Genomic DNA, 54,208 nt, shown 5'->3' with positions numbered 1-54,208 from the left:
GAGCTACAATTGCCACATCTTTTTAAAAATTATATTTTGGGTCAGAGGTTTACTAAGTTTCAATCCTCCTGCTTCAGCCTCCTAAGTATTCATTTGCATTGTCTTGTGGTACTCTGTAGGGTTTGATCCTATTTTGTCATGTTTAAACTTTTAGGGTGTTCAGAAATGTTTTGTTTATACCACTTATTGAATGCTTTTGATAGGTCAGACTGTGTTCCAAGTGCCTTGTATTAAATGACTCATCTGAAAGCTCAGTATTTCCAGAGGTAGGAGCTGAAGGAGCCTCGTTATCACAGGTGAGGAATCGTATGGACACAGAGTTTGATTACTTGCCCAGGATGACACAGCTGGGAGAAACCAGGCCATTCAAGGTTGCAGCCTATGGAGGGTGGTTGTGAGGATTTTAGATGGTACATGGAAAGTTTCTGCAATACAGCAGTCAACAGAAAGTAGGAGTTTCAAAATTATTATTGCGTAGCCCTCCTCATAAACATGATTACTTGGATGGCTGCAGTTACTTGAAAAAAAAAAAAAAGTGGCCCTGCAAGTTATAACCGGCCTGACATAGGAACAACTTGGATTATGACTCGAATTTGATTTTAAGGTATGACAAAGTCTTGAGTTAGGACCAAATGCTGGCTATCTGTGCTTCCAGATGATCTCAGAGGTTTAACCCTTAAAGAGCTGTGGAAGGAATATTACAGCATCCTTCCTTACAGGGGGTAAATTGAGAAATCATGGGCCAGTGTCTCTTTCAGGACACCAAGATCCGCCTGTACAGGACAGAGGCTTTGAAGGCTGTGTAGAGGAGCGTGAGCCTTCAACTTACAACCAGCCCTCGGGAACAAATTTAGTTCATAAGTCAAGGATCCACTGTAGTATCTTTAAAGTATGTTTCTAAACTATGTACTATGTACATGTAACGACTCTTCACAAAGAAATGCAATCATTTTGCAGGACAAACAGGCACTAATAAAAATTAAAATTAAAACACATATATTTCCAAGCTAGTATTGCTTCACAAGTATGAAAATCCTTTAGATTCTCATGGCAATAAATGACAATTTAAGAAAGGTTTATAAGGAAATTTTGGAAGAACATACACCCAGGGTAAAGAGTTCCATTGAGCAATGAAACAAAATTTAAGTTAATCATTTGTCCAGTGCTGGGGATCAAATCCATGACCTTGAGTATGCTAAGCCACTGCTCCTCCACTGAGCTTTCTCCAGCCTAGAAGGAAAAACGCCTTTGTGACTATATTCCAGTTGTCTATAAAGAACATGTCTTTTTATTTCCTGATATAAAAAAAGAGCTCTCAACTGTATACTACTCGGCTTTCCTGTCACTGAGAAACAATGCCCAGCACTTACAATTTAAAGGAGAAGAGTAATTTGGCTCATGATTTCAGGAACTTCAGTCTGTGGCCACTGGCTCAAGGCAGGGACATCACTGTGGAGCAAAGCTGCTGTCTCACAGTGACTGGGAGTCAAAGCGCAGAGGAAGAGAGGGAGATAAGAGAGACACAGTACCTACCCCTGCAAGTCCTTCCAGCACCTGCTGCTCCAGCGCCAGCTTAATCCCCTGTGGAGCACAGCGCCCCCCCATGACCCAGTCGTGGAGGAGCCCTGATACAGTTGGTTGACAAAACAGGCTGCTACTTAGGTATGTTTTGCATATAGATTTTAAAGGCTCTGACTGCAAGATCAGGCAGTATTTACGGGGTGACACCGGGTTAGAAGAGGTCTCACGCTCTCTGTCTCTCTCCCTAGCACTCTTTCTTTCATAGAAGCCTGGGAAGAACATGAAGCTGACAGGAAGGGTAAATGGAAAGGAAGAAGTCTGCTCTTAAATCTTGGAAACAACCAAAATGCCCATCAACTGCAGAGTGGATGAAAAAAATGTATTTTTATACAATGGAACACTACTCAGCTATAAGAAAGGATGATCTTGAGGCCTTTATTAGGTAAATGGAGGCAACTTGAAAATATCCTCATTAATTAAATAAACAAGACTCACATGAATAAATATCACATTGTCTCTCTAGTGTAAAAAATAATAAAAACTGACAGAATAATGAGATCCAAAAAGTATAACAGATACTGTGAAAGTGAAAGGGAAGGACAGTGCTCTAAAGAGTGTAACAGTATGTACAGTGTGTAAGACAGATGACCATATTACTGAATTTCTCTTGGAACATTGAACAGAAGGATTTGCACTGTCAATGTTTGAGTATCTAGCCACTATTTATGCTTTGATTTTTTGACACTGGCAATTATTTTTTAAGACAACAATGAGTAATGTATCAACTAGTGATTCTATGATGATAATTTTTTTGAATTTGGTATTGTTCTACCCTTTTCTGTTTTTCTATAATTTTCTTTTTTGTGAAAAAAAAGAATAATATGCAATATAACAACCATTGTTAAATTTCTTTCATTGTTTTGAAGATCTGTATTTTTATTGGTCTGCTGTTGTTGTTTATGCCTTTTGCTTTTTGTTTTTCTTTTCTGACTTTTCTTTTTCTTAACTTAAAAAAAGAGTAGAAAAAAAAGAAAAACAGCAAGGCAGAGTGAGAGGTGGAAGCTTGTGAGGAGGCAGCAGGCAGGATGAAATCCATTCTGTATATTATTCTACCAAATAGAATCAAGGAAAGATTGGAAATAGTAACATTTGTGTTTTTTCATTCTGTATTTTTTCTTTTTTCTGTACCGGGGATCGAACTCATGACCTCATGCTTGCCAGGCAGGCGCTTACATCACTGAGCTAAATCCCTGGCCCCTATTTTATTGCTTTTATGTATTCCTCCCCCCTTTCCAGAATAAAGATGTATATTTAAAATTGGGGGAAAATGCTATTTAGCATAAACACAAAAATAGAAAATCTTGTGTCCCCTGCAGAAGGAGCATAAGTTGGAGGTAGATAGAGGCATCAGACCCTAAGATAGAGGCCTCCTTGGAGGTGTAGATGACAGGAACACACCCGTCACTTACAATTTCCATAGCCTCCCAGGCTCCAGGGTTCTGTGTTTCTGGACGGGAAGAAATAACTAAATTCTTAATGTTTTTCACTCAAGACTCAAGTATACAGTTTTTGCAGCACTAGGGGTTGAATCTAGGGCCTTTGCACTGAGCTATATCCCCCTCTGTCCACGTTTTCTGTTTATTAACTTGCAGTGCTATCTCAGTTCAGAACTTAATTCGTTCTGCACTTCTGAAAAAGATGACCACATTTGTGTTCATGCAGAAAACATGGCTACGGTCGTGCTCACCCGATGCAGAGTTCACAAACAAAAACCAAAATTTTGCCAAATGCTTCAGTTTGAGAACTAAATTGCTGGCGAACCAAAGTGTTGCGGCACCAAGGTCCCACTGTATTTTAGTTTGAGACCGGATCTTGCTAAGCTGATAAACTGCCCGGGCTGAGCTTGAACTTGCAGTTCCGCTTCAGCTTTGTGCGTGCTCAGGCCCAGCTGAGTATGCTAATACTAGACTCAATATAACAAAAATTTGTTATGATATAACTTGTATTCATTTAAATAGTTTATGCGGACAAGTCAGCAATATCTATATAAATTACGATTAGCAGGGTTTTTGTTTTCATACATGTGTATAACACATTTTATCATATTTTTCCCATTTGTCTCCCATTTTTTATGCCCTCATCACTCTCTTACAACTCTCCTCCCCTCTCTCACATAAGCCTTTTCCCTTGTCTAATAAGTCTCTCTTCTACTGTAACAAAAAGTTTTGTAAAGATGATTTTGATTAAACTTTGAAGGTTACATCCAACAGTCTGCCTTTTTATAAAGTAGCGTATTTCTAAAAGGAGACTAAAGAGTGCAGAAAGGAAGCAAACTAGAAAATAAAGGTCCTCTGCATTGGAGTTTGCTGTACTTTCTCTGTGAAGCCCCCACTACCACCAGCACTCTGTGATTGACCACATTTCCTGGGCTGTTACTCACTGCTTCCTGGAGAGACACTTACATACCTCCATTTTAACAGCCCAGATGCCAGGGTGCCCATTACCAGCTCAGTACGGTAGTGCTGTGCCATGCCACCCACATCCCTCCTTCTGGACAGATTTTATTTCCATAGTGGCTGAGAATGCTGCTAGGAGATAGTCCTCAGTGTGGGGACAACTGTCACTCTTGCCTCTACTGAAGAGAGCCGCCTCATTAAAGGAAGAGTCCTTCCTGGAGAAGCCCTCAGCCTTCACTGGCCAACGTGAAGCTACAAGGACCTTGTCTAGGCACGGCAATGCAGGGCTCCTGAAGTTACCTGTGGGCTTGAGACTCAGCCGCTCCTGGTGCCCCACCAATCCTGTTTGCTCTTCTCCCAGAAGCACAGACCCCAAGAATGCTAATAAACTTTCCGCACATTCCACTTCTCAGAAGCTGCTTCTCACCGCACCCAACATGGGCCAGCTAAACTGGCCTCCTTTTTCCTTTCTTAGTGATTGACACATAAAATAATGGTCCATCATATAATTGTATGATAGGCAACAATACATTGTATAATGTATAATAGTATCGCGTATAACAGTATCTTGGGTTCAGTGACACAGGGATGTTTTAAGATCATTAAACCTCAATTTTCCCCATGGCACCCACACATTTACTTTAACAAGTACAAAACTTTTATCTTCTTAGGATGTGAGACCACAGTGGTTACTGTTGGCTATCTCCACAGTGCCGATCCCTGCTTCTTCATCCCCACATCGAATCTTGATTTGGTTCAATGTATTCCAAGAGAAATGGACTCCAATGACAGCTCCGAGTGGGTATGACTATGCAAAGGTCACCTCTCTGCTGCCAGTGGCTGCTTAAGTAATGGGCATGTGAGCCCACCTGACCAGTGACATGGAAAGGAAGTTTTACCACTTTTAAGAGAGAAGTGACACAAAAGGCCTTTCTCAAGGAAACTTGCCTTCAGACTACTGCTGGCCGTCCTTGCCAGATCACATGAAACGCCAGCCTGTTTTCTTTTTTTTTTTCCTTTGTCTTTTTCCACACTGGCAATGGAACCCAGGATCTCACACATGCTAGGCAAGGACTCTACCCTTGAGCTACATACATCTGCAGTGCAGGACCAACCTTTAAAAGACATGGGTACTCTGGGTAACAGAGGTGTGGGATGGAAATCACATGAGCCCTGACAACCTACTGGGGCACTGGCTCATCTTTCCCCCACTGCCTTCTGACTTTTTAAACCTATCCCTTTGGCCAGGCAGACTTTCAGGGTGAGGCCTTTACCTAATCTTCCTTCTTCTATAGCGACCTGTCCAAACCTTTCCCTAAGTCTCATTTTAAGCAGTGTGCCCTGCTCCCTGCAGATGCTCTAGTCTTCACTTCCACTTTGACAGTCTCCTTGTTAGATTCCCACAACATTAGACATGCCTTCCTCTTCCGGCACTGAACAGCAGCATTACCTTACAGTCACCCGTATATTTGACCTTAAGCCCTGGAGAGCAGGGCTAGTTTGCACTAATCTCCTGCCCATGGTAATCAGAACAGAGCCTGAGGCACAAGATGGCCCAGGATGTGAACACGATGGTGGTTGTGTACCAGGCATGTCACCGTGGACCAGTTCGTCACCCTCTCTGGGGCTAAGTGTCTTCATCTATAAACCAGGGTAATAATAGCACCTACTTAAAGGGGTTGCCGTGAACACTGCATTAAGCAACGCAGACAATGTGCCTACACGTAGTGTGCATGTGACGAAAGAAAGTAACTGCCATTACCAGCAAGGAATGGAATGCTCTGAGGATGGGTGGGGAGTGGAAAGCAGGGGGAATGGGAACTGAGTAGGCAGGACGAGGAGCGAGCAAAACACCTCTGGGTAGACTGCTCTGCAGAGCTCTGATTCCTGTTTCACCATCACGGTGAATTAAAACTAGGAATGGGGAATGAAGGCTTTAACCGGAATACAAACACTGACAAAGCAAACACAGCCATACTGTAAGAAGTGAGAATGAAAATAATTGATTTTGGAAGGCAATGTTTTGATTAGATACCATGAGGGATAAGACAAAAATATCTGTACTCAACTAATGAACTCTGCCTGCTAAGTCAGTTACAGGTCCATGTAACTATGACACTGGTATTGAACAAACAAGGGAATAAGGTAGACATAACATGAACAATGCTTTCTGCTGCTGAAGAAAAAGGTAAAAATGAGCAAAAGGAAGCCTAGAATGAAACCTGTGGTATGAAAGAATGGAAATGTCAGTACAATCTCCTGTGTACTTAATATGCACATGAATACACACAGAAATAGAAATAGATGTCTTCATAGGTCAATGTACACACTTTGATTGCCTAGCTCTGTCCCCCAGGAGGAACTAGAAGCTGTGGCACCCCAACAGTGCTGGGCACATCCAGCATCCAGATCCCTGTTACTAGTACTGTTCCCCAAGAACAGAACCAGGGCTCCTTGGAGAAATAGCTGATTCTGGACCAGCGTGGGGAAAACACAGACAAGCCTATAATGTCTTTTGGTGCCAAAAAATGACTAAGTGTTCAAAAAAGGATGAGGGAATGACAAAAGGACAGGGAGGTAACAAGGGGACAGGGAGGCAGTGAAAAGACACAGAGCAAGAATTTCCAGGCAGAGGAAAACATGTGCCATGTAACTGAATGTTTGAATTCAGGGCTCTTAAGTAGTGTCATAATTAAAGGGATAGAAAAATATGTTAGGAAAAATGTTTTACTGAAAAGCTACCAAGTTTAAAAGTCACTTCTGTCATGAATCATAACGAGGAAGTCCATTATGAAATACACCATATTGTGCAAAGAGAAAACTTGAAGCTTAATTTGACAGTTTATCAGTAATGCTTGAAGTTACAAATAATAATGAAAAAACCATTAAAAAATCATTACTCTTTCAAGTGGTTTGAAGTGTCTATAAAATTCACATTTAAAAATGGCAAAGAGCACACATAATCCTTCATGCTGGGAAGTTATTTTGTCTGAAGCTCCACATAGGATCGTAAAATAAGCCAGCTTAAAAAATATCTGAAGAGTACTCTGGAGAAACTCTGCAACAGTCTTTGAAAATGCTGTCCAGAGCCAGAGGAAGTTCGTTTACATTCTTAAAGATCAGCTATGACCTCAAGAAGCTGTTTAATGTACGAGTCACTTGGAATTATTACGTCCAGTGAGCTTAAAGCTTTTCTCTATCTTATCAGTGTTAGTTTCTACACAAAAGTTGGACACTACAGATGAAGTGGCAACGGCCTAGGACGGCAGAATCCGGAGTAAAATTCTCTCAGCTCAAATTCTTCTTCTGCCACTTACTAGCGGTGTGATGTGTGAGCTAAAAAAATTATGCAAACTTTCTGGACATGCATTTCTTTATCTGCAAAGTTGAGATAGTTTAAAAAAAAAGCAATTTAACTACCCTTTTAAGGATTCAAAGTGCTTAGGACAATTTTATTACATAATTCAATAAATGTTAGCTATTTTAATAATAGTGGTTTTTGATCAGCCTGAAAATTAGAGGCTGACTTCCATATCCATGGGCACACCACCTGCAGATTTAACCGACTTCGGATTAAAACTTTTTGGAAATAATTGCATCTATGTTAAAGACGGGCAGCCTTCTTTTCTATTTACTAAATGATACAGTGTAATGACTATTTGCATAGACTTCATGTTGTGCTGGGCATTCTAAGTCACCTAGAGAGGATTTCAAGTATACAAGACGGTATGCTACGGGCGTCTCCACACAGGCCTTGCGACAGGGCAAACACAGCTTGACCTATGGTGGACGAATACCCTGTGGTCCTCCTCAGAACACAGTAACATGAGCTGTTTTCTGTGAGGTGCTGACCGAAGGTCATTTGTTGCCCACCTCCCTATCCTGGAGGGCTCCCATGAGGCAGTTTCTCATCTGTTTCCTGGTTGTGCTAAGAGGCATGTAGGCCACATCACTCAGCTAGAGTCTGTAGCTGGCTAGCCCAGATAGAGCAACATAGAGCAACATACAGCCCGTGTCATTCTGTAAGTGGGAATGTGGGGATCTGACAGCATTCTTGTCTTGGTGAGGGTGGCACTGCTTGTGTCTGTGTATCTTCTCAAAGCCTTGTGCTCTTAGGTGGGACTTCCGGGAGTGATTCCATCATGAGAATGTGGTCCTAGATTAGTCCACTGACTGATTCAGCACAGATGTGGGTGTGGATGATGGAGTCACTGGAGGGAAGAAGGAGGTTACCAGATCAATATGGCTTATACCCCGGATAGAATAAAAAGGGAAGGGAGGAAGGCCCCCTGGGGCCTGCCTGCCACACCACAAACTGTCTCTTCTCTGTGATTCCCTCCCATCATGCTGCCTGCCTTGCAGCCAGCTGACTATGGGCTGAAGCCTCTACAAACTGCGAGCTAAATAAAGCCTTCCTCCTGTAACTAGTGAGTGTTGGGTATTTTGTCCCAGCAACAGGAATGTAACTAAGTAATAACCATATATATTCCTGTGGCCTTGTTTCTTTCCCAGCCAAATCCATGCCAGAGGGCAGGTCCAGTCTATCAGCTATAGGTGTTGCTGCTTAAGAAAAACACCTGGCTGCTGGCAGCATAAAGAACCATGAGGAAAACAAGAGGTAATTAATGGAGAGTGACTTTGAGGCTGTTAGAAAGGTCAGTGGAGGGCTCACCAAGTACCCTGGGAGCCAGCCCCAGTGATGGGGGAGGGGAGGGGAGGGACGGAGGAGCAGCAGTTACAGAGGCCCTAGGGCAAGGAGACTGGCAGGCCAGGGAAACAAGAGTGGCTGTGGGGGTGAGAACCAGGAGGATAACTTAGGGGTAAATTGCAGAAAGCAGCATGCTGATTTACACATGGCTTTGTAGGCCACAGAACGTTTTGTGCTTCCTTAGGCATCAAGTGAGTAATTCAACCTGGTTTATGAATTTTTAAAAGATCCTCCAGCCCCACAAACCCCAATGATAGTAAGAAAAATTGAAAATTAAAAGTGACCCCCAACAAGTGCAGGGTGGAAGCTGAACATGATGGGAAGAGTGGAGGGAAGCTCACTGGGGGTGCTCAGGGCCGCCCCAGGGGTCTGGCCAAGGTGTGCGTGCCAGAAGTGGAGGGATTCCTCAGCCCACTGCACACCATGAAAATGACTGTTGCTCCTCTCAGCATCTCCCTTCCCCTATTTTATAAACCAGGTACATCTGATCTGTTGAAAGGTGAATAAAGAAATAAAATTATGGCTGAATGTGGTGGTGCATGCCTGTGATCCCTGCTCTTGGGAGGCTAAAGAACAAGGATCCTTCACTTCAAGACCCGATGGGCTAATAGTGAGATGCTGCCTGAAAAATCAAATCAAATCATTTATGCCCCCAATTCAGGTCTGAGGAGTATTCTTATAAAAAATATCAGCTTCAGTCCATGCCTAGAATTTATAAGTTTGGCAGAGGCTTTTCCTTACTGGCTGTTAGCTGAGTTTCAGATTGGATTGGGTCAGGAGACCAACTAAAGCATTACACTTTACAGTAGACTAAATGAGTTTTAAGCCAGGAGTGGTGGTGCACTCCTGTAGTCCCAGAACTCTTGGGAGGCTGAGGCAGGAAGATTACAAATTCAAGCTCAGGTTGTGCAACTTAGTAATTTAGCAAGAACTTATCTCAAAAATTTAAAAAAGCATTTAAAAAGATCTGGGGATACAGACCAGTAGGAAGGCTCTGGGTTCAGTCTCAAGTAAAACATGCATGCACGCACGCACACACGCACACATGCACACACACTCGAGTGTATCAGAAAAAGATTTCAATTTCTTCATAATGCTGTAGTAAGTTCTTGGCTCTGCCACTTACTAGCCATGCACCTAACTTCTTAAAATATTTCTTTTATGGCAGCAACTAATGAGGATGTGCATTTGTTTAGTGGTAGGCCACTGTCTGGTTTCACCTGCACCGTCACAGCTCATTAATTCTTCCAATGAGCCTGTGAATTAGACAGCATTAACACCACCAACCAGCTCCCAAAACTAACTAATCTGCTGTCACATGTTCAGGAAGCAGGACAGTGTAACTGAGAGCCGGGCCAGAACGCTTAGCTCTCCCATATTTAACAACAATCATGTGAGCTCCAACAGCCCTCTGAGCGCCCACAGCCATGAATAAGACAGTGTTTTCTTCTAGAAAGCTTACATACTTCTTTCCTCTCTCTCTTGCCCCCATCCTTTCTTTTTCTCTTCTTACCCCCACCTTTTTCTCTTTCTCTTCTGCTGCAATGCTAGGTACTGAACCCAGGAAACACTAAGCTACATCCTCAGCCACCTTTAAATTTTAGTTTGAGACAGTCTCACTACACAGCCCAGGGTGGCCTTGAACTTGCAATTCTTGTGTCTCAGCCTCCTGAGTAGTTAAGATTAGAGGTGTATGACACTGACCCTGCTCTACGGAGTTTATATTCTACCAGGGGTGGTGGAGGGGTATAGCCAAATATTGAACAATAAATACAAATGTAAATGATATGGAATGTTACTAGGTTACACTACTCAAAATTACCAGCAATTTTTTTAACCTAAGATAGCAGCAATTTCATATGGTTTGATGCAAGAGGTGACAGCAGAATTAAAAATGGGGCATAGGGCTGGGGATTTAGCTCAGCGGCATAAGCACCTGCCTTGCAAGCGTGTGGTCGTGAGTTTGATCCCTGGTACCGGTAAAAATACAAAAAACAAAAACAAAAACAAACAAAAAAAATGGGGCATAAGAAGAGTGAGCAGTGGGAACATGGGAACAGGATGTAGGATTAATAGGTAAGCAGGTGGACCTCAGCAAGGTGAAATTTTGGAGGGAAGAGGGGATACAGAAGCTTTTCTCTAGATACTGCACTCATGTGGCTAACATCAACCTCAACCTTGCAGGGTTATGAAGATCAAATGAGGTAACACAAGTGAAATGTTTTGTAAAGCAGGAAGTCCAAGGTTTACAGCAAATTATTACTTAAAGCTCCCTACTTTGTTGCTGGGACTCATAGCAAACCTGGAAAGAAAGAAATATAGCTAGATGGCTCACAAGACTTCATACCTTACCTGAACAGAGAAGCAATCAGTTTTGATTTAAAAATTTTCTCCTGTTGCCAGAAAAAAAACAACAAAAAAACTGTTGTTCTTTGGCCAATGAAGCATTATCTACACAAAGAAAGTAACAGGACATGTCTGTAAGCAATCTGTGGAGATACAGCTGACAATGCAATCTGAACTTAACAGATCTCTAAAAGAAAGTCACATCCCTTTAGCCCAGGGAAATGCAGCAAAGTGTACCATGTGTCTGAACACCTATGAAGTAGGTAGGGACCTTGCTAGCTCCAGTAACCCACTGCACCAGATAGTCACTGTCTGCCGTGAGTGATGAGGATTGTAATGTACCTACCAATGCTTAAAACAAGGAAAAGAAAAGCCATGGAAAACTACGCTAAGTTAATTTGTGGAGAAATGATGGGTACACAGCTTCATTTAAAGAGGTATGTCCTTATTTTAAGGACTTTTACACTGAAGAATTCAAAAAGTAGTCCTTTTTAAAATTTATTTATTTGCATTTAAAAGAAACCGTTGACAAACAGTAATGGGAAATAATCTTGAACTAAAAAAAAAAAAAAAGAGTCCACACTACCAAGACAGATTTTTTTCAACTGAACAAAACTTCATAGATGCTGTCACCAACATCAATAAAAAACTGACCACTTCTGACTTTTATAAATACATGATGATACAACAAACAATATTCAACCACTTCTGTTCTTTCCTGAATATACAAAAATTAAAATACCAATTAAAAAACTAATATTTTTTTCTTTAAATGTTTCTTACAGATACAATTTCAATATTCTTATTTAATACTGGTATAATTTGAGTTTTTTTCATGAGAAGAATCATTCACAATTTAAGCAACCCACCCAAAGGAAACTGATAGTCTATAGGCTCACAGTGCAAATAAAAAGTTCAGGAATGCAGCAACTGATATTTCTAAGATACAAAATAGATAAAATTCTTAGAAGGTTCATGCAGAAAACTTTGCTAAGCAAATGGCCACAAAACTAGAACATCTGATAATTTTGCTGGCAATATCATTGGGACTCCCAATGTTTCTTGAGTCACCTTGAACTCTCATCTTAGGCTTTGTATTTGGCTTTTCCAGTTTCACTAATGACACAAACGTGCTGTAAAATACAAATCCAGAAATTCACGTTAGAATAGTGTATCGTAAAGTGAAAGATAAAAACAAAATTTTGCTTATCTTTTTTTTTTTTTTTTTTGTCTTTTTCCTTTTTATCGGTAAGGATCTAACTCACGACTGCCTGCTTGCAAGGCAGGCGCTTATGCCGCTGAGCTAAATCCCCAGCCCAATTTTGCTTATGTTGTAAGAAACAGTATTATGCTGCCAGGGCTCTTATTAAATAAGCAAAGTTTGCCAAGCGTGGTGGAGAGTGCTTGTAATTCCAGCACTTGGGAGGCTGAGGCAAGAGGATCACTATGAGTTCAAGGCCAGCCTGGGCTACAAAGTGAATTCAAGGCCAACCTGAACTGCATAGTGAAACCCTGTCTCAAAAAGACAAAAAAAGCAAAGCTAGCAATTTCAGCTCGTGTCTTGAAAAAAAGGAGTTTCATTTGTCTCAATATATAACTTTGAAAAACAAAACAGGGAATTTTAAGTATGTCAAAATAGGGCCCAGGATAAGTGAGAAAGAAAGACGGAGTAGAAGCCCTGCATTAGCTAGTGATGTTAGTGGAGTCTTCTAAATCTTCCTCAACCATGCTCATTAATACACTCATGGGACTCCCGTCTCCAGAGTAGGAGGCAGATATTTGAAGGAGAGTGAATTAGAAGACTTAAACTTGATCATTTATTTCTCCTAAGGACATTTATCATCTGAAATAATAATGGGATGGTTATTATGAATTAAAGTTGTTCAACTATTTCAGCCAGCAAGAAGTATCCCCCTAGCCTGGCCAAGTTCCAGTTCTATGGACATCTGTACTTGACTACAGCTTTATGTGACTAATGGCACCCATCGGTATGCTCAAATTATGAGGTGCTGCAAGGAAAAACAATTCTCTTTCTTAAATTATGTGGGTTTTAAACAATGACAGTGAGAAGAAAAAGAAGTGTTACTTACATTCAAATCCCGGAAGTATTCATTATAGTCAAGAGCATACCCAACAACAAACTTGTCTGGAATTTCAAATCCAACAACTAAAAAGAATCATAATTCATCACTTAGATATAGAAAACCTTACTTTCAAATCTAGTACTTGCAAATGTGCCTTCTATAAATATATTCTTAGAGTAACTCTAAGCCATTTCATGTTTTAGGTGAAAGGTGGTTATATGACTGACAAAAAGTAATCTACTCACAGTCTGGCCTATATCCAACACTTCGAGGAGTCCTTTTCACCAGCAAGCTGTTAATTACAAAGTGTGACATGTGACATATGGAAAGACAACAGGACATTACCAAAGAGCACATCGATGTTCTTAAATAGTTTTTCACATGCATTTAGCATATCATGGTCCATTTTAACACACCCAGAGGAAGACATGAAATAGAGAGCAAAATCATGAAGATCACTCGGAAGGGCCAGCAGTGAGTTCAGATCATGAACAAAACCCTTGATCTCCACCTGGAAACCTGACACAGGGTTCTAGGAGCTGCACCATCACCACCTTTGTGCAAATCTAAGGGCAGCTAACTGGGAAGATGAATGGGTGGGAAGTTCCCCAATGAGCAAAGATGGAAAGATAAAGGTCACGTGGCCCACAATACCTGAACATATAATCCCTAAACTGCAAAGGATGTGGGAGAGGTATCACCTTTTATCGACTTTTAATATATGGCTCACAAAGAAGATGTTTAGGCTAAAAAATGGTGTGATAAAGGAAGCAACTTCTTTTTCTGAGGGGAGAGAAATCCTAGGGATGAGGGTCTTGTTCTTACTAAGTACACACTACCACTGATCTGTACCAGCAGCCTACAATTTTTAAGTAATTAAATTTTGTAATTAAATTGTTACAAACATAAGTTTGCTTTTTCAATTGTTCACACTGCTATCATTAGTGGGCAGAGATGGCTAATTTGCATATGTGATTTGGTATAATTTACATAAATAAATTAATTACAATAGAAACAACTCAAAAAATATAAAGTTAAATAAGCTTAATGGCTGGGTTGAACAGAATTTCTAATTTTAGCTTTTTGAGGAATCTCCATACTCATTTCCATATTGTTCCTACCAGTTTACATTCCTACAATGTGTAAGGGTTCCTTTTTCCCTGTGGCCTCTCTATCATTTGTTTTTTTTAACTTCTTGAGGCTAGGCACTCTTTTTGGAGTAAAATGGAATCTCAGGCTGGACGTGGTGGTGCACACCAGTAATCCCAAAACTTGGAAGACTGAAGCAGGAGGATCGCCGTGAGTCCAAGGGTAGGCTGAACTACATAGTAAGTTCAAAACCAGCCTGAATGAATTATGTACTGAGACTTTGTCTCAAAAACAAAAAGGAAACAAGCAAAAAAGGAATTTAATGTTATTTTAATTTGCACCTCTCTGATGGTCAGAGGAGTTGGGTAAGCCAGATGTGATGATACACGTCTGCAATCCCAGTACTTGGGAGTTTGAGGCCAGCTGGGCTATGCAGTGTTTCAAGGCGAGCCTGCACTACAAAGTCAGACATTGTGTCAAAAAAAGAGAACTTGGACATTTTTTCATGTATTCATTGGTCATTTAAACTTGCTTGAAGAAGTGTCTGTTCATTTCAGTTGCCCATTTTTTGACTGGGTCTTTTATATTGGGAGGTTTGGTTTTTGAGTTCTTTATATGTTTTCGATATTAGTCCCATGAGGAGTAGCCGGTAAAAACATTTCCCCATCTGTAGATTGTTCCCTCACTCTATTGGTTGTTTCCTTTGCTATATAGAACCATTTTTTATACAGACAGGGTCTCCGCATGTAGTTCAGGCTGCACCTGAACTCACTACACAGCCTAGACAGCTCTTACATTCACAGCAATCTTCCTGTTTCAGCCGCCTAAGTGCTCAAATTAAGGGCATGCACCACTCCACCAGGGCATATGTAGTAGTTTAACTTAAAAAATAAAAATTATCATTGAAGAAAACAAGTTAAATGTCAACAGCTTTTCAAAATTTTTCTTTTCACGGGAAGTTGAAAAAAAAAAACCCACACAGACACAAGAGGTCCGTAGTGTCCTTCAGTTTTTCCATTGGTAACACCTTAACTTTAAGAGCCTGTCACAAATGAGGACATGGACCTTGGTAAATGAACTGATTTTGTCTAGATTTCACTACTTTTATATGCACCTATCTGCTTGTTAAGAAATTTTATCACGTGTCGATGTATGTAAGTCCTGTAAGAATCAATATAGTTTGCATCATACAAGGCTCTCTCTTGTAACCCCCAGCCCCTGGGAACCACTAACCTGTTCTCAATTTCTATAACTGTGGCATTTTAAGAAGGCTGTGTAAGTGGAATCATATGGTACGCAACTTTTGGATATTTTCTCTTATTGGCACAATTCCTCGAAGCTCATCTGGTTGCTGTGTCTATCAACAGTTGTTGCCTTTTCATTGCTGAGTATGATGGTATGAGCGTACCACAGTTTCATTTAACCACTCACCCACTGAAGGACAGTTTGGTTGCTTTCGCTTTGGGGCTATCACAAGTGAATCTGCTGTGAATCTACAGGCTTTTGTGTGAACGTGAGTTGTCACTCCTCTACGATGAATTTTTAGTAGTATAATTTTTGCGGTCTTAAGAAAGTTTCATGTTTTTTTGAGGTTTTTTTTTTTTGGTACCAGAAATGGGATTTAGAGCCTCATGCTTGCCAGGCAGGCACTGCGACACGTTCAGCTTTTAAACTGCCAAACTATTTTCCAGAGTGACCAGGCCATCTAACATTCCTATCTGCTAATAAATTTAAATATCTTTAAACAAAAAACAAGTAAGTTTTATTGAGTAAGCATCAGTATTAGATGTTCTATATTCAAATGCAAAATAAAGAGCTGTGTAATTTGCTGATTTAAGGATTTACATTGAAAGATGCCAATACTGAGGAAACATCTGGTATAAAAACCCAAAGTAAAAATATACAGTAAGGCTGAGCCTTAAGGACTCCCTGAAGGAGAATATTAAGACTTCAGTGTTAATAGGAAGTATCTGAGAGACTTATTAAAAATTCAGATTCTTGCCAGCATGGTGGTGCACACTTGTAATCCCAGCACTTGGAGGCTGAAGCAGCACTATTGCTGTGAGTTCCAACCCAGCCTGGGTTACATAATGAGTTCATCAGCAGCCTAAACTACATAGCGAGATTCTACTTCAAGAAGAAAAAAGTTCAGATTGAGATCCACCTTCTATACATAGAGAAACATAGCTTCAGTAAGAAAGAGGAATTTATTAGGACTAATAAAAAATACAATTCACATAAATAATAAAATACTATGTTTACCTATCATATTGGCAAAATTTGGGGCAAATATCTCATACATTGCTGTTTTAAACGTTGAGAAAGACACTTTAGCACTAGCTTCAAAAGATGTTCAATCCTATAAGCTTTAATTTTACAATTGAGAGGCTTTTTAATTTTTAAGTTAAAAAGTTTGGGGGGGATGAGAGCGGGCAGGAGAAGGGAGCGTAAACATGATCAGGCATGTATAGAAATGTCACAGTGAACCCCATGACTTTGTACATTATTATGTGTTAATACTTATTTATAAAAATAAAAATAGAAAAACGTTAGTCATTCTTAACTCTGAATAAAAATGAGTTTTATACTTACTCCTTTCATATATAAAGCACAAATACACATGTAAGACTTAAGCAGATATAATACCTGTGACATTAAAATTTAATGGTAGGGAGATTAGAGAAAAAGGTCAAAAAATACCGACAGAGGCCAACCTCACTACTAAGCAAGGACCTGAGAATTGTTTGAGCATGTCACATCTTTAGCAACAAAAACTTACTGACATGCACGTGCACCAGCTAGGAGAAAAGCTTAGAAGGACACACTGCTGAAATATGACTAATTAGTAGGCTGATTCTGATTTCAAAAGCACTCAACAGATATCTTGATCCTTCAGAATGGATTATAAAAACCAGTTAATCATTCAGGAAAAAAAGATAAAAGTTACATCATTATCTGACTCCTATTTTAGTAAAAGACTTAAAAATAATAAAAAGTGAGGCTGGGGATTTAGCTCAGCGGCATAAGCACCTGCCTTGCAAGCAGACAGTCGTGAGTTCAATCCCTGGTACCGATAAAAAGGAAAAAGACAAAAAAATAAATAAATAGTGAAACAAAATTGTAAAAGTAGAACAAAACAAAACCCTTCAACAACCTACCAACAAAAAGCCAAGTATGTTGATTCTAACAAAAATTTAAGGTAAAAAAGCATTAACTAAGCCAGTCTCCCTGGATTCCAATCTCATCTCTATAGCTTAGTGGTGCTGTGTCACTTGGGTATTCCCTACACCTCTGTATCCTTATCTGTAAAGCAGGAATAATAATGCCATCAGAGTTGTTGGAGCATGAAACTCAAATTAGGCACAGACTCAGTAAAACTGTGAAAGCAAAAGTCAAACAGCACATGCACAGCCAAGAGCAGTCTGGCTTAGAGAAAGGAAGTGGGCATTGTAAAATTTTAATGTGGGCACAAAATAAGATGCACTATGCATCACTCGATTCCCAGAGCTTCAGATCTTCAGGCCCACCCCTTTGTACCACTTCCTTACACCCTTTGGAAGGTCTTAATTTTGCAGGAAGGTCCCAAATCTTCTACTATGCTGCTCAGCACAAGGGGATATAATTAGCATGCTGAAACATGGAATGTAAATAATCCAGTTAGCCTTCTGTATCCAAGGATCTCAAATCTACAAACTCAACTAAGAGTGGATTAAAAATATTCAGCAAAAATTTCATGGACATGCACTGAACATGTACAGATTTCTCCTTTGTCATTATTCCCTAAATAATACAGCTTAATAATCATTTACATATAACATTTATATTGTACTAGGTATAAGTAATCTAGAAATGATTTAAAGTATCAAAGAGGATGTGCACAGGATCCACGCAAATACTATACCACTTAATATAAGGGGCCTGAGAATCTATAGATTTTGTTATGAGGGTCCTGGATTCATTCCCCTGTTTATTCTAAGGTACAACTACATTAGGCAAGGAGGTGACCATAATGAATGGCTTTATTCATACACAAAATAATTAGTTTCCAAGCCATGAAAGCTGTGTGGGTTCCAGGAAGAAAAAAGTCAGCGTCTCCCAAGCCATACTGGCACTAGGAGAAACTGACCAAGAAGCCAACTAGCCAGCCTTCCTGGTAAGCCATGCAGGTTCCAGGGAGAGAAAAGTTAGCACCTCCTGTGAGCCTACCGGTGCACAGGCTAAGAATCAACACCCTCAACCCTCCCATTCCTGCTTAAGCAACTTGCCGGCTTGGAGGACAGGCCGAGTGCATAGCAACTAAGGTACATAAAGCAAGTAAATGCTTGTATCATTTGGCTCATTTTGACAATATGCAATATAGCAAATATGGGGGATTTTGTTCTATCTTGCCTTTGAAATCCAATATTTTCCAATCCAATATCCAATATCCAATATTGTTTTTGTTTCGTTCTGATTGTTCTGCTTTATTCAATATTCTGCTTTGATTGGTTTGATTCGGTTTTGTTTTGGGGTTGATTTTGCTCTACCTGATGGAATTGACAACTATTGTGAAGATAATGAGATACACTATGGTAGCTACTGCTGTTTTCATAGTATCCTGCTTTGTACCAATTTTGCTGCTTTGTTTTGATTGGCTTCATTCTGTTTTGTTTTGTTGGATTTTATTATCTTTAAGATAAAAAATATTTTCCAAAGATATTTGCTGAGTCTTATTTCAGATGACATTACTTTTAAAGATAAAAACGATAGCTAAAAGCATTTATCCTTACAAAGAATAAATCACTTAATTCTTCAAATGAAGAAAATATTCCATTTAAAATGTCATACATACCTTGCGACTTTGACCATCTTTGGATTATACTGCTTGACCAAAGAAAGCAATGTTTGCATTGTTTTGCCAGTGTCAATTATGTCCTTTAAAAAAAGACAAAGCATTTAAATGGTAAATAAAATCAGAATAGTTTTCAATTCAGAGCAGCTAGTCAAATACAAAATATCAGGGCCTCAATGTTCTCGTATTTCTCCATGGCATAATAATGATTATTCAGTGCAATAATTTTCATCAAAATTCATACACTGAGATATTTTAGAATCTATAAATTATCTGGCCAATTCCCAGTATAGGATTTTATAGGCATGAAGAAGTCAATGACAACAAACTAAACATGCATTTGCAAATATTTTATACATATGTACATTTCAATAAAAAGTTATGATGATGTCCTTCTATAATCAAAGGTACTTTAGTATAATCTAAATTCAAGATAGATACTCTCTTTCTGATTCTCAGATAGTTAATAAGCCACTCTTTGAAGACCACTGCTTTGTACTACCTTTAAAGCATCCCAATTAACAAAGGATAAAATGATTTTTGCATTAAAGTGAATTTTAGGTACCTAGTCAAAAATAGGATATTGTTTAAAACAAACCCTGAAACCATAACCCTAATGCTTCTCCCTGAAAGTACTCTAAAAATGGCCTCAAGCAACGTGAAGCATGAGAAACATCAGGATTGGAGAACTGGGAATAATGCGGATATCTCAGCATGTTGTAGCCTGAATTTTCACGGATCCTGGTATACATAACCAAAGAATCTCTACTCTTCTGGCTATGAGTGGAATCTGTGCAAATGGTGGGATTCTCATTTCAGTGATTAGATTGTTATATAAAATAACTGGTGGGTTGGAGATTTTCCTGCTAGCTTTGAAGAAATCAAACGTCTAGTTGTAACAAGGTCACATGTTAGGACATGAGGATGGCCTTTAGCAGCTCAGCAGCAGATCCTTGGTCCGGCAATTAAAGGAACTTTGAAGAGTACGAGCCATAGATGAACAATATCTTACTTCAGCCTTTTAAGCCTCCAGAGGATCCAGCAAACCCGTACTCGGGAAGTATACAAACCATAAATGGGAATGCTATGTATCAAAGATAGTTGTCACACCTTTGGGAATGAAGGGGAAGTGAAGAAATGGAACTTTAGCTCTATTATGTCTAATTTTTAAAAATTATATTTGAAAAAATATGGCAAAATGTTAATATTTTATGGTTGGTGAACATACCCTTTCCTGAATTCAAATATTTCATAATTAGTATTAAAAACAAAAGGATCCAAGTGAAATGAAGGGGAATTGGGACAGAAGGCAGCTTTGTGGAGAAGGCTTTTGAGTTGGTTGTTAGGGAATTAATCGTAACATAGGGATGAGGGGAATAAATATTTTTTATGCTGGCCCTGGTGGCACACACTAATAATCCAAGCACTTTGGGATCTGGAAGGCTGAGGAAAGATTACAAGTTCAGGCCCAACATGGGTAACCTGTAACTCAAGGAGAAGGTCCTGGATTCGATGTCAAGTACAGTCAATGAGTTAATGGAAAAACATCTAAGGTATAAGAAATAAGGAGCAAGCAGTGAAAACAACCTAAATGCCTATCAATTGGTGAATGGATAAAGAAATTATCCATTAATTATAATTATATTTATATCTATAATTAAATTATAATTATATTATAATTATTGTTGTTGTTGTTATTCAGCGATGAGACTGAATGAATACAAGTGGCACAAGTCGACATGGAAGAACCCTGAAAACACTGGGAAACTGTTTAACCTCTCTGTGCTTGTCTCTTTGGCACTTGTAACAGTATACTGCAAAGTAAGCACTGGAAAAAGCTAGTTACTATTACATATAAAGTAATTCAGGAAGTAACAGCAAATGGAAAATGATACATAAATTATATACTTTTGCATGTACCAAATGTGGCATAAAACAAAATTTTAGCCAGACATCAAATTACATGTATCATTTTTAGAGAAAAAAATATTTCTAACTAAAAAGAAGTAGGAAACACACCAAAATTTTTCCATTATCGGTAAAAATGAATCACCATATAGCCTATACTAAACACAAGCCTACCATTAAAACTGATGAAGAATTTCTCTGTTTGGCTTACCTTCAGGATAACATACACTAAATTAGAAAACTAGAAGCATTAGATCACAAGTAAATGCAGAACTTACCTCAACAATCAAGACATTCTAGAAGAAAAAGAGGAATGAGAATTATCATGGTGAATCAGACAGTACTGCCAATTACAAGTGAACTACATCATACTAAAATCCAAGGAAATCCAAATTCTCCTTTTAAATACTGTACTATATCGAACCTCTCTTGAAACAAGTGAGCCATCTGTTAGGATCTGGAAATCTTTAATACTAAATGTTCATAAATAAAATTTGACCCATGTGATCAGTTTTATAAAACCTTTCATTACTTAATACAAGGTCTTTGGTGAAATATGAAATTTATCTGGGCCTCAGTTTCCCATATGTAAAACAAAACTCAAATTAGTTGGCATCTTATATGACTTCTGACACTAACATTCTAAGAACTGCAATTTGTATGGTTACTCCAAAATCATACATTTAACCTACCATACATATAGAATCCAATTCAAAACTAATTTTCCCATTAGGCAAAAACTAATACAGATATGTGTGTATTTTGGTGTATACTAAAGAATGGTATCAATACTTCCTCCCACAACAAACCCTTACCCCACTTTCTGTATCTTAGAACTTTATAGCTATAAGACTCCTGAAGAGAAAATACCAACTAATAATTATTAGTAATTATTAGTTAATAATTAATAATAATTAATAATACCAACTAATAATACCCCTAAAGCAGACATGGGTTCTATTTGTTCTACTAGTGAGAGGAATGAGGCAGTATTTCATATACTGGTTATAATCACTGCCATGATCTAAGAAGATCTGTACTACATTGCTTATTCATAGTTTTAATTCATATACTATCATAAAAATATATCACCAGACTTCTATTAATGTTCTATATAACCGACTGCCGGGAGAACATGGCGGACAGATAGCAGCAGCTACGGAGGCTCTCTGAAACACCCAGCTTAGAATTCAGGAATGGTGTGGAGTAAGGAATCATAAGCAAGAGGAGATATGCGCCGGTGATCCAAGAACGAAATGGGCTGAGAGAAACCAACTGGAAATGCAATCCTGGTGCTATAACAGGAACAGATAAAGCCTCAGCGTGGAAGCTGGAGCCCGCACCATTGGAAGCCGCGATTTGGGTTTCCCGCCGTGCGGCAGCTGCATCTGCATTGGCTCGGCAGGGAGAGAGATGCGCGGAAGCTCTGAGAACGGGAATCGGCGAACGGAGTTGAGAGTGGGACGGGCGGGGAGCTGTGCATCCACCTCCAGTGAGTGAGGGAAAACTGGGACTCTTCCACGGTCTAGGAGACTCCAACAGAGGACATTCTGGGACGGGGCAGACTTGCGGGAACAGGGCGCTGCAGTGACTTCAGTCACCAATCCGCCTCTCAAGCGGGATTGGTGAGCAGTGCCTAGCCCACGTGACGCTGCTGGCTGAGACCCAGTAGGCTAGCACAACCCAGGTCCCAGCTCCTGAGGGTGACCTGGAGGGGTGGGCCCCGCATAGGCTGCCTGGTCTGCAACTTCTTGGTGTGCTGCAGTGGGCAGGAACACCTAGCCGGTGCCATTCAATCAGACTGTGGCTGACAGGGAAGGAAGGTGGGCCTCCTATATATGCTTGCATATATAAGGAACAAAGAATGTGGGAAGAGGCAGCAACAAGAAAGGGTCCTCGGCCCCCAATTCTGAGAAAGAGGCAACAGCAGACATAGCACCAATAGATATAAAGCACTATCTCGAGAGCCTCATAGACAAGTTCAGGAATGAAGTTATTAATGACCTGAAGCTAGACATAAGCAGAATAGTTAGAGAAATGCTAAGCACCACCCAAGAAAAAACAGATGGTGGAATGGAAGAACAGAAAAAGAGGGGAAAATTGTTTAATGGAGAAAATAGAGAAAGCATAGAATACGTGAAACAGGTTCAAAGAGAATACCAGGAAACTAAAAAGTCTATTGAAAACTGGCATAACAGGTTGAAAAAAACTAAGGACAGATTATCTGAACTGGAGGGCAGATTTGTAATATGGGAGCATGAAATGAAAAACTTCTTAAAAATAACAAAGAAACAAACAGCAATAATACAAAGACTAGAAGATGATAAGAGGGTCTATAACTTAAGAATTAAGAACATAAAAGAAGAAGTAGGGACACAAACAAATGAACTACAAAAGCTACTCACAGAAATAATCCAGGAGAATTTTCCTAATTTAGCATAAGGTAAAGATACTCAGTTGTATGAAGTATACAGGACCCCAGCCACCTACAACCCAAACAGAGCAACACCCAGGCATATAATAATTAAAATTCCAGAAATCCAACACAAGAACAGAATACTAAAAGCTGTCAGAGACAAGAAACAGATCACTTACAAGGGAACACCCATCAGAATTACAGCAGACTTCTCGGCACAAACCATCAAATCACGAAGAGCGTGGGGGGAAATAATTCAAGCTTTGAAAGATAATAATATCCAGCCAAGATTGATATATCCTGCACAACTATCCCTGGAAATTGATGGAAAAGCAAGGTGCTTCCAGGATAAAGAGGAACTAGGGGAATATGCAACCATCAATTCAACTCTACAGAGAATACTGCAAGATATTCTAAAAAAGAAAAATACGAAAAATCCAGAAGTAGCGGCAGAGAGGCCACAATTAATGGAGCAGAAAACAAAATGAAGAAGACAAACTGACAACTAATGACAGAAAAAGAGCTCAACAGAAAAGAGGCAGAGAAGATTGGATGATAGGAACAGCTATTTTGGAGAAAATGATGTCTTAAGAGGTAATACTGATTTAGTATCATCTTGTTTTGAAGTCTCATCAAGCTTTTGTTCTTCTGTCTCCATTGGTCTAAACAGGTGGTATCTTATTGGATTTTATTATATATGATACTATAAGCAAAACCTTTTATTTTGCGTACTTTTATAGACAAGGAGATTATACAGAAACCATTGTTTATTTTCTGTTAGTTGATTCTAAATACCCTGTAATACTGTCATTCTCTTGAATGGTTTTACATTGTTTTGATATGTTTGATGCTACAGTATACGAAGTTATGCTCAAAGATTTCAAGGAAAGAAACAATATGGTAACTACTTTTTATGTCGGGATAATCTTGTGGTGAAACACTATTTTGCTTAAATGGTTATGTTTTGATCTGCGTTGATTTGCTGTTATGCCCTCTTTTATCTCAATTTCCATCTTATTATTTACTTTTTATCCTTTTAATTAAGGGAAAAATAAATTAAAAAATAGCAGGATATATTATAGTAATCCACTTTGACTTTCCATTATCTTGATTTAAAGCCCTGTCTTGCTCTCACCATCTTGTTTTGACTGATGTTCCTCTATTCTGTTTTGCTTGATAGTACCAGGTTCGAAAGTTTGGGCAACAACTGTGACGATAGTGGGATTTATTATGATGCCCATTCTGGTTGACTATTATCTACTTTTGAAGACCTATAATGTCTCCAATGTTTTGGTTTTGTTGGTTTTGTTCTTTACTGTTTTGTTCAATTTTATTATAACTAATGATATAGGCAATTCTATTAGAGATAGCGGGAGGCATTATGGTAACCATTGTTGATCACCTAGTATTATGCTTTTACATTATCTATTACATCCACCCTTTTGATTTGACTGACTGTTCTGTTATGTCACATTTGGTTCTACTCTCTCCCAAAAAAGTAGTAAGAACTGTGGGAGCAACAAAACCCAAAATGTGTAATTGTCATTGTACAAAAGAGAGGAAAAGAAAGTGCTCTAAACGATATAAGTGCATGTATATTTAAGTGTATAAGATAGATAATGATATTACATTATTATATATGATACTACTGAATTAGATCATTGAACAGAACTGTTTGCAGTCTCACTGTTGGAATGTCCACTTTATAAGCTTTAATTTTGTAACTTGAACAATTGTTTCTGAGATGACAAAATGTAATCCATTAACTAGTGATTTCCTACTGTTTATTTTTTCTGTAAATCTGTATAATTTGTACCCTTTCTCTGCTTTTTTTTTCTTTTCTTTTTCTCCTTAAATAAAAATTTTTAAAAAATGTTCTATATAACCTTCTCAGCTAGTGGTTGCCAAAGCAGGAACACAACATTCACTGGGTAACCTGAAAGATTAAAACCATTTTTAAACTTCTTTCTTTCTTTCTTTCTTTCTTTCTTTATTTTTTTTTTTTTTGTCTTTTTCCTTTTTATCGGTACCAGGGATTGAACTCACGACTACCTGCTTGCAAGGCAGGCACTTATGCCGCTGAGCTAAATCCCCAGCCCCCATTTTTAAACTTCTATATCATCTATAGTTCTGTATGTATTTTACAACATATATGACATCACTATCATAATTCACAAATGATTTACAAATACACATACTCAAATTGATTGCTCGAATTTTTTTAGTGATTTGGCATGCAAATAAAAGTTTGGAGAATCCTGTTCCATGTATTAAAAGTAAACTTATAACTAAGTAAAGCTTCACCATTCTATGCCTGAAAGCAGATTATCAGTGAAAGTGAAGTCTCTCACAAGCCTGGGGAGGTCTGGGTACAAAATGAAGTAAGGATAGCCCATAGATTTTGGCAGGCAATTTTCACTGCTTTTCTCTCTCATGCAGCCTCAGTGAAGCAGCTTCTAGAGACAACTGGCCTACTGGCCACCTATTCTAGGCAGGAAAAATTACTTAATACCTAGAGTGAAGCTCAGCATAACAGGAAAAAAGCAAAACATTGGAGCAATCCAAAGGCACAGCAAATACGTAATCTCAATTTTATGAGACCTCTATAAATTCTAATTAAATTGCAAATACATTATATTAACACAATGAAAAAGTCCTAACTATTCAAATGAATCCTAGTATAGTGCAAGGGACATAGACAGTGAAGTTAATTCAAACTGTAGCTCTGTCACCTAAATTGCATGTCTTTGAATTTCAATATCCTTCTCTACAGAAAAGGAATAATACCTTCTTTAATGGTTTATACCTTAAATGTCCTCCAAAGCCTCGTAGGTACCATCTGCTTCTTGGAGTGGCTATATCATGAATGTGTGACACTAGATTAAAGGTGTGATAACTGGATTAGTCCACTGATTGGCTTAACATAGTTTTGAGTGTGGACAACAGGAAGGCCAACCCTGGGTTTGGGTGGCACCAATCAATAGGCTTGTAGTCTAGATGGCATAAAAGGAAAAGGGAGGCTTTACTGCTTGCTGCATTTTGCCTCCTCTATCATGCTGCCCTTCATTGGAGTCAGCTGACTCTGAACTGAAACTACTACAAACTGTGAGCTGAAATAAATCTTCCCTCCTTTAACATGTGGGTGTCAGGTATTTTGTCCCAACAATGGCATTAAGTAACTAAGACACTTGCTTCATAGGGCAGTCATGAGGATTAAATGAAATAACAAATATATTAATGTAGTAGGAGATGCTTAAGTAATAGTTTATGCTGAGCATCACTCAGGGAGAGTGCTTTATGTACTGACTATCTGGTCCATCAGGTGTCATTTCAAGCATTTGATTCCACTTTGCATGAGATACACTCATACATGTTTGTTTGATCAACTAATTTTTGCGTACTTTTAAATTTAGGACATTGTATTCACCCATGATGTTTGTTTCTAGTGAAATCTAGTAAATTCTGGTTTTATTTTATTAATTTGTTTATTTTAGTTATGAAAAATACCTGTAATTTTGTGTTACAATGTATAAAAATTCTTATCATATGTACATTAGATATAACTCATACTTCTTCTAAACTTAGTGATATTCCTTTACAATACAAAACATACATGCTTCAGACACTGAAAGTGAATAGGAAGAAAGTGCCAAAAGATCTGTAAAAGAAAAAAGCTGAAAAAGGGAAAAATGTTAGCATATGTGAGAGGAAAAGTCTGTGTTATGAAATAAAAATGTCACTCACAGGAAAAAAGGAAAAGTCAACACGAGAGTGTAAAGTGTATTGTTCAAAGAGAGATAATAATGCAAAAAAAATTTGCATAGTACTGGCCAACTTGTAACACTGCACTGTGTACTAAATGTTTTTAGATATAGTATACACAGAAAAAATTCCAATTAATTTGTAAAGTTGTTGTTTTTATATTTCCTCTCACAATAAAAATTAACAAAAACATATTAAGTTTTATTCATTCTGTATTTAAATAATTAGACTAGCAAGTACTTAAGGAGCTAGTTTATCACCTTCTCTCATTCACAACTAATCTGCCACTTCAAAAGATACAATATAAATCTGTCAATCAATGGACAAATAATTGCTTTACTATGTATCATATGGTTTTTTTCTCAAACATTCCTCTATCCTAGCTAGCCCATCTGAAATACCCATATTCCCATGAGTATCTGTGGCTCACTGTTGTAATTTACACAATGGGACCAGCAAAACTGGCTTCTAGTCTTAGATCTAACAAGTAACTAGCTGCATGATCCAAAATAAGTCACAGACTACAGATTTTATTAGTGTAACACAGTTAACACAAATTAAAACCCACAGGGATTAAATATTTGTCCAATACAAAACTCTAGTACAGTATGATTCAAATGTTGTTTAAAAATAAAAGGAGCTGGGCATGATGGCACACACCTGTATTCTCAGCACTCAGGAGGCTGATGCAGGAGTATCAACCAGAGTTGGAGGCCAACCTGGGCTCCATAGTGAGTTCAAAGCCAGCCTGAACTACAAAGCGAAACCCTGTCAATCAGCCAATCAATACACCTGTAATCCTAGCACTCTGGTAGGTTGAGGCAGTAGGACTGGAACCTAGTCTGGGCAATCTTGCAACTTAGTGAGAATGTGTCTCAAAATAAAAATAGGACTGGGGATGTAGCTCAGTATAAAGGCCCTGGGTTCAATTCCTAATAATGGCAGGGTGGAGGTAAGGATTATTACCATTATTTATGTCACGTAGGTACATCGCTACCTAACAAATGAAAATAATAAGGCTTAGAAGTCAAATGACTTTCCTAAAGTCACGAAACAAGCAAGTGGAAGCCAAGGGATTTGAACAAAGGTGTCTCCAGACTCCATATTCTCAAGAACTAAATGGAGAAAAAAATCTTCAGGCCTGGCGAGCGTCAAGTCATGAGTTTGATCCCCAGTACCAAAAAAAAGAAAGAAAATCTTCATGCGTTTCTGCACATGTGTAAGATAAATCTCTCTCCAAAAGATAAAATGAAGTAGATTTAAATAACCCCATAATCTCACCAGCAAGAAATAAGTTCACTCATTTATGTTTCTTGATTTTTCCATAATAAATGTTCTCTCCTGTGACCAGCATTTAATAAGTTATTTTAGAAACAGAGACCTGTTTATAAGATCACAGAGCAACAGAGCTATTAGCTGGAAAAAGCAAGGTCAAACTGAATCACAGAAGGTTTCGAAGGCTAAGCCTCTTCCACCCCTGAAAACTGATTATATGAGTAAGGGCTTCGAATAGCCTCTAAATACGGACAAAACCTGCTGAAAGAGAAGAAAAAGCAGTCAGGAAGTGGTAGACAGAACCATCAAGAGACAAAGACTTGGGATTACAATTTCTTCTTCAGCACTTTCAGAAGATGCTGAGGTCAACATTAGTTTGGCAAGACCTTGGGTGGGCTCACAGAATTTCATACAAGGGTTTTATGTCAAAGGCTTATTATAGATACTCAGTCAAGTAAGTTGTAAGCATTAAAATCTACAGGCCAAGCCAGGTGTGGTGGTCCACACCAGTAACCCAGCACTCTAGAAGGTGAGACAGGAGGATTGGTTAATTCAAGCTCAGCCTGGGAAACTTAGTAAGACTTTGTCTCAAAACAAATTTTTGTTTAAAAAATGGCCGGGTATATAGCTCAGTGCCAGGGTCCTAGGTTCATTCTTAGTACTGAAAAAAAAATCTGAAATCCAGAGGGAAAAAGAGCTTTGGTGTCTGCATTCAAATTCAAACTTTACCGCTTACTGGTTGTGCAATTCTGGAACTGTGAGATAATCTTTCTGTCTCACCATGATGTTTTTCCAACTGTAACTCTATCCCTTAATTCCCTTATCTGTAAAATGGGGACATAATCTCTCTTACAGAATTGTTGCAAAACTTATGAGATTAATGCCTTTGTACTTGGCACAGTATCTTCAAGAAAACTAACTAGGCAGCTTCAAAAAATCAGCATTCCATCATTTATCACTGATTACTCAAAGAATTTCCATTGTGTCAAAGAGTGATTATTTAGTGATTACAGACAGAGCGCAGTAGTACAATGCCCACTTACTAATTTTGAGGCTCTGTATGTGGTTTGATCCCCAGCACCACATACATCTACCCAAAAGAATAATTTTCAAACACTTAAATATATCTGTTATTTTCAGATATACAACATGACTATAATGACCAAAAGGTCAAAGAAGAAATCAAAAGGGAAATTTAAAAATCTCGAGAGACAAACAATGGAAGCACAACATAACAAAAAAGTATAAAAATTTTCATATTATTAAGAAAACTGAGGCTTCCTAAAATAATGTTTTGAAGTTATTTTGTGTATGTTTTAAGAGTGCCACATGTATTGTGTCAATTAAATCTCTTAACTCTGGAGTGTCTGCTTTAGTCCCGCTTATACTGCTTGCTTTTGGGACTCAAAACTTAAATAACTTGTATAATACCAGAGTGTTAGGAAATGCTGAGCAAAGCTTTGAAGCAAAGCTGTCAGAATCTGAAACCCACACTTTTAGCCACTATTAAGAAACTATGTGTAATCTTAAAGAGAAAGCCATCTTTCCTCCAATTTGTATTTTTTAAGGCCCCCAAATTAGATTCTGACAGCTTTATAGAGAGCAGTACTAGATACTAGGCCATCCAGACTTTTTAAATTTAACAGATTCTGCTGTCTTTTGGCTATACAACCTAGGGAAAGACAATTAACCTACATTGCTTTCAAGGGTTAAATAACTCTTGTTTAGTGATGCTATGTAAGTAAGCTGCCTTAGTGACTGATTGAAAGCACAGCATTACTAATTGATTCTTGGTGTAAAGTGTCCTTTTCTTCTCCTCCAAAATAGGTATCTTTCCCACTCTAGGCGTGGTGGGACACACCTATAATCCCAGAATTTGGGTGGTTGAGGCAAAAGGATTGCTGAGTTTGAGGCCAGCCTGGGCTACAGAGTGAATTAAAGTCCAGCCTGAAATGCATAGTGAAACACTGTCTCAAAAAAAAGATAAAAAAGATACATACCTTTCCAGTTAAAGTTGAGAGATCATCTCCACCAATTACCTTTATGTCCCCTGTTGACTGATCATTCTAGTTTGAGAAAAAAAACAAGAAACAACAAAAAAAAAACTGTACTTATGAACACTTATATACACATACTTCAAATTATCAAATGGGAACAAGGTTTAACAAGTTAGCTAACGAATGTCCACAGCATTATGACATTCTAAATGATATGAATTATGTTTCCAGAAATGAATGAACAGGTAACTTTCAAGTAGAGATTAGTAAAAATCAAAAGTTCTAATTGGCCATTACTGATCTGATGTTTTTAAGGATCCTAAAAATAGAGGGCCGCTGCTTTTGAGTGCAGTGTTACAGCAGCCACCCATCAGCAGTTAAAGTCACTTCTGAACCACAAGGGAAGTTCTCAGCATGACAGGCATCTGATTCTGGCCCTGTACTATTCTGCAGTCAGCAAGTCACAGGAGCTGATCAATATCACATCTCACCCCAAGGACAAGTCTCATCGAAAGTGTAGCCTCAGGGCTGGGGATGCACCAAATGGTATCATGTTTGCCTAGTACATGCGAGGTCCTGGGTTCAGTCCCCAGAACTGAAAGGAAAAGCGTAGCCTGGGCCCAGCTCATCTTCAACGAGCAGACCTGGTCCTGGGAAACTTGGTCTGGGCCATAGTCCTTTAAGGCAAATTCTAAAGCTAGCGGGGCTCCTACTACAGAATCTAGTAGAAACTCTTACAGGAGTTTTAAAGGGGAATGCTCATCATCCTCAAATAACTGTTATCTGAACGTGCTGGATTCAAGACAGAAAATGGGCTAAAAAAAGCAGGTAAACCAGAGAGCTTGGTCTTGCCCTGCCAGAGAGCAAACCATACAAGTTTACAGCAATTACAATGGAGTGGTGTCAGCACAGTAATTGACAAAGGAGAGCCCAGAAACAGAAAAGAAATATACGAGGATTTAGTATATGATAAAGATGGTATTTTGAGTCAGTTAGGAAAAGATGAATTATTCAATAAATGGTGTTTGGTCAACTATTTATCCATTTGGGGAAATAAAGTATGATCCCTACTTCATAGCATTCATTAAATAAATTCCAGATGGATTAAAATCTAAATATAAAAAATACAACCATAAGCAGACTTGAAAAAAAAAAAACAGAGGATGTTTTTTTCACATTCGTAGAAAGAGTAAAAACCTAAGCATGATTATGAACCCTAACTAAAAAGAATTGTAACAAATACTCCTTAAACACATTAGACTCCCAAAAAATAATCCAAAGGAAAATGGAGAACAAACACAAATAGACAACTTAGCAAAGAGCAAATAGCGTTGAGAAACAAATGCTAAATCATGATTCTAACATCCACCCATCCAGACTTGCAAAATTAAGCCTGATGAAATGTTGAGGGGAAACAGGCACTCTCGTTGGTGATAGCGTGAACTGGCAAAACTCCCTTTGAAGAGGATATAGTAGCACTGATGAAACACTGTAAACATGCATGCCATTTTGACTCAGAAATCCTACTTACAGGGTATGATGCTACAGAAACACAAGTGTACAAAGGTACAGTCAAGGACATTCACTAAGCATTCACTGAAAAGTGCCAACATGTCTATTAACAGGAAACTACACAAACTAAAGAAATCAATCTACATAACAGTAGTACTAGAAAGCTATTAAAATGACACTACTCGTGTAATACACACTGACATGGAACAATACTAATTAAAAACACCAAGTAATACTACTGAACAGTATGTTGGCTACGAAGCATTTTATTCAGCATTTAAACTTTCCATGTTGGGCTGTGGGTGCAGCTTAGAGATATACTTGTGTCACATGTGGGAAGCCCTGGGTTCCATCCTTGTCACCAAAAACAACTCCCCTGCCCCAGCAACTATTCCATGCTATGAACTAAATGCATTAATTTATGATATCAAAGTGCCTTGCATATTATTCTCATCTTAAGAGAAATACTCTAAAGTCCAGCATTTCAAGCAGGCAGAATGGCCAAAAAAAAAAAAAGCCAAAACCTTTAGCATCACATACGAGTAAATTGTGCTAATTTCCTTCTTAAACCTTGATAAATAGTGCCATCTTCTGTACAAGTGTGGTATTACAATCCAAGTTGCTTTTTTTTTTTTTTTTTTTTTTTTTTTTTAGAAAGGAAAGAAAAAAATCTAACTGATGGATGGAATCATGGAAAAACACCTGTGATCTAAAGGCTATGACGACATTTGTAAGAGATAAGAGAACCACTAAGCACACAAGACCCTGATTCCAAGCCACTACCATGCAAATCCCCATGCCCATTGGCACCAACACTTTTCACTTCTATTTGTTAGGAGGCTTTTTCATGGAAAAATAGTCACCTTCTAAATGGAGGCTAATAAAGGTTCACCCCAGAGTGACAGTACAGCCACATCACTGAAACAGTTCTAAGTGCCCAAATCACATACATGGATACATGACCGTACCCGGGTGCCCACAGAAACGGCACTGCACTCCTTCCTCCCTCCTGTGTGCACAAGCTTCCGACTCTGTTCCTTTACTAAGTGCCTCTTCCGTGCCTGATCTATAGTTTTGGTGACATGTGGAATGACATGACTGGATGAGGGGAGAGACCCCCCCCCCGTCCCCACAATTGTTCTAGCAGTACCATCTCTTCTCACTCCTCTCAGCCAGAGACACAGCAATCCTTAACTCAAGGTGTCAGTACCTCCAATTCCCAGAAACCCTTTCGGGTTACAAATACACACTCTTAACGCCTGTCTGCCTCCCAACAGTCTAGGTGAAAAAACCAGCATAAGAGGAAAGAACTGTATTTATTTGCACTTGTCCATTCCTAGGAATTCGAATGCCTCTGGGAAGAAACAACACTCCAGTTTTGGAGCTAAGGGTGTAACTCAGTGGTCCATCATGTACTTATTCAGGAGGCCCCTGAATCTTCATTTTTCTCAGCACCAAAAAACTTTACTTGTCTAACAACGTTTCTTCCTGAAGCTCCATTACTTTTTTATTCAATTCCTTTAATAAAAATATCTTAAAACTGAAATACAACCCCCAATAGAATATATTCACATACTGATCAAATGTTTCATTTTTCTGAATATCTTAAGAGCCTCAGAGACAGAAAAGATCACTGAATATAATAATATACAGTATTTCAGTGTTCTAAGATGGACATTTAGATTTTAATGTCTCTGAAGTCAACATTACTACAAATGATGGCACTAGTACAACTGTTCCTAGAAGTCTTTCTTTCTTAGCAATACAAACAATAGTGGTAAGTCTTTATAGGATCTTTCATCTAATGAAATATGGTATTTGGAACTCCTACACTATTTCCCACCTAATCTTACCTAGATATTCTGATTAAAAGTATAGTATGTGTTTATGACAGATAAAATTCTTTAAAACAGTAGATACAAAAAGTGGTAGCAGAATTTGGGATACAATTTCTTTGTAATTTTCTACAGTTGTATTTTTTAAGTAATAACTATGTATTTTATTAAACAGGAAAATACAATTTTTATTTGAAAGAAAAAACAGGTGAGTATGTTAACATCACAACGCTTTTTTATTTATTCTGGGAATAGTCAATACATGGAGCATTTATTTAGGATTAGTATAGTACAGATTAGGCAGCCTTTGTCACTGTTTCAAACTGGTCAAGATCAGTATGTAAAATCATACTGATTAATCAATGTTAGTCATGCTACAATTTAAAATTTCCACTTTACTGTTTTATAAATTAAGCTGCCTGGTTTTTAATATGCATATATGAATACTTCCATGACAAGCTATTGAATTATTACATAGGTTAGAAAAGGTTACGTCAAATCAAGAGAGCATCTGGATAGTTCTCTTATTTCTATTGCTTAGCTATAAATCTGCACATAATTTTAGCATATTATAGGTTCTTTTAACTTATGTAAAAATTTACATAAAAATATGCTTTACTTATGTTTAAAATTTCGTGTTTTTTATCAGTTGAGGAGTTTGGTTTAACAATATTCTGAGATCTAACACTAGGGAAAAAATTAAAACTAAATAATGGAATTAAAATGTCAAAGTGTTTCTGTCACTACAAATTCCTCTGACAATTTAAAATATTTTTAAATGAAAAATATTGAATTCTGTAATTTTTTCCGTATTTTTGCTTCCCAAAGAAAGAATATTCTGAGCCAAGGATAGCAGTGCACATCTTTATTCTCAGGTACTCAGGAGGTTGAGGCAGGAAGGTTGCCAAGTTCAAGACCACCCTAAGCAACTTAATGAAACTCTGTTTCAAAATTTGCAAAATGGGCTGGGGGTGTATCACACAGATAGCCCAATTACCTAGCATGCCTGGCCCTGGATTCAATCCCCAGTATTTTAGGAAAAAAAAAGAAAAATGAAAAAAAGAAGAAGCAAGAAAGAACATTAAGCATATGCTCAGATAGGAGTCATAAAGAAACAGGATTTATTTTGCATGGACTTTGCTAAACAAAACAAAAAGATGTCATATCATAGGTTGTGGATACACACTGGGACTCTAAGCAACACTGTTTTGAAGGCTGTTTAGCTGCAATGCCAGCAGCTACTTTAAGTCTTAGTGCAAACTATCAACCAATGAATCAATCAGTAACTTCTGTTGAGAAAGAACCCAAGTTTTATGTTTAAGCCTTTTAAGCAAGGCTTTCAAACTGTCATAAGAAAGAATAATAGGTTTATTTTATAGGATAAAGAAAATATCTATGATCATACTTACGTGATGTCATTAGAACTGATGTCATTACATAGCTGTCATTAGAACTGACCAAAATGCAGAAAAACCTTTCTTGTGTTCTTGCGTCCAAGATGACAAAAAGGAAAAAAGGACCAATGGTCATTCTGGCAGCTTACTCAGCCCACAACTGTGCCTGATGAGTGCCCATGGACAAGGCCACCAAACAGCTCATCATTTGAAACACAGTAGAGGCCACAGACATCTAGGACATTTTCCAAGGGGTATCATCAACATCTAAGTGTTTGCAAAGCTGTCACTAGGTGGTGCCATTCACAGCAAGAGGGACAGGAGCTGATCTTGAGAAGCGCCACTCATATCTAGACAGCCTGTGCTGCCCATGACCTCCTCCCAAGCCCATGAACGGAGCTCAGTCATTGAAGACTGAAGGAAAAATTGTCCTTGGGGAAAAAAACTACAGTGGAAACCATACTTAACTGGAAAAAGCAGGCTGAGGACATAGTACAGTGGTAGAGCCCCTGTCTAACATGCACAGTGTCCCGGCATTAATCCTCAATATCAAAGAAGTAGAAAAGATCTAAGACTTGGATCATTCAAATAGGTGATTCACGGAGAGAATGAAAGTTGAAAGTTAAATGTTGCTAAGTGTTCTCACTATCAATAAAAACATGAACAAAGGTGAGTTTCTAAAAGACATATTGTAACACTGATGTACCAAAGAGTAAAGATTGGACTTTTGTTCTAATTTTTGAAGAATACAGAAATTCTTATTTTGGAAAACATCAAGTTACAGGAAATACAAAGTAAAAGGGCCAACAAAAATCAAGCACTGACATGAAGAAACTGTGGATGATAAAATCCACATAACTATCACCCTGATTTTGTTTTATCACAGTGGCAATATTCCTGTGTATTTTAGACTGTGTGATACAGGCAGAGTGACTGTGGGTCGAAAGAGGTTTCTGCTTTCAGGGAAGTAATTTTTAAAAAACAGACCTATTTCAAAATGGTCTGTGACTCCCCCCGCCCAATCTAGTTCCCGAGAAGACATCTGTTACCACTAAGTATAGTCCGAAAGTCACCCCCATGATTCAACAGCAAGTCTTACAAGAAGTTTGCAAGCAACAACAATACAAAGCCAGGCCTGATGGCATGTGCCTGTACTCCTAGCACTTGCAAGGCTCAAGTGAGAGGACAACTTGGGCCAGTAGCCTGGACAACATAGTGAGATCCTTGTCTCAAAAACAAAATAACCATACTAACAAAAGCAAGAAACTCTGCCAAAACAACAGTCTTTTAAAATAAATATATAGCTTCTTAGGTGAATAGTTTGAAAAAGGAAACACTCACTTTAATATAAAGTGCTAATGAGTATGTTAGAAAAGGCCCACTGTAATTGACTGAAATGAATGTGTAATTAGAGCTTACAGAGCTGCAAAAAAAAAAATACACGCAAAACCAGAGCCGTATTTTTAAAATCTCCATCAAATATACTTACACAGTAGCTCTTAAGTCTAATAAAATCTACAGTCATAGGAATGGATTTATCACAATTTCTATTCAGTGTCTTAATGTAATCCAGCAGGTCAGCAAAGAATTTGTAGCCCCCCTTGAGGACGCAGAGAGCTACAATGTGATGGCCTCCCATCTCCTTCATCACATCTCGAGCAAGCCTTTCAGTCCTGCAGAAATAAAATCAGAGATTTAAAAGATAGTTCCACACGTTTAAATTTCATAACAAATTATCTCTTAAGCATTAAGCATCCATTAAACACACTGTTTGTCCCCATAAAGGATACCCTACCTTTATCATGAAGCAAAATTAAAATTTGATACCTTCAAAAATCAGGTACAATGTAACATCTACAATAAACTTAGCAATGTAAATAAAATAAGTTATCATGTTCAGCTATTACACTGGCAAATTCTGATTAAATGGTATAACACACATCATTAGAAAAGACTAAAGAAAACAGCATTCTGATATAGCCCTGGGAACAGTAACTGATAGGATCTTTTGAAGTATAAATTGGCAGCATCATAACATTCAATAAACACCAGCTTCTTGACCTAGAATTTAACCTTTTGTGTAAATCTGAGCAAGGGCCAGCTAAAATTTATGTTACAGGATATTTCCTCTATTATAGTCTATGATAGCAAAATGAGGAAGCAGTCTTAGTGACCATCAATAGTGGGCTTGTTAAACCAATTAGGAATTTCCATAAACAGAATGCTATGCAACATATAGAATATGCGAGATACAAAAAAATAGACAAAGAAAATAAGAAAAGAAATCCAGGTATAGTGGCACATCCCAGAACTCTGGAGTCAGAGGCAGGGGGATCTCAAGGTTTTTTTAATTGATTAAGTTTATTCATACATTTCACCATAGCGAATTTTCCTCTGTACACGACATATCTTTCTTTTCCCAATCTCCCACACTTCCTTCGACTCCTCTTCCCCTCATTTACAAAACCTTTGTTTCCATTCTTTCCTACTTTTCCACAGTTGGTTGCAGCAGTCTACACTCCCATCAACAGTGGAGAAGGGTTCATTTTTCCCAACAGTGCCACCAGCAGAGCTGGGGATTCAGCTCAGCGGCATAAGCACCTGCCTATACCAATATTTTGGTGTTCTGTTACTGTACATATTCTTCTTCAGGGTTCTATCTGTTCTGTATCCCAGCAGATTTAGTTTTTCCATTTTAAGATTTAGATTTTTGATGCATTTTGATTTTAGTTTACTATATGGTGAAACATACGGGTCTAATTTTAATCTTCAGGTTGTATAAAGCTAGTTTTTCTAGCACCATTTATAAAAAGGTTATCTTTCTTCTAGTGAAGGTATTTGGCACCTTTGACTAAATATGTCTGGAGTTGTTTTAGTATCTTCTTCCATTTCATTGATCCTTGAATCTGTTTTTTACCAGTACCATGCTGTTTTATCACAGTAGCTTTATAGTATAATTTCAAGTCAAAAATTATGAGGTCCCCTCCCTTGCCTTCATTACCCAGAATTGCCTTTGCTACTGTAGGTCTCTTCTGCTTTCAAATTAATTTTAAGATTGCTTTTTCTAATTCTGTGAGATATGCTGTTGGAATTTTGATTGGGATTGTATTAAACCTATATAACAATTTGGAAATATGGCCATTTTCACTAGATCGGTCCTTTGTACCCAAGAGTAAGGGATATCTTTTCATTCTCTGATATCTTCAATCTCCTTTTTAAGAGTATTATAGTTTTCAATGTAGAAGTTGTTTACTTCCTTTGTTAGATTGACTCCTAGGTGTTTTGTTTGGATGCTAATGTGAAAGTGTGTTTCCCTAATTTCTCTTTCAGTGAGTTTGTTATTCATGTACATGAAGGCTATTGATTTGTGAAGGTTGATTTTGTATCCAGCTATATTACTGAAACTGTTCATTAAATCTAGAAGTATTTTTGGAGAGTTTTGTGGTCTTTTATGTACGGTATCATGTCATCTACAATAGTGATAACTTCTTCCTTTCTTATGCTTTTATTTCTTTCTCTTGTGTAATTGCTCTGGATAATGTTTCCAGAACTGTATTAAATAAGAGTGGCGACAGTGGACATCCTTGTCATGTCTGATTTTAGAGTGAAAAATTTCAAAGTTTGTCCATTTTGTATGATGTTGACTGTTGGCTTGTTACAGATGGCCTTTATCAAATTGAGATAAAGAGTCTATTCAAATTTTTTTAGGTTTTTTTTTTATCATGAATGGGTGGTGGAGTTTGTCAAAAGTTTTTTCTGCATCTGTTGAGACGAACATATGTTTTTTGTCCTTGGCGCTGTTAATATGATTTATTAGATTTGTTGATTTATGTATGTAGAACCATCTCTGCATCCCTGGAATGAATCCTACTTGGTCATGGTGTGTAATTTTCTTGATTATTTGCTGCATTCTGTTTGCCAGTATCTTATTGAGGATTTTTGCATCTATGTTAATAAGGGAAATTGGCCTGTAATTCTCTTTATTGATTGGGTCCTTCTCTGTTTTTGTATCAGGGTAATTCTTGCTTCCACGGATGAATTTGGGAGTATTGCTTCTCTTTTAGTTTAATTAAAGTGTTTGATAATTTTCAGTATTAGGTCTTTAAATTACTTGTAGAATTTAGCAATGAATATGTCAGAGCCTGAGCTTTTCTTTTTCTTTCTTTCTTTCTTTTTTTTTTTTTTTTTTTTTTTTTTTTTGTCTTTTTGAGACAGGGTCTCGCTGTGCAGTTCAGGCAGGTCTTAGACTCACTTTGTAGCCTAGGCTGGTCTTGAACTCACAATGATCCTCCTGCCTCAGCCTTCTGAGTTCTGGGATTACAGGCGTGACCCACCACGACCAGCTTACCTGGGCTTTTCTTTGTTGATAGGATTTTAATTATATCTTCAATTTCATTGACTGACATTGGTTTATTTAGAATTTTTATCTTGATTCAGGTTTAGTAATTTATATGTATCTAGGAATCAGTCCAGTTCTGCATTATTCATTAGAATACAAGTTCTCAAAGTACGTTAAAGTACGTTCTCAAAGCCCTACGGGATTTCTGCAGGATCTCTCATGATTTCACCCTCTTCATTCCTAATTGCATGGATTTCAGTCTTTTCTTTCCTGTTTTTTTTTTTTGATAAGTTTGGCTAAGGGTTTGTTAATTTTATTTAATCGTTCAAAGAAACAACTCTTTGATTCATTGATTCTTTGTATTGTTTTCTTAGTCTCCATTGCTTTAATTTCTTTTTCTTTTATTTATTTATTTTTGTAGTACTTGGGATCGAACTCAGGACCTCATGCTTGTCAGGCAGGCGCTTACACCACTGAGCTAAATCCCTAGCCCTTATTGCATTAATTTCTGCTCTGATCTTTTTTTTTTTTTTTTTTGGTACCGGAGATCAAACTCACGACCTCACGCTTGTAAGGCAGGTGCTTATGCCGCTGGGCTAAATCCCCAGCTCTGCTCTGATTTTTGTAATTTACTTCCTCATAGGAGCTTGATTGGCTCTTCTTTTTCTAGAAGTTTGAGGTTCAACATTAAGTTTTTTTTTTTTTTTGAGCTTTGTCTTTTTTCCTGACATGTATGTTCACCACTTTAAATTTCTCTCATAGGACTGCAAAAGTTCTGTCAGGCTCCTGTACATATTTCCTTCCTAGACACCAGTTGTGCACATTTATAATTTGTAAATGTACAAATATATACTATTTTAACAAATGGATACGTACAATCATATAATACTGAAATTTATTAAAGAAATACAGATTTGGTGGTTTGTTTTTTGAGACAGGATCTTGTTATCTAGTCAAGCTGGCCTCAAACTTGAGATTCTCCTTCTAAATACTGAAACAAACACTAAATCTGCTGGAAAATAAAATAGGTTACTCTTGAAAACATAGGTGTAGGCAAAGATTTTATGAACAAAACACTGATCACATGGGAAAAACTGCAAAGAATCAATAAGGGATCTGATCTTGTTAAAACAGATTTTTTACACAGCAAAAGAAATCATCATCAAAGTGAAGAGACAACTCAAAAAATGGGAAAAATTTTTGCTGTTTCTCAGACAAAAGGTTGTTATCTAGAATGTATAAAGAACTCAAAAAACCCTCGACCTCTAAATTTAAAGACTCAATCCAAAAATGGGCATCTGAAATGAACGGAGACTTTTGAGGGGAAGAAGTCAAAACAGCAAACAAATATACGAAAAAATGTTCAACACCATGGTTATTTAAGAAATGCAAATTAAAGCAATGCTGAGATTCTAACTCACTCCAGAAAGAATATCTGTTATCAAGAAATCAACCAATAACAAATGCTGGTGGGACTGTTGGGAAAAATGAACCCTCCACTGTTGATGGGAGTGTAGACTGCTGCAAGCACTGTGGAAATCTGTAGATATTCCTCAAAACGTAAAACTAGAGGTTCTACTTGACCCAGCCATTGCCCTTCTTGGTATCTTCCTGAAAGAATTAAATGCATCACACTACAGTGATATATGCACGCCCATGTTTATAGCAGCACAATTTGTAATAGGTAAGTCTTTGAAAGAGCCCAGACGCCCATCAACTGATGAATGGACAAAGAAGATGTGGTTTTTTTATACAATGTAGTGCTACTTTGCCGTAAAAAAGGATAAACTTGAGACAGTTCTAGGTAAGTGGATGAACCTTGAGACCATAGTCTTAAGTGAAATAAAATCGGACACACATGTGTAAATATCACATTGTTTCTGTGGTGTGAGAAACAAAGTGTAAATGAGGACCACAATATATAATAGATATTGTGAAATAGGAAGGAAATTTTCAGATGGGAAGGGGAACGAGAGAGGGGGCAGGGGAAAAGGAAGGAATAGAAAAGAAGAGAGTGGGAAAAGTAGGAAAGAATGGAAACAAAGGTTTTGTAAATAAGGAGGGGAAAAGAAACTGAATAGAGTGGAGTGGAGTGGGAAAAAAAGAGTCAAGTTATATGTTTTTTTTTTTTTTTTTTTTTTTTTTTTTTTTTTTTTTTTTTTTTTTTTTTTTTTTTCTTTTTCCTTTTTATCAGTACCAGGGATCGAACTCACGACTGCCTGCTTGCAAGGCAGGCACTTATACCACTGAGCTAATTCCCCAGCCCCAGTCAAGTTATATCTTGTACACGTACAAATTCCCTATGTTGAACTGATCATATAGATGCCTAAATGATATCCATAAACTTAACTAATAAAAATATCAAAGCCTGGTCTTGCTTTCATGAGATTCAGCCTGAACTCATTACCATTCTCACGAAAGCAAAACCAAAGATTCTGACGAGTTCCTCCTCCCAGCTTCCCTCAGCGTTTCCACTTCGTGCTAGTCGCTATCGATTCCCACCATGCCATGCCTTATACTGGGTAATTACTAAGGTCTCCTCTGTTTCTGTTTTGTGTGAAGTGAACTTTAAAAACAGAAAACATTTAGTATTTAACAAGCAGGCCTAATTTCACGTCAACCACTCCACACTTGCTGGTACTTGAATTTAATACAAGACAAAAATATTTTAAGACTTCAACTAGACATCTTACTCACCTGTCCATAATTAGTCCATGAGGGATAAACACCTTTTCCAAATCTTCAATGTAATGATGAGGAATACAAAATAAATCTAGGTCATAGCCTGGTTCATCGTCACTAATCTGAAAAAGAAATATAGCGGTTTCAAATGAGAGCATTATGGGGTATAAATGTTTGATGAGACTTCTTATATGATTAAATTTAGTTAGCCAGAGAAATTTAGATATGAGATGACATCAAGAGCTATTAACTTTGTAGATATAATAAATTATAGCCATCTAGGAAAATCATATATCTTACAGAACAATAATTGAGAATGTGCAAGTAGAATAATATGATTTACAATTTCCTTTAGGTCATGAAGAGAAAAGGAAAACTTTTAAAGAGGTATGAATATGTGACAAACTGCTGATAATATTTTAAATGTAAGTGATGAGCATGTGGCATTTCATTATACTATTCCAGCTGTGTGGTGGTGCATAAGTGTAATCCAAGCTACTCAAGAGGCTAAGTGAGACAGGATTGCAAGTTAGAAGCTAGCCTGGACAACATGGTAAGACTCTACCTCAGAAAAAACTAAATATTATTCCCTTTTTAAGTATGCTTGAAACTTTACTTTAAAATATAAATATACTCTAATTTCATTAAAGTTAAAATACACAAAATAACAAAAACTGCTGTATCCCATCCCCAATCCAAATAGCCACTCTTATTTTACAGTAGGAAAAAAATCACCAAAAAAGAAAAATGAAGCCAGGTGTGGTGGTACATGCCTATAATTCTAGGATATTCTGTCTCAAAAATCAGTTTTAAAAAGGGCTAGAAGTATAGCTCAGTGGTACAGCACCTGTAAGGTCTAAGGTCCCATGTTCAATAATCAGTACTACATTAGCTCTATATTGGGTACTTAAGGACTAGTTGTTTGACTTTCAATAAGTTATATATATATATATATATATATATATATATATATATATATATGGCTTACATATATGATATATATAAGCCACATATGATACATATAAGCCATATATATATGTATATACATATATATGGCTTATATTATTCACAGAATTCAGTTATATTTTGAGGTTTCTACTGCTGAAAAATTTGCATTTCACATTTTCTTTTGTTCAGTTCCTTAAACTCTGTTTTGATTTGGGATTTCGATAGAATTTTAGGTATTGTCAGGTACCTAGATTTTCCCCTCACACCTTCATACAATCATAGGTGAGACCTTTGGAAGGTGACTGGTTTGTAACAGCATTATAGCTGACTTGCTCTATATAAGAGGTTTGGCCTGGTCAGAAGAAATGGATCACTGAAAGGTTTTATCTCCTTCGAGCTCCTTCTTTGACTTTTTGCTTCTCTACCACCATGACACACATAATCAGCTATTCCTATGTTATGCCCCTCCTGTCATGTTGTCCTGTTTGAAATCAAGTGACCATAGACTGTAAACATAAACCTAAGTAAACCTTTCCTCCTATGAACTGTAAGTGTTGAGTACTGTGTCTAGCAATGAGAAAGCTAAGATTTATCAGGAAAATGAGATCATTACGGTTACACTACTTGACCATGCTGTTTAGAAGCTTTTGGAAGAAGATCACTGGATGAGTTTAGAAAGGCTTAAAGATGCTAGCTGGAGAAGGAGCCCTAGAATGCAGTAAGCTGAGTTTGAGGGAGAATCTAATCAGAAGACTAGAATGCAGACATACAGATTGCATAGACTTGGCTCAGAAGTTTTCAGTTGGGAAGAACTCTATTGGCAGTTGGACTCTAGGTCACGTGTGTTATGCTCTACAGAAAATTTTTCTACATTTTGCTCTCATCCTGAGACTTTGTGAAAGACTAAGGGCAGCAGACTAAATAAGAAGTAAATTTCAGGGGCTGGGGGTTTAGCTCAGTGGCATAAGCGCCTGCCTTGCAAGCAGGCAGTCATGAGTTCGATCCCTGGTACCGATAAAAACGAAAAAGACCAAAAAAAAAAAAAAAAAAAAAAAAAAAGAAGTAAATTTCAAAGCAACCTAATGTTGGGGATATCACATAGATACTATTGGGAGCTTTTAGCCAGGTTTATACTGAAAACCAAGAGCAAAAAAGCACGTGTAAAATCTTTGCAGTTTTGCCAGAAATAAGACACTTGCAAAGATGGAACAGAAAAGAACTTGGTTGGTGAAAAAAGCATTTTAGGGGCTGGGGATTTAGCTCAGCGGCATAAGCGCCTGCCTTGCAAGCAGGCAGTCGTGAGTTCGATCCCCAGTACCAATAAAAAGGAAAAAGACCAAAAAAAAAAAAAAAGAAAAGAAAAAAGCATTTTACTTACTTACTTATTTATTTACTTTGGTACCAGAGGTCAAACTCATAAATTTGTACTTGCCAGGCAGGCACTTGTACTACTAAGGTAAATCCCCAGCCCATAGAGTCACATTTTAAAAGTGGCTTAAGGACATGTCAAGTATCAGCAAGGCTTCACTTTTCAAAGGCTCAAAATTATATCCAGGGACTCAGAGACCCCTGTAGGCATGGTTTAAAAGGGCTTGGCTACTGTCAGAACAGGTAGCAAACCTTGGCATCATCCACATGGCAATAGTTTTACAGGCATTCAGTATTGCAAGAGTTGTGAGGTTAGGAAGACATCCACAATGATCTAAGAAAAGGCCTGGAAGCCAGGTAGTGCGGCCTGGGAAGGCAGTACATACAGCTGTGGATGCAGTGGAGGCCCCAGGAAGTTGGAGAAACCAGGAATGTGCAAAGTCTGAAAGAAGCTGCAAGGAGCAAGCAAATCCAGCCCAAGAAAAAGCCATGAGGGCCACTAATGCACATAATGCTGTAAAGGCAGGATTCCCAAATCCTTTCAAGTTCACATCTCAATATAACTTGGCCTGGATGTGGAAATAGTGCTATGGAGTTTAATGCTCAGCGTACTGGATTTCAGTCTTACTCTGGATCCACTGGGCTCCTTTTGGGTTTTTTTTTTTTTTTTTTTTTTTTTTTTTGGTACCAGGGATCAAACTCATGACCTTGAGCTTGCCAGGCAGGCACTTAAGCTGCTGAGCTAAATCCCCAACCCCAACCTACTGGTTTCTACCCTCCACATCTCCCTTTTGCAGGGAATGTTTACTGTGCCAATGTACATTGGCAGAGTTTAACTTTCTTTCAGATTTTTGCAAGGGCTCACTGCTAACAGTTTGCCTTAAGACTCAGAGGACACTCTAAACTTGGGACTTTTCAGCAATGCCAAAACTATTAGAACTTTGGCAAATTTTTTTTTTTTTTGTCTTTTTCCTTTTTATCGGTACCAGGGATCGAACTCACGACCGCCTGCTTGCAAGGCAGGTGCTTATGCCGCTGAGCTAAATCCTCAGACCCTACTTTGGCAAATTTTAGACATGGACTAAATGTATTTTGCATAAAGGGATGTGCATGAGTTTTTTGGAAGTCAGGGGTAAAATTTTATGATTTATATCTACAAGTCCTCCAAGAACCTCATGTGCTCGTATGGCAGGCAGGTGGGTGCTTTTGGAAGGTGATTAGATGGTGGGGGCTTATAGCTGACTTGATATTAAAAGATGGGACTCATTGGAAGAGGTGGGCCACTGTGTTCATGACCTGGGGCCCCCAGTTCCTCCTTGACTTTCTGTTTCCTTGCTGCCATGACATGAACAGCTTCTCCACTATGCCCCTTTCCCAAGGCATCCTGCCTTGGGACTAGCTAATGATGGACTGTAAATGTGAGCCAAAATAAACATCTCAAGCTTTAAATTGTGGGTTAGAAAAGAGGCTAAGACATCAGGTCAGCCTCTTGTACTCCGCAGCCTGCAGAATCCAATATACTTTTAAAAGAGGAAATACTACATTCTTTGAGGAAAATATTATACCAGATCTTTTAGGTTCTAATATACTGCTAAAAATTTACTTCATGTTTATATCTGAACACATTTTCTACTCAGAAAATGGATATAGGACATTTGAGTCAGGTACAGAAATATTCCAAGAATATTTATCAAGCAAATACTGCTTTTGTATGTTTTATAAAATGAAACAGCTAAAATTTTAGGAAAATAGACCTTATTCAGTTTTATAAGATAGTACAATAAACACTCATATCCTGCTTATCAGGGAATATTTGCTATAACCTGATGAGAATTAAAGTGTACTATTTCGTACTGCTTTAAAAATCAAGAAGATCCAGAGTACCAAAATGACTGCCCTGAAGCTGACTCACTCTTTTCTTCTAATTACTCATGGCTTCTGCCACAATTATATCATCCCTTGACTCCTGATACTGTTTCTGCCACAATAAATTCAGAATCTGTACCAAAATCTAATTTGACAAGCCCACAAAAATGTAAATTATCAAACACAGTTATACTAAGGTTAAACCTAAAATCTATGGTTCCCCGGTGTCTTAGTTACTTTTGGGTTTTTGGAGGGTTTTTTGTTTGTGTTTTTGTACCAGGTACCAAACCCATGACCTTGCACTTGCCTGGCAGGCACTAACACCACTGAGCTAAATGCCCAGCCCCTTAGTTACTTTTCTTGTTGCTGAGATTAAATACCTGACATCCAAAGTTAAAGGAACAAAGATTTATTTAGTTTACACTTTGCAGTCGTTTCAGTCCATAATCAACTGGCTCCAAGGCAGGGTGGCATGGCAGAGGAGAAACAGTCCATGGACAGGTAGAATGTAGCAAAACTGGCTGGGGATATAGCTTAGTGGCACAGCGCCTGCCTGGCAAATGTGAGGTCATGAGTTTGATTCCCAGTACCAAAAATAAAAAAAGAATGCAGCGAAATCAGTAAGCGTCCAACAACAGCAGCACAACAGCAGCCCTCTTTCTGTTCCTTATATTATATCAAGGCTACACAACTTTAGGTAGGTAGCGCTCACACCCATGGGAGGCCTTCTCATTATCCACACTTAGGGTAACACCAAACCATCATTGGACTAATTAGTAATTAGACATCCTTAATACCAGTCACACACAATAGATCCAGTCACCTCTGGAAAAGCCCCACCAATGACCACATGAGGCTTTGGGAGGACATGTAGACATAAACCGTTAACAGCCAGTAACCTGTCTCAAAAAATCAAACCAAATCAAAATAAAAAAGAGTAGTTTTGGTCTACACTACAGACTACTATTAGTTTAGACACTGTTCATAACAATGACATGTTATTGTGAGGGCGGGGGAAGCACTATTTTACTAATTCTATAAAACTCACCAGTAGGTGGCTTGAGGTATAGCTCATTGGTATTGTATGTGCTTAGTATGTGTAAGGCTCTGAGTCTGAGCAAATCTACATAGGCACTCTTCTACTTTTGAGGAATGGGATGGAAGTAGTTTTGAGATGGTATTGTACTACATAGCCTAGCCTGGCTTCAAACTTTTAATCTTCCTGCTCAGTCTCCCAAATGCTGGCATTACAGGTGTGTATCACAGTGCCTGGCTACTTTTATAATTTTTGTGTAGAATCAAATAAACACTTTCTGCCATCATATGGCAGAAATAATTTTACTTTCCAACCTGGAACTCTATATTATAAAAATATGTTATCTAAAATTGCAATAAGGAAATTATTCTAAGCTAATAAAATCCTTGCAACATCAATATACTATCTGTGACTAGCAATGCTTAAATTTGTTGCCAAAAATGATACCATTCATGAGTTCAAACAAGACAAAATAGAAACAGGGAAGTGACTCAAAATGAACTAGGTAAATTAAAAGATGTATTAATAACATAAATGCATTTGTTTTTATTCTTAGTGAATACTAATATTTCTAAGCTTCTAGAATGGAAAAAAATTACTAAGTGGCATATTTTACCTTTTATAATTCATATACATTAAAATTACCAAAAAAAGAAATCAAAGTAGATAATAAGATGTCCCTTTGGGATAATCTGTATTAACTCTGAATATCATAAAAGCAAAATTGTATTTACTGAAGCAGATATTCCTAAATGGGAAAATAATTTAAGCTAGTAATATGTTCATCTTCAATTTTAAATCAGTCTTAAAAATAAATTACATATACAACTTCTAAGGGTTCAAAATTCCTTTTAAGGATTAAAGCTATTTTAAGAATTAAAATCAGAGACAGTCCTGTAATCCTAACACTTAGGGAGGCTGAGGCAGGAGGACTACAAGTTTGAGTCACATCTGAGCATGTTAGCAAAACCCTGTCTCAAAATAAAAATCAAAAAAAAAAAAAAAAACTGGGGAGCCAGGGGGTGGCGCATACCTATAATCCTAGCACTTGGGAGGCTGAGTTCAGGAAGATCACCATGAGTTTCAGGACAGCCTGAACTACATAGTAAGACCCTGTCTCCAAAAAATAGTGGGGTGGAGGCTGCGGATACATTAGTGGTAGAGCACTCGCAGATTCAATCTCCAGTATGGAAAAAAATTAAAATCAGATAAACTATTCACCTAAGGATAAATTTTTACCCACTCTAGGCAAGTGGGCTCCTAACTACTGCAAGTGCAAGGAAATGAATTGATCTTTTATTATACACACAGTGGAAAAATAGACATGTTCGTGTGGACAAGAAACATTATACCTATCAATCCTCTGAAGCTCAAAGATGAGTACAGTGGCAGTATCACAGCAATCTGACATGTTTCTTTGAATTTTTATCAGTACACATTATTTTAAATGTTAGTAATTTAATAACTACTGGCAGCAAAATAACAATTGAGTCTCAATATTAATATTAATGGTAATGACTGCTAATCTATATGGTATATGTGACTACACATAAAAGTACAGAAATGTAAAAGAATACGCAAGCACACCTCCGGCATCCCTTCCCTGTAAGGGGGAAAATGACACGGCCCATTTACTGCCCGCTCAAGTAAAGATAACTAAAAGAAAATTCCACAGAGCATGGGATTGCAATTCTTTAGTTGCAAATACTCAAGAGATTGAGGCAGGAAGATCATTTGAGTTAGGAGTTAGATGCCTATATGGGTGACATAGCCAGACTTTGTTAAAACAATGAAGATTAAATTAAAAACATCATCACATCAGGGATTTAGCTCAGTGGCATAAGTGCCTGCTTGGCATGCATGAGGCCATGAGTTCAAGCCCTCGTACCAAAACAAAAAAATCTTTACAAATAAAAGACTCTTGTCTGCTGATCTGTTTGGTCCTTTCTCCACTTACTGCAAACTCAGACACAAACAATGGATAGAAATAATTAAGACAGATCTGTAGTACACATAACAAGAGTACTGAGTTCATAGAAACCTCTAAACGGAACTGCTCCATTTCTTGGTGGTCAAAAAGAGTAATTTTGGTAGTGATGATGCATGCCTGTAATCCTAGCACTTGGGAGGCTGAGGCAGGAAAATGTTGAGTTCAAGGTCAGTCTGGAGTATATAGGAAAACTATCTAAAACAATCAAACCAAATCCCAACAAAAAAGAAATGTTATCTGCACCTACAGAGAACTATCAGTTTAAATCCTGTTCATAACAATGATGTGCTGCTAGTCAAAAAATGTACCATTTTACTAAGTTTATAAAAATCACTAGCAGGTGGGCTGGGGGTTTAGTTCAACGGCACAAGTGCCTGCCTGGAAAGCACAAGGTCACGAGTTTGATCCCCAGTATCAAAAAAAAAAAAAAATCACTCTCAGGTGGCTTGAGATATGTGCTTAGCATGTGCAAGGCTCTGGGTTTGATCCCTAGTAGGGGCACACACACACACACACACACACACACACATCATTAGCACGGTAAGATTTAAGTTCAGTTAGTACAGTATTACATTTCTGCACTATCATCCTAAAATTTACCAGATACATCCACCTAAAGAATATCCAATGATTCACATTAAATTAGAAAAATCCAGAAGAATTTTTCTAAAAGTTACAAGCAGCATGGGTTGAATCAGGCAGATCTGGGGCTAATTTTAGCAAAGTGATCTAGGGCAAATTACTTCACCTATCTACACTCTAAAGTCAAACTAGTCAGTTTATATATGCCCACTAGGGTACCTATTATATAACTTTAAGGCATTTACATTAAATAATTTCTGCAAAGCACTCAATGCCTAAAATATAGTATTTGTATTCTTAAAAATCTACTATTGTCATTCCTAATTTAGAGATTCACAGTTCAGTGGTAAAGCACTTGCAGGAGTTGTTGAGTTAGATCCTTAGCACCTCAAAAAAAAAAAATTTAGAGCTGAATCTGGGCCAGATAACTTAGGTTCAAATAGTAGTGGCATTATTTAGTGATCCTAAGCAGGTTACCTAACCCCTATGAACCACACAAAATAAGACCAAGTTAGATAATATCTTTAAAGGGCTCAGAACAGTAACTAGATGTGGGCATGGTGGCACATGCTTGTAAGCCTAGCACCCTGGAGGCTGAGGCAGGAGGATCTTGTGGGTTCAAAGCTGGACTGAACTACATAGTGAGACCATCTCAAAAAATTGGAAAAAGAAAAAAGGAACTAAGCATTATTAAGTGTCATTTCTAACACGTGGATAATTTAAGGGAATGAATTTTTTTTAATGTCTTTTTCTTTCTTATTAGTACCAGGGATCGAACTCACGACTGCCTGCTTGCAAGGCAGGCGCTTATGCCACTGAGCTAAATCCCCAGCCCCAAGAATGAAATTTTTTAAAAGGAAACTAGAACTTGCAAACTAAAAAATACAATGAACTTCTAAATGTTAAAACCAGTATCAGTCAGTTCTAGTAATATCTAATTCACTGTATACTGGGATAAGAATCATTCATCCAAAGCTAAAAGTATCTACCTAACTTCCTGAGCTAATGAATAAAAATAAAAGCCATTATTTGCTGAGGACCCCCATACATTGCTTAATTGCACAGCCTCTGGCAAGAGACGTAGGTTTAAATTAGAACTCTTCCTTTTTCAAATTTATCCCCTGCCCTGCATGCTCTTACTGAACCCAGGTCCTAGGCAAGCTAGGCATATACTCTATCATCAAGCTACAGCCCAGCCTTTCTTTCTCTTCTTAGTAACTTTGTGATTTAGAGAAGTCTGTTTATCTCTTTGAGGCTTCAGAGCATTCTATAGAATTGTAATGATCACATCACTGTTAAAGGTTGTTTTGAGCAGTTTCTTCCCAGTTCATAATATCTATTGCACATTTTGCATCTTATTTACTCGTTCAGTTTCTCACATTAGGGAGACAATAGGATGTTTACATATATGGGTCTGACATATCATTTATGAGTATGGTCTAGAGAAACTGTTCAAAAGAAAAGACAAACTGTGATGGGGGAAAGGGGAAAAGAAGAAAGGGAAAAAGGAAAAAAAAATATATGTGTACACCAAACAGTTAAGACAGTTATACAGCTAGTTTCTCTTAGTTCACTGAAAAGAAAGATTTGTGCTTATATTGTTAGGACAAGGTATCATGCCTATACCTTTTACTCTGAATAACTACTACAAAGACAACGATATGCAATGTATTAATTATTGTAACTGTCCTACTAACCTGTTTTGAAACTACTTCATTGTTAATTTTTTATTTTTTTCTCTTTAAAATAAAAAAGTTGTTTCCAAAACTATGTATGTAAACACAATAATAGTTATTATTACTATTCCTAGTCAGGGACAGTGCAAGAGTTGGCTGTGCATTCACACAGACTGTAACCAGTAACCAGTAACCAGTAGTAACCAGTACTTCAGATATAGTACTAGCAATAGGAGCCCAGAGAGGCCAAAAAGCTAATAACACAGCCCAAGCAAGTGAGATTCCCTGTCAGACTTCGGAAAGAACACATCCCTTCGCATGAAGCCACAATGCCTTACATGAAATAGAATGTTTTTTTTTTCCTTAGGGCCCAAGTAACTACTCATTCCACAAACCATTACTGAAATCTTCCTGTCTGGTTTGATACCCCATGCTTGTAGCACCACTCACAAGGCTTAAGTAGGAGGTCACTCTGAGCTCATGAGTTTGAGCCCAGTCTATGCAACAATAATGGGGCCCCTCCCCATATGAAAAAACTAACCAACTAAAATAACAAGCAGGAAACTTCTGGCTGGGCTTGGTGGCCAACGACTGTAATCCCAGTGCACAGGAGGCTGAGGCAGGAGGATTGCTGCAAGTTCAAAGTGAGCCTGGGCTACAAAGTGATTTCAAGGTCAGCCTGAACTGCATAGTGAAGGCCTGTCTCAAAAAAAAAAAAAGACAAAAAAAAAGAAAAAAGAAAAGAAAACTTCTTACTTGCCAAGCACTGTGCTATGCGCTGAATTTACAATTGGTGACTCCTATCCTTGTAAAGTTTGTTAAAGGGATGGGAGTGGAGCTCAGTGGTACAGCACTTTTTTACTGTGAACAAGCCCTTGGGTTTCCAGCACAACAAAAAATGTATTTGTTAAAGCGAAAGAGACAATCCACAAGTAATCAGTCCGTTGCTGAATCAACAATGACCATGACCATATTAAAGCAGGTTAAGGCATTTAACTGAGGGGAGGGGATGAGCGGAGACGCTGGCTATTTTAGCAAGTAAGAGGAGGGGGGCACCTTAGCTCATTCAAGGAAAACAAAATCAATGAGGGTGGAGGCAAAGCATCAGAGGTTGACTGTAGTAAGAACGTCCTGGAAAGCACCAGATTCGCATTTTTTTTTAAACTCCCTGCAGCAAAGTGCATAGAATCCAGGTTCCAGCATATCTGAATTCAAGGCCTGCTTTGGGGCGATGGGGAAACGCTCCGTCTTTTGATTAGTTTCTTCGCCTGTAACGTAGGCATGGTTATGGCTACCTAGGTGGTTGCGCGCATCCAAAGGGCCAATGCGCATTCCCACAAACCTGAATTATAGCATCTGCAGAACTAAATGCAAAGCCCTGTTTCCCATGTGCCCTCCCGTGCGGTCATTCCCGGTGCCGATAGTCCTTGCACCAGGTGCCCCGAGGGCACCCGCCAACCCCCAACTTCTAGGGAAAGGCCGCTCCGGACCGAAGCTCCCACGTCTCCTCCCCCCACCGCCGCCAGGCAACCCACGGCCTCTCCTCATGGCAGGCTCGCCAGCCGCACAAGTCAACCACAGCGCCATTTCCACCGGCTCTGCCCTCACGCAGCCCTCTCTCCCAGGGCTGTCCCGGACAGGTCCACCCTGAACCCCGCCATTGCGTCCTCCATGCCACCCTCGTGTGACGTAGGGCCAAACCAGGGAACCCATGACCGGCCCGGTCCTCCGGGGTTCCCCAGTCCCCCGTGGCCAACACGGACCACAAGCTTCAGGGCCCGGCTCCGGCTCGCCTTATTGGACTAGGCTGGGCTGGGCTAGGAGCCAAACTGCTCACCACGACGCTGGGGCTCCGAGTCGCCATAACCGAGCCGAACGGCGAGCAGGACGACGATAGTCTGCGGAGAAGGAAGCTGGCGCAGGGTAGAAAAGCCGGCAGAGGCGATACCGCTTGCACCACCCCGCGCAGGGGAGCACGCCCCGCCCCGCCCTCACTGAGCGCCTGCTTCACACCCTCAGGCACCCTGGCCACGCCCCTCCACGCCCACACCGGCGCCTTCGCTCCGCCCACGCCGGCGCCCTCGCCCTGCTCAGGGGAGCACGCCCCGCCCAGCCCCGCCCTCCGCAGCCTTGCCCCCCCGCCGCCCCGCCTGGGCCCTTGTGCCCGCGCAGGGGAGCACGCCCTGCCCCGCCCCCGCCCTCGCCTCGCTCCCGCCCCGCCCCGCCGGTGCCCGCGCTCTCTCGCGTGTCTCTGTCAGCCGCGGCGTCCCGACTCCAGAGGCGGCTGTGGCCCTTAGAGTTTTCTTCTGGAACGGGCAGAGGCTTCTCAGGGTCGCTTCCGCGCCTGTTTATCTCCGCCTCCTGTTTAGCGGGCTCTCAAATTCCCAAACCCACCTCCACCAGCATTTTCCCTGGGGTCCTAACCTGGGAGCCAGTTCCTCAGGACCCAGTCACCTTGTGCCCTGGGAGCCAGGCGCCCCCTCCTCAGGAGGAGAACGGAGACCTGGCGCTAGAGGCAGCCAGATCAGGGTACAAATCCGAGCGGAGCGAATGCAATAAATGGGGATCTTGCTATTACTGACCTTTA

The 54,208-nt window shown here is 38.6% G+C and overlaps 1 protein-coding gene across 1 annotated transcript; it reads right to left on the bottom strand.

Annotated features, from left to right (window-relative positions):
* Positions 1 to 11,516: 11,516 nt before the first annotated feature.
* Hprt1 (hypoxanthine phosphoribosyltransferase 1) lies at positions 11,517 to 53,682 on the bottom strand. The gene is made up of 9 exons (XM_003462671.5): positions 53,459 to 53,682; positions 42,171 to 42,277; positions 36,624 to 36,807; positions 30,397 to 30,462; positions 21,222 to 21,239; positions 19,036 to 19,118; positions 13,361 to 13,407; positions 13,122 to 13,198; positions 11,517 to 12,164 (listed from the first exon to the last, which is right to left on the bottom strand). The coding sequence occupies exons 1-9, from the start codon at positions 53,483 to 53,485 to the stop codon at positions 12,117 to 12,119; spliced, it is 657 nt and encodes a 218-aa protein (XP_003462719.2). The 5' UTR covers positions 53,486 to 53,682; the 3' UTR covers positions 11,517 to 12,116.
* Positions 53,683 to 54,208: the final 526 nt, after the last annotated feature.

Source organism: Cavia porcellus, unplaced genomic scaffold (genome assembly GCF_034190915.1).
Source record: "Cavia porcellus strain 051 isolate PalLab524CR breed Dunkin Hartley unplaced genomic scaffold, mCavPor4.1 scaffold_3, whole genome shotgun sequence".
In the NCBI taxonomy this organism is placed as follows: domain Eukaryota; kingdom Metazoa; phylum Chordata; class Mammalia; order Rodentia; family Caviidae; genus Cavia; species Cavia porcellus.
Note: the sequence above shows the minus strand (reverse complement) of the source record. Positions and strands in the feature narration are given on the sequence as shown.

Excerpts from the sequence above, each read along its gene's own strand:
- Hprt1 (XM_003462671.5), bottom strand. The coding sequence starts at position 53,485 with ATGGCGACTCGGAGCCCCAGCGTCGTG. Across the intron at positions 42,278-53,458 it reads CTCGGAGCCCCAGCGTCGTG|ATTAGTGACGATGAACCAGG; the intron begins GTGAGCAGTTTG and ends TTTCTTTTTCAG. Across the intron at positions 36,808-42,170 it reads CATGGACTAATTATGGACAG|GACTGAAAGGCTTGCTCGAG; the intron begins GTGAGTAAGATG and ends TTATTTCTGCAG.